Below are 72089 nucleotides of genomic sequence, written 5' to 3' on the forward strand. Positions count from 1 at the left end.
GAAAGAAGGAGGACAGGGGGAAGGGGGAGTGATGGAGGACAGGGTGTACTGTGGAGGAGAGTGGTCAGGTATAATGTATTTTCTTTTTTACTTCTTGCAAGGGGATGGAATTGGATGGCATGTCCAGGACCACAGGGCCAGGTGGTCGCTGGGCCTTAGAGGTGGTATGTAGGCTCTGGGTCTCTTGGCCCCAGGGTCGGTGATCAGTTTGCTGTGCCAATCAGCTACCATACAGCATATTTAAGAAGAGAGACAGAGTGGAAAAAAGAGAGAGAAAATATAGTGTATGGTAGTGGGGAAGTATGAATGGAGGGAGTTGCAATCAGCAATCACAACAGTGGAAAAATATGGAAGTAGTTTTTGTGATGGATTTTCCTAAAGAATGTGATCCACCTGTGACAGAGTTTTTCGTATTGGAACACAGACTCCAGCACATTTTATTATTATTATTATTATCATCATCATCATCATCATCATCATCATCGTTGTTGTTGTTTGGGGGGAATTAGGGTGGTAGATGGGGTTGGGTGGCTTTGTCAGGGCCACAAAGCTATGTGATTGTTGGGTGTCTGAGGCTGGATTTGAACCCAGGTACCCCTGACTCCAGGACTGGTGCTCTGTCCACTGTGCCACCTGGCCACCCCCATTATTATTATCATTATTGTTATTTTATTTCACTTTGTTTTGTTTTTCAGTTTTTGAAGGGCAATTGCGTTGGGGTGACTTGTCCAGGATTGCACAGCTGGATGATTGTTGGGTGTCTTGTACCGGATTTGGGCTCAGATGCTCCTGACTCCAGGGCTGGTGCTCTGTCCACTTTGCCCCCTAACTGCCCCATTATCATTTTTTTTATTTTAATTTAATTTTTTCCTCTTTCCTTTACTTTATTGTTCATGAGGGTGTATATTTTGGGGGGCAAGGAGTATTATGTTTACTCTTAAACAAGAATATTTTAGTAATGTATAAAAAAATCATTTGTACCAAAATAAAATAAATATAATTAAAAAATGCAATACTCAAAAAAAAGATTTTAATGCAAAAAACCCAAACACTTCTGATTTTCACTCTGACCTTGTCCATGCATTCATTGGTTGGCCGAGCTAAGGCATGGCAAGCTCTAAAGCCACCTTCTATGAAGACCAGGATCACCCTGACCAGAAACATACTCTCCATTATAATGCCCCTGACCACTTCCAAGAGACAAGCTCTTCAACACAGGAATTGGTCAACTACCCAAACATGGCCTTCTCTCATAGACCCTGAGGGGACATTTAAGGAAACTCTGGTGGGTGCTAAGGCCCCTTCTTTCCTTCAAATCTCCTACCTGCAACTTAATCTGGCAGATGGTTAATCTGCTTTACAGCAACAAGGAAAAAATGTGGCCTTCTAGCATTTCAACTTTCTCATCTCTTTTCTTGTGTTGTAACTTCTTAAGAAATTTCCTTTCCCCTTTTTACACCTGCATTCTTGTGTTGATTCCTGATTCATCATAGTAAAAAAAACAAAACAAAAAAACAAAAAAAATCTGAACTCTTCCACAAGTAGAAAAGAGTTCCGACTCAGCAGATTTTTGCCTAAATGCATTTCTTTGGTGTTTGGGAGAAGGGTGGTATGTGAGGACTGTTTTAGCAACTGGCTTCATGTACTCTCCAGGACATATGCCACAGAGGTGATTCCCCTAATTTGTGACTAAGAAAGTACCTACTGAGCATAAGTGGTGTGGACAAACTATGGATCTTCTTTTCCCAAAGGGTATGGGCAAAAAAAAGTCTAATGTGTCTTAAATACCATGAAGAGTCAACTCAGAACAGAGAATGCTGTCCTTAACACAGAAGTCTTTCAGAAAGATTATGTTTTCTCTGTCCCCAGAGTTCCCCTGTTTCAGTAGTTTCCTTGTTTATTTCTTTTAGGTTGTGAATTTTTATTTTTACTTTACCTAATAATATTAATTCTATACCTGATTTTTGAGTTTATGTAATATATAGTGAATTGTGTTATAGTCACTCATTTTTATTATTTATGTCTTTGTTATTGTATTTTCTTCTAAGCAATAGAACGTGTGGGGTATTGTTTTCTTATCTAGTGGTTGACTTCTTTGTTTTATTGATATAGTTAAGCATTTACATTAGAAGTTATGCTAGTTTGATATATTTTATTCCATATATCCTTAATATTTTAATTATGATTTCTTCATTCTGTTGCCACTGGGATTTGGGGGTCACCAACTAAAGACACAATTTTGGGATAAGCAAGAAATGAGGGTCACTGAAAGATGCATGAAGTGGCATGCTCATTGGGAATATAAAACTGTTCTGGATTTTATTATGAAATTGAAAGCAAAGTTCCTCCCAAAGGGTCAGTAAGAACTTTTGGACAGGATGAAAAACAAAAAGCTAGCTACCATTGCTTGGTAGACAGAAACTGAGACAGAGAGAGGGAGATAAAGAGATGCAGGGATAGCAGAGTGGGCGAGAGGGAGAGACAGAGAGAGAGAGAGTAAGTGGAGCCTGGACCCGTATCTCGGCACTGAGGACTAATGGGGAAATCCTTCCCTCCATATGTGACCAAAATCAGGTAAAGGGTTGAAGATTGGAGGTTGGAAATGAGGAGACAGGATATAAATTTTACATTAAACAATGAAACAATAGGAGTCAATTTACATCTCTAGAGCAAAGATCTTTCCACACCTTTAACAAGATTCCCAGATTTAACAGTATTAAAAATTACAGAATTTGTTTCTGATTATAAATTTTCTGTATTCATCATTCTCTAATAATTCTCTACAACAATTCTTCTTTTTCTTCTTCTTCTTCTTCTTCTTCTTCTTCTTCTTCTTCTTCTATAAACTAGAGCTTTTTCTATTTATTTATTTTTGCTATGTTCATTTTGAGCCAACTATCCCCCCACAGGAACTCTTCTCCTCACCCTTTAGCCTCTTTGCCCTGTTAGTCTCTCATTTCTCTACTTTTGGAGATTTACTTCTAATTTTAATTCATTTTTAATGCTTGCAATTATCTAGTTATATAACTTCATTTTATGTCACATAATTAAGTAGTTAAGGAAAATCATTCTCTCCCTTTATAATTTTATTTTTTTAATTTCAGCACCTTTTTCTGAAAATGATTCCTTTCTCTTGTTCTCTTCACAAATTTTCTTTTCCTTTCTAGCTATATAGACTTTTATTATTTGATTCATACTTGTTTATCCCTTTGTGAGATTTCACTTGTGAAATAGGACATTTTCCATTTTACTCACTGAGATATTTTCATCTTTTCATAAATTGATAGTTACATGGAATTATAGAATCACAGAACAAAATCTTCAGGTTCACAAAGGACAATGGAAAGCATTGTATGAATAAGTGAATTATAGCATGTTACAAAAAGCATAAAAGATATCACCACGGCTATTAATATAGTGAGCTGGTTGGGGGTGGTTCTAGATAGGCAATCATGGTTTCTCTCTCTATTTTTTTTCTTTTTAGACTAGACATAATTTAATTTTTCTTGGGAACTCTCAAAAAAGAAACTTTTTCAGTCAGTGCAGCAAACCCCTACTTTGCAACCTATTGTAGGGGTATCCAAACTTTTAGCCCTTCTGAATCCCCAAGTCCTAACAAAAAATACCTCAAGTCCCATTCATGTATACATTGCAATCCCCACCACCAAGAGCACAAAAACTAATGCCATGCCAAATTGATCACCCTTGAATGGACACCCAGGGCTGCTGCTTCCTGGAGGCCATGGGTTGGTCACACACATTTAGAGGTTTCCCTTTGGAGTAGTTATAAAAAGTCATTGAAAAGCATGATACCTTATAAGAAATCAAAGTCATATTTTGAACAAAAAAAGATCATATAAGGGGCAGGTAGATGGTAGAGTGTTTCAGACTTGCAGTCTGGAGTACCTCAGTTCAAATTCAACCTCAGACACTTAAGATTTACTTAGCTATGTGACCTTGGGCAATTCCCTCTACAAAATGGGGTTGCAAGAAGAAATGTCATAGAATTAAAAAAATTAAAAGGTTTTAAATGTCATGAATAGTCACTTAATGCATTATTGTAGCAAAACTGATTGGTTTGCACATTTAAGAAAGGGTTAAAGGAGGAGAGACTAAAGTCTTAAAAGTCACTTTAGAGGAGCATATATGACAGATGAAACCAGTTATCAAAAGACAGAGGTGAGGACAGAGAGAGAGAGAGAGAGTCAGAGTGAGAAACAAAAAGAGAATGAATGGTGATTGATAGCATATTGATGACAAGGAAATACTAAGGGGAATATCTTTACACACCTGGCATATCCTGTGTGGATTTGATTTTTTTTTTCCCATTTTTATCTAACTACTCAGTCCCTTCTAAGATGTAAATACACAGAGATAATATCAGCTCCTTCTGTCAACATCTCCCTTACTCTTCAAAGAAAACTAGGTGGCACAGTGAATAGAGGTCATGAAGTCAGGAAGACCCAAGTTCAAGTATGAACTCAGGCACCTGACTCTTACTAGATGTGTGACACTGGGGAAGTCACTTAACTCTGATTGCTCTCCCCTGTTCCGCCCAATCCTGGGCCATCGACTGTTGCCCTGATCCATATCTTACCACTGGATTTAGATGATTCTGGAGGAACAAATGAGGCTGGTGATTTTTGCATAGCACCCTCTCACTCAAATCCAATTCATGAGCATATCATGACATCACCTCCCTGATCTGATGGTATTCACTGAAAATGAAGGATAAGTTGGAATTCCAGCCAAGATAGCAGAGAGAAGACAGGCACTGTGTTAAGTGCTCCTGGTGTCTTCTCAAAAATAACATGAATGAAACCTCAACAGAAATTCTATTGACAAAACCCAGAAAAAGAAGCTAGGAGAACATCTACCAACAAAGTCTTTCTCAGGGGACCCTGGGTGAACCAGGAGCAGAGACTAGAGGGAAGGCACAGGGGCACAGGTGAGGGAAGCCAGAGGACTAGCCTCAGCTGCAGAAGCTTAACCAACTTTAGTTGGGGTGTCTTGGGTCTGGAGGAGGGGAGGTCTGCAGGCCTTGGAATCTTTCAGATGGATGTTGGACCTGACTCCATAATTTTAGTAGAGTATTCTTCCAGGAACAAATGGTAGCTACCCCTCCCACACTCTCAGGCTCAGGTGTGAACTACAGAAACTGGCTTCCTCCACCAGGGCCCAGTCCATTGTTCAAGTTCAACTCAAACCCTTCTGCACCTCCTCACTCCCTCCTCCCCTCCCCCCATTCCCTCCAGGATTGGGAGAGGGCTTCAATCACTCCAGAGAAAGCAACCAGCACTCACTTGAGGCTGGCCTTTGGTATTACTAAGTCAAATGAACAAAACCTCTAGGATTTTCAAAAGCAAACCTCTGAGAGCCAGCTCCACCCCAACACAAGGTCCTAGAAAAATGAAGAAAAGTCACCAAAAAGGGGGACCCATGGAGAAATACTTAGAAGGACCAGATTCTAACCAAGAGAAATCTAACCTTTCTGAGGAGAATATGAATTGGTCTCCAGCCCAGAAAGACTTCCTTGAAGAAATAAGGAAGGAGTTAAAAATCAATTGGAAAAATTGGGAAAAGAAATATGAATTGATCCGCAGTCCAGAAAGGACCAAGGCAGTGTGTAGAACAACATTCAAAACAAACTAGATGATTTTAATTACATGAAATTAAAAAACTTTTGAACAGACAAAAGTACTGTAACCAAGATCAAAAGAAATGTAAATTGAGAAACAATTTTTACAACTGGTTTTTCTCACAAGGACTCATTTCTAAAATATACAGAGAACTGAATCAAATTAAAAAAAATCCCCAGTTGATAAATGGTCAAAGCATAGACAAAGGCAATTTACTGATGAGGAAAGTAAAGTGACCCATAGTCATGTGAAAAATTGCTCTAAATCATTAGTTATTAAGGAAATGCAAATTAAAGCATCTCTGAGGTACCACCTCATACCTCTAAGACTGCCAATATGACCAGAAAGGACAATGCTCAATGTTGGAAGGGATGTGGGAAATCTGGGACACTAATGCATTGTTGGTGAAGCTGTGAACTCATCCAACTTTTCTGGAAAGATATCTGGAATTATGACCAAAGGGTAACAAAAATGTGCATGCCCTTTTGTTCCAGAAATACCACTACTGGGTCCATACCCTGAAGAGATTATGAAAAAGGGTAAAATCATCACTTGCACAAAATATTCATAGCAGCCTTGTCTGTAGTGACAAAGAATTGGAAATTAAGTAAATGTCATTCAACTGGGGAATGACTGAACAAATTGTGGTATATGGATATCATGGTACATTATTGCTTTCTCAGAAACCAAAAGAAATGGGAATTCAGGGAAACCTGAAGGGATTAGCATCAATTGATGCTGAGCAAGATGAACAGAACCAGAAAATCATTGTACACCATAACAACAACATGGGGGTTATGATCAAACTTGATGGACGTGTTCATTCCATAAGTGTCACAATCAGGGACAATTTGGGGCTATCTGCAATGGAAAATACCATCTATATCTAGAGAAAGAATTGTGGAGTTTGAACAATGACCAAAGACTATTACTTTTAATTTAAAGCAAAACAACCAAATATCTTATTATGTAATTTTGCTATCTCTTATACTTCATTTTTTTCCCCTTAAGAATATAGTTTCTCTCTCATCACATTCAACTTAGATCAATGTATACCTTGGAAACAATATAAAGACTATTAGACTGTCTTTTGTGGGGGATGGGAGAGGGAAGCAAGATTAGGGGAAAAATTGTAAAGCTCAAAATAAATAAAATCTAAGAAAAAAAGAAAATGAAGGATAAACAACAGCAGTCCTATCCCATGCCTTGCTACCCTTATCTGAGGACATAGCCTAGGAGCACCCTTACTTCTTCTCCCAAGTCTTCCCAACAAAGACAGCATACTAGTCTCCCTTTAAATCTCTGCCCTTCTTCTTTGTCATACTGCTATTTTTTCCAACTCAGCTGCAAGCATTACCTGAAACAGCTAAGATGTGGTTAAATGACAGCTGCGTTTTGTTTCCTGGGTTCTTTTTCTGCAAGATCAATGATCTATAATATGGATTCCCATAAATAATATGTCTATTAATTGCAAGTAAGTGAGAAAGCTCACAGGAATTTTGTTGTTGAAAGAGGGGGAGGAATTTCAATCCTTGAAAAGGTTTCAAGGGGCCACTAGGCTATAGATAGAGCACTGGCTTTGGATTCAGGAGGAATTGAGTTCAAATTCAGCTTCATACATTTAATAATTATCTAGCTCTGTGACCTTGGGCAAATCACTTTACCCTATTGGCTTGGAAGAAAGAAAGAAAGAAAAGGTTTCAGTTTTCACTTTCAAGCATAGCTGAGATTTTTTTGGGCAGCCAAATGTGTAAATTATTAAAATGTTATATAATAATGCATCTCATAAGGAATGGAACATATTTACTCAGCAATAAGTCAGTGCTTGGCTCCAAATCTGTGTGGTGGGGTAGAACCCAGAAGCAATAAGTTTTTTCAATCAGAGTGAAAATAGCTGAAGACATGATCACTACACAGAATGTATCTCAATGTCAGCTCAAGCAACATTAAAGGGATAGGATCACTCATGTTTCCCCACACTCTACTGAGGAGAGTGAAATGATGGAATATAAAAATAGTTTTGGAATCAGGATTTAAAATCAAACCTTAGTTCCACTATTTAATGTTGTGTGATCTTATACAGCTCACCACTTCTCTGGCACTCACTCTATTTTCTCACCTTTATTTGTTCCTGCTCATCTCCAAAAATGATTCCATTATAAAATTAAGACATGCAAAGGAATGGTTACTAAGCTACCATTTTGACATTCTGTTGTTCTCCACATTCTGTCCCTATGCCTTTATATTAGCTGGTTGTCCCCCTTGCCCATTTCTCTTTACCTGCTCTACTTAAAAATTATTTTTTGCTTTAAAGATAGAGATAATGCATTACCTTCAACAAGAGAATCTTCCTGATCCCTACACTTCTCTCATCAAATTTATATATATACTTATATTGACAAACACACATTTACTTATATGCACATATTGCTTATGCCACATGACAGTATTCTAATAAGAATTATTATATTATTATGCAGTATGTGTGCTATACTTATTTTTGCAATATATGTCCCCAGATAGAATATAAGCTCGTTTAAGTAAAGGAATATTTCATTTTCATATTCACTTACTCATTACCAACACAGTGCCTGACACATTGTAGGCACTTATTAAATATTGATTGATAATTTTACCTTCTAAATATGCTTTTCAACTTCTTCATATTAACAAAAAAACAACTATTGAATCATATTCACTTGAATGCTTTTGCCATTTTTCATCTCTGTTTTCTTACTCAGCAGACATTTATAAAAATTTATTGAATGAATTAATGAATGAAGTTTCATTTCAGAACTACCCTTATTAACCAACTTATGAACTTAGGGAAATCATTTATAGTACAAATCTAATATCTGAAGAAAGTTCTATGTAATATTTTATTATAATTTGTTTTAACTGAGGAAAGGTCACATTGCAGTTAATAGTATTTCAGCATGGAACGATGTAAAGTTTAATGAAATAAGTACTAAATTTAGACTCAAGAGACATGTGTTGTCAAAATTCCAGTTTTGACATTAGCTATCTGTATGTCCATGGCTCTTTCAACTTCAGTTTCCTAAATGTAAAATCAGAATGATATTAATGATACATTTTTATTTTATCTATATATTTACTTTTTTATGGAATAAAGCAAGAATTCTCTAATATAGTATAATAAAATGATGATTATATAAGAAACTGAAAATGTATTATGTAAAATTTGCTATTCTTTTTTAAGTATATATTAAATTAACCTGTAATTTTTCCCCTTTTTTCCTATTTCTTCCCATCCTAGAGAAGCCTACAATTAAACACAAATGCATATGTGTATGTATATGCAAATGTATGCATATATGTCTTTGAATGTATGCAAAATTATTCTCTACATACTTCTATTTAAGATTCAGACATCATCTTTCTTCATATGTCATTTATAGTTAATTTGGGTATTGATAGTAACCAAAAATACTTATTTATTTAAAGTAATTGTTGAAACAATATTACTGTTACTGTATACAATGTTATCCTGGTTCTGTCTTTTTTACTTTTTATTATTTCATGTATTTCTAAGATCATTTCATTTATCATTCTTTATGTCACAGTAATATTTTATCAAAATCATAGAGTATAATTTGTTCAGTCATTCCCCAATACTTCATTCTTTACCACAACAAAGAAAACTGATATAAACATTTTAAAATTACCTATGTCACAGAAGATTTTAGGTGTAAATTATTTTCAGAGAGGATGCTGTCTCATGTTATGAATCCACCCTTATGGAGCCTATCAAGGATCTATACTCTCCTATTTTATCTTTTTTTTATCTTAAGCTTCAAAAATCTCCTCCCCAAAACCATACTCAGCCACTCCCTTAGGAATATCTACTGTACCCTACACACCTTCTCCATCAAGCAAGTAGAATTTGCAAGCACCAGATCCCTCAGATCCCTTTGTAAGTCGCCATCTCCCTTCTTAAACTATCTCTCTTTCTTCCATACTAACTTCCAATTTTCCAAGAAATTTTTATCAAAGGGGGAGTTTTTATCCTGGTAGCTGGACTCTTTGGGCTTATCAAATAGTAGATTACTATAATCGTTTCCTGCTATTACACCTAGTCTATTGCATTGGTCCAGCACTCTATTTCTTAGCCAATACCAGACAGTTTTGATTGTTAATGCTTTATACTATAATTTTAGATCTGGTAGGGCTGAGCCAACCTATTTTTGTCCTTTTTTGCAACTGAATGCCTGGCAATTCTTGACTTTTTATTTCTCCATATGAATTTACTTGCAACATTTTCTTACTCATTAAAGTAATTTTTTTGGAATTTTGATACATAGAGCACCAAACATACACATTAGGTATGCTATAATTATCATTTTTATTCTATTAGTTCAACTTATTCATGAGCAGTTGATGTTTGCCCAATTATTTAAATCAGAGTTGGTTTGTGTGAGAAGTGTTTTCAAAAAGTTTCTGCGTCTGCTTCGTCAAATAAATTCCCAGGTATTTTATATTGTTTTAGGCTACTTTGAATGGGACTTCTCTTTCTAGCTCTTCCTGCTGTATCTTCTAGTAATATATAGAAAAGTTGAGGATTTATAAGGGTTTATTTTATATCCATCAACTTTGATAAAGTTGTGAATTGTTTTCATTACTTTTTTGAATGATTTATTGGCATTCTCTAGGTATACACCATGTTATCTGCAAAGAGTGAGTGTTTTGTCTTTTCTTTCCCAATTCTAAGTCCTTCAATTTCTTTACACATATTCAGTATTGAAATCACTTTTTTGTCTATGGAACATTTTAGAAGGATAGTTTCATTCCTTATCTCTTCTAACATTATCTATTTTTGCAACTGCTTTGTCTGAGATAAGGGTTGCTACACCTGCTTTTTTCACTTCAGCTGAAGCAAAATATATTTTGCTCCAACATTTTACATTTACTCAATATGCATCTCTCTGCTTCAAATGAGTTACTTGTAAGCTGCATATTGCATGATTCTTTTACTTCTCTTATTGCTGAAGCTAATATTTCTAATATGATATTGAATAGTAGTGATGATGATGGGCAGCCTTGTTTCACCCCTGATATTATTGGGAATGCCTCTAGCCTCTACCCATTGAATATTATGCTTGTTGATGGTTTCAAGTAGATAATGCTAATTATTCTATGAAACAGTCCATTTTTTCCTACATCCTCTAGTGCTTTTAGTAGGAATGGATGCTGTATTTTGTCAAAAGATTTTTCAGTGTCTATTGATATGATCATATAATTTCTGATAGATTTGTTGTTGATATAATTAATTACACTAACAATTTTCCTTATATTGAACCAATGATGCATTCCTGGGATAAATCCTTCTTGCTCATAATATATTATCCTAGTGATAACTTGTTGTAGTTATTCTGCTAAAATTTTATTTAAGATTTTTGTATCTATATTCATCAGGGAGATAGGTGTATCATTTCTTTCTCTGTTTTACCTCTTCTGGTTTAGGTATCAGCACCATATTGGTGACATAAAAAGTGTTAGGGAGAGTTCCATCTTTCCATATTTTTCTCAATGATTTTATATAGACCTGGAAGCAATTTTTCCTTAAACATTTGATAGAATGTACTTCTGAATTCATAATGACATGGATATTTATTCTTGGGGAATTCAATGATGGCCTGTTGAATTTATTTTCTGAGAAAGGTTGTTTAGGTATTTAATCTCCTCTTCATTTATCCTATGCAACTTCTTTTTGTAAACATTCATCCATTTCAGTTAGATTCTCAAATTTATTAACATAGAGTTGGGCAAAATAATTCCAAAATTTACTTTAATTTCCTCGTCATTGGTGGTGAGTTCACCTTTTTCATTTATTATAATAGCAACTTGGTTTTTTCTTTCCTTTTTTTTATCAAATTAACTAGAGGTTTATCAATTTTATTGGGGTTTTTCCATAAAACCAACTTTTGATTTTAATTATTAATTCAATAGTTTTCTTGCTTTTTATTTTATTAATTCTCCTTTAATATTTAGAATTTCTCTTATGGTATTTAATTGTGTTTTTTTAAATCTGTTCTTTATCTAATTTTTTGTCTGCATAATAAGTTCTTTGATTTACTCTTTCTCTAATTTATTCATGTAAGTATTTAAAGATATAATGTTTCCCTTGACAGCTGCTTTGAGTGAATCCCCTGAAGTATTGGTATGTTGCTTAATTATTGTCATTATCTAGGATAAAATAATTAATTCTTCCTATAATTTGTTGTTTGATCCACTCTTTCTTTAAAATGAGGTTATTAAATTTCCAATTAGTTCTGGGTCTGTATTTCCTTGGCCCATTATTGCATATGGTTTTTACTGCATTATGATCTGAGAAAGATATATTCACTATTTCTGCCTTCCTAGAAAGGTTTTTATGCCCTAGTACTTGGTCAATTTTTGTGTAAGTGCCATGTACTGCAGAAAAGAAAGTATATTCCTTTCTATCCCCATTCAGTTTCCTCCATAAGTCTATCAAATCTAGTTTTTCTAAGGCTATCATATCTATTTTCCTCCTTATCTTCTTTATTTTTTATTTTATGATTTGATTATATAGATTGATTATATAGATCTAAGAGTTGGAGGTTGAGGTTTCCCACTAGTAGAGGTTTTCTGTCTGTGTCTTCTTCTAGTTCTTTCATCCTCTCATCTAAGAATTTGGATGCTATCCCATTTGGTGCACACATATTCAGTATTGAAATCACTTTTTTGTCTATGGAACATTTTAGAAGGATAGTTTCATTCCTTATCTCTTCTAACATTATCTATTTTTGCAACTGCTTTGTCTGAGATAAGGGTTGCTACACCTGCCTTTTTTCACTTCAGCTGAAGCAAAATATATTTTGCTCCAACATTTACCTTTACTCAATATGCATCTCTCTGCTTCAAATGAGTTACTTGTAAGCTGCATATTGCATGATTCTAGTTTTTAATCCCCTCTTCTGTTTGCTTATGTTTTAAGGAAGAGTTCATCCCATTCACATTCAAAGTTATAATTACTTTTTATTGTCTTCCATGCTATCTTCCTTTTACTTGTATTTTTTCTATTTCCCCCCTTTTATCTGTATTCACTAGTATTTACTTTCTGAATAATACCACCTTTAGTGTGTTTTCCCTCTTATATCCAACTTCCCCCCCTTTCTTTCCCCTTTTGTTTTTTCCTTTTTTCTGCCCTTCCTTGTGTCCACCCCCCTCCCCTTTTCCCCTTTTAATACTTGAAAAGTAAGATTTTTTTAATTTAACTGAGTTTTTGTGTAAGCTTACTTTAAGTTAATTGTGATGAGAGGAAGATTCAGGTTTTTCTCATCACCTCCCTTTCCTGCTCTATTATAATAGATCTTCTGTACCTCTTAATGTAATGAGATATACCCCATTCAGTTTCCTCCATCCTCCTTTCTCCTTCCTATCCCCCTTTTAAGGAGGAAGTGTTTTTAAATAATTCTATCTGAGTCATAGAAAATCCTGAATGTCCATCACTTCTGTCTAAGTATATTATCTCTAATAGAGTTATAATTCTTGAGATTTATTAGAGTCTTTCTCCCAAGTAGGGATATAGTCAGATTAATCCTATAGGGTATCAGTAAGTCATGAGTGTCCTTCACTTCTGGCTTAGTATATTTTCTCTGATAGAGTTCCAATTCTTAAGAGTTGTGAGAACCTTTTTCCCATGCTGGGATATAGTTAGTTCCATCTTACTGGATAGAAGTTTTGTTTTTTTCTTTATCCCCTTCTTTTTTTTTTACCTTTTTATGTGTCTCTTGAACCTCCTGTTTGATGTCCAAATTTTCTATTTAGCTCTGCTTTTTGTTAATCAGGAATTGTTGGAAGTCTTACATTTCATTAAATGTCCATCTTTCCCCCTGAAAAAGAAGGCTCAGATTTACCAGATAGTGGATTCTTGGTTGCATTCCAAGCTCCCTTGCTCTTCAGATTATCTTGTTCCAGGCCCTTCAATACCTTAATCTTGATGCAGCCAGGTTCTGCATAATCCTTATTTTGGTTCCTTGGTATTTAAATTATTTCATTCCAGCTGCTTGCAGGACTTTCTCTTTTATTTGATAGTTGTGGAATTTGGCCACAACATTCCTTGGTGTTTTCATTTTATGTTCTCTTTCCCAGAGGGGATCTATGTATTCTTTCAATAACTATTTTGACTTCTGGTTTCATGATAACAGGGCAATTTTCAATCACTAAATCCTGTAATATTAAGCCTAGGCTTTTTTCTCTTCAATGTTTTCAGGATGACCTATAATTCTCAGGTTTTCCCTTCTTGAGGTAAGTGTTTTTGCTGATGATTTATTTTACATTTTCTTCTATTTTTTCTATTTTTTGCTTTTCTTTAACAGACTCTTGCTGTCTCATGAAGTCATGAGTTTCCACAGACTCCATTCTTTTTTATAGAGAAGAATTTTCTTCATTTATCTTTAGCAAATCCTTTTCCAATTCATCAATTCTATTTTTAAAAGAGTTTTCCATTTGATCAATTGATGTTTTGAGAGAATTATTTTCTTTTTGCATTTGTCCAATTATATTTTGCAATGATTAGTTTTCTTGTTGCAAGTTGTTAATTTTCTCTCCCAAATTTTCAAATTGATTTTTAAACTCCTTCCTTCTTTCTCCAAGGAAGTTTTTCTGTGCTGGAGAGCAGGTCATATTCTCTTCTCAGTTTCTGAGTTAGTATTTTTTCCTTCTAAGAATTTTTTATGGACCCTCCAAATGGCCTTTCTTCATTATCCTAAGACCTTGTTTTGGTGAGGGACTGGTTCACAGAGTTTTGGTGTTGGAATCTCTAGGGGCTTTACTCACTGAGTGTAATATCTTCAGGTGGTCAGTAGGGGGTGCTGGTTGCTTTCTCTGGAGTGTCTGTGACCTTGATTGAGGCCCTTTGCCTTAGCCTGGAGGGAGTTGTTGAAGCTGTTAAATACTTTTGTGTTTGATCAATGTTGGGCTGTACCCTAGGGTGAGGTACTCTCTCTCTCTCTTTTGTCAGCTGAGGTGGTTCTGCAGCTCACACACCTACACCTGGGGCAGAAGTATTAAGTAATTGTGTTTGTTCTGGGAAGAGGCTTCAGCTGAAATGGAGGTGTGGGCTTTGAGTTCATCCAGATCAGAGGAGCCCAGGGATAGATCTCTACAGCTCTCCTACAGTGGAACTCTCCCTCTAGCCCTGCCAGCGAGCTCCAGATCAGCACCACCACCAATGCCTCTGCTCCCCAGTTGACCAGCACCCAGTGATTGACCGGCTCTACCCCTTCCACTGATCAAGCTGGTCTGTTTCTCAGGCTCTCAGGCTCCTAGACTCCTGCCCTGTTGTAATCAGGCCAGTTCACAGTTGAGCCATCCTCCCAGCCTCTCACTGGTTCATGCTGTCAGCAGAGTCTACCCTCTGCATCCAGACTCACCCATGATCTCAGGAGAGAGATCCTGAGGTAGGTTTTCTTCTCCTGGGTATTCTTTCTGGGTTTTGTCAGTAGGATTTCTGTTAAGAGGTTTATTCATTTTATTTATAAGGAAAGATCAAGAGTTTAGCCCTCTGCCTGTCTTCTATCCACCATCTTGGCCAGAAGTCTCATTTTCTTTTTTAACAATTCAGAAAGAGAATTTTGTGGTTCCACATTCTCACATTCCACAAAATCTCAACAAGTGCTGGATCACGTTACTTTGTTTTGCAATATTTAGTCATAGATATCTAAATATATTTGCTAGACTTGAAGGCCATATTATCATCTATTGTTGATTATTTCCCTATTTTATTTATTTATTTATTTATTTATTTATTTATCTGCATATGTTCTAAGTCTTTGAGTTTGTTTTCTGAGATCTTCCATTTAAACCTGTTCCTCCAAAGTTTTCCCATATTGTTTACTTTGATTTCCTTAGAGTCTAGATCTGAAAGCATCTCTGATTCTTCTCATACTAGTTACTCCATGGTTCACAAACCTAAATCTCTGTCCCAAGTGACTTTTGGGGAGAGAGAGTTGGTCCTAGTTGCTTTCTACTCTCTCTCTCCCAACTTGTCCTGTTTTACTCCTGGTCCAGAATCCAAAACACACAGTTTTTCAATGATAGGAGTGGGAGGTGTTCACACATGGCACTAGCAAACTTTTTTGGCATAAGCAAAATTCTGTAGCCTGGGGTAGGGGTCAAGACACTGGAAAGGAATGGGGACTGGGGTGTGGAGTTTCAATGCAAACTTCTGTGTTGGTTCCTTGCTACACTAGCCTTGCCTTTAGTGGTGTAAAATGTGGAGAAGGGCACATGAGTGAGCTCAGGATCATGATTTTTTTAACCTTATCTGTGATCCTAGATGCCCTAGACATTGAAGTTGTTTTAATTTTGATGATTAAGTTCTGTTTTAGAGAAATTTGAGAATTGTGAAAATCTGAGAATTTATTCTACTATCTTGTATATACATTCTAGACGTCCTCAGGGCAATAGCTGACACTGTTTAGTTACAACTGATCTCTTACTATTAGATTCTCTAAAAGTCAAATATAAAGATATTTGAGTTTCTGGGAAATCAATCAATCAAAAAATATTTATTGAGTATTTATTCTAGGTAAGGAACTGCCCAGAGCATATTGAGATATGCACCACCTTCCTTCATTCCAGAATCTTGATATCCAGAGGGTGAGTTAAGGGCTAATTGAATAAAAAGATACTTCACAAAACCAGACTGTAAGCCCATAAAGGAAGGTGGGAATATTGACTGTGGCATGTCTTTCAGGGAAGAAGTACTAACTGAACTGATCCATGAAATTAATTGAGAGGTATTCTTCAAATGGAAAATGGCACAAGCAGCACTATGAATATAGGAGTATTATATAAAATTAGTAAGGATATAGCCTACTAGTTAGACAAGAATCCTGGCAGTTCTTTCAAAATACTTTATTTGTTTATTTGTTAAAAGGATGATAATTATAGTGTCACTGCTTGATGATAACTGTCTGATACAGTTACCCCTTCCCTGCCCCAGGAAATAAAAAAAAAAACAATAGAATGGTCCAGCCTCTTGCATGACAACCCTATTTGTGAGGTTTTTATGAATAGAAGTATCAGGTACACTATAATGCAGAATCCTCAAATGGTGAATGTTTTCACAGATTAAGAATTTAAGCAGAATAAATAAACACTGAGTTCTGATCACATAGTAATCTTTATAACCTTAACTTTTCCCTGTGGAAGCTATTTATTCAGTGACAGATAAGTCTCAGTGTTTGCAGATTATCTTAGTATATTATCTAAGTCAGTATGAGGGTGAGTAATATGTCCAGAAAAATACAGTGAATTTTGGATATAAAAATTTTGAATCAAAATCTTTCTAATTTCAAATTATCAAAAAAAATTTTCCATCATGTCAAGCAACTACCTCATTTAAGATCCTACAGCCTCTTCAGATGAATGAGATTGGACCATATGACCTTATATCCTATCTATGTCAATATCTATTTGTATAGATGGGAAAAATTCAAAGAAAATGTAAATGGAAAACACAATGGCAAATAGATAGTTTTAAGATAGGATTTAAATCCCTTGGTCTTCTGTCTCTAAATCTAGTACCTGCCTTCTTTCCAAAGCCTAGAATACCACAGAACAAATAATCCCAGGTTTTTGGACATTTCATAAGGTACTCAAATAAAGAATTTGAAAGTTGCAGGAACATATCAAAAACTATTGAGCTATATAATAGTAGAGGCAGGAAGTGGGATCCAGGTCTTTGTAATTGGAATTTAGCTGTTCTCTATTGGACAGACTTTGTAATGTTTTGGAAATATATTGCAGCTGGCAGAAGACTAGAGTTAAAATCTTGATCATAGGATTTATTGACTGCATGAAAGAAAATATATGTCTATGGTTAATTGTGTGTTTATATATACATTTATAATATACATACAGATCCACATATTTGTATAAATGTATATGACTATTTTACCTCTATATGCAGATTTATACAAATTTATATGCTTAACAAGGATATACACAAGTGTGTGCATATTCATTGTTTTAGAAAAAAAATGCTGAAGTCATAATAATAGAAACATTAAAAATCCACTTTCTTTAATGATTAGTAGTCAATTGGGACTAGATGAAAAATGTGTTTTTCATCACTTTAATCCAAAGTCAAAGAATTTAAAAGTCACAAGCTTGAGATAAACATGAATATCAGAAGTTAGATGAGGGTTCCAGTTCTGTCCCTGGGTATGTGTAACAACATGCTCCAAAATCACTAAAGAAGACATAATTGAAGTCATGAGTCAGTAACATATTTCACATGGCAAAAAAAAAAAACACCAAGTAGTTTTGCTCCCATATATTTCCAACCTATCCTTTTTACCAAAATCCATCTTCTTATGCTGTAGAAGTTCTTGGACAGCAGGATTAAAACTCATTGCTAAAGTCTTCCCAGGTAGGGATCCCACAGAATTTATACTATCTCTTTCAAAATCATGTTTTTGTCACAGTCTCACTATAAGTCTTCCCTCAACACCTAGAATATCCTCTCCCAGAAGATTGCAGGCACATTGTCAAGGCATCTCCATTTTTGAGAATGCCATTTTGTTTTATCAATGATATCCAAAGACAACTTTCACTCTTTACCTTTCTGTAAGTTTTTTGAGTTCCATGTTTTTCTACCTCACTTAATTCCCTCCCCTTACCCTTTGATATAGGCTATACATGTAATCATTTTAATCTATTTCCATATTAGTCATGTTGTGGAAAAAAAGAATCAGAACTAAAGAGAAATTAAAAATATGAAAAAGTAATAAAAATATAAAATGTTTTAAAAAATGAAAATAGTCTGCATTCAGATTCCATAGTTGTTTTATTTCTCTGGATGTGCAAAATATTTTCCATCACAAGTCTTTTAGAATTGTCATTAACCATGAATTACTAAGAAGAGCTAAGCATATCATATTTGATCATCATGCAATGTTGCCATTAACCTGTACAATGTTTTTCTGGTTCTGATCATTTTATTCAGCATCAATTCATACAAATCTTTCAGGCATTTTCAAAGTCTGACAACTCATGATTTCTTTTAGAAAATTAGTCCTACATGACATTTACCATAGCTTGTTTAACCATTCCCCCATTGATGGACAGCTCGTCAAATTCAAATTTTTTGCCACCACAAAAAGAGTTGCTATGAATATTTTGGAACATGTGGGACTTTTCCAATGTTTTATGATTTCTTCTGGATATAGGCCTAGAATTTGAATTTCTGGCTCAAAGGGGATGCATAGTTTTATTGTTCTTTGGGCATAGTTCCATATTGCTCTCCAGAATGACTGGATCAGTTCAGAACTCCAACAGTGCCTTAGTTTCCCAGTTTTCCTACATCTCCTCCAACACTGATTATATTCCTTTTTTTGGCATTTTACTCAGTCTGATAGATGTGAAATGATACATCAGTATTGTTTTAATTTGCAATTTTCTAATCAATAATTATTTAGAGTATTTTTCATATAACTATAGAAAACTATAATTTCTTCATCTGAAAACTGCTTATTCATATTCTTTGACCATACATTAATTGGGAAATGAATTGTATTCTTAGACATTTGAATTAGCTCTCTATTTGTTTTAGAGATGAATCCTTTGTCAGAAATAGTCATAAAAATTATATCTCAACTTACTACCTTCCTTTTCATCTTAGTTACGTTTGGGGTGGCTAGGTGGCAGAATGGATAGCGTACTGGTCTTGGAGTCAGGAGTACCTGAGTTAAAATCCGGCCTCATATACTTAATAATTACCTTGCTGTGTGGCCTTGGGCAAGTCACTTAACCCCATTGCCTTGCCAAAAAAAAGCTAAAGAAAATTTTAGTTTCTTTATCCTTTACTGTGCAAAAACATTTGAATATTTAATATAATAAAAAGTATACATTTGCATGTTTTAATGTTCTTTCTCTCTTATTTGGTCATAAACACTTAGCCTCTCCATAGATCTGACAGATAAACTATTCTTTATTGTCCTGATTGGATTATAACATAACTGTTTATGCCTAAATTCTGTACTTATTTTGAATTTATCTTGGTATAGGGTATTACATATTATTCTATGCCTCATTTCTGCCATTTTATTTTCTAGCTTTCACAGCAATTTTTGTCAAATAGTGATCTCTTATCCCAAAAGGTGCATTCTTTGAAATTATCAAGAAGAAATCTTTTTGAATCTAATCTGTTCCTGTTCCATTGATCCAACAATCTGGTAGCTAGTAACAGGAAGTGATGATGACTGCCAGTTTTTTTAGGTTTTTGCAATGCAAATGGGGTTAAGTGGCTTGCCCTAGGCCACACAGCTTGGTAATTATTAAGTGTCTGAAACCAGATTTGACTCCAAGGCCGGTGCTTTTATCCACTGTACCACCTAGCTGCCCCTATGACTGCCATTTTATAATATACTTTTAGAACTGGTTTAGGTGCCTCACAATTTTGAGAAGGGTCTAGGTCAACTAACATTAATTTCTGGCTGTATATATTTTTTTTAATTTTGGGGGGAAGATTGTACTTTAATAAATTCTCAGAATTCAGTTCCCTCTCTGGATCATTGCATTGATCAGAGTAGCTAAAATATTTACCTTTGATGTCCCTCTCAATATTCTGATCTCTTAGTTCTACTCAATTTACTTTTCTTCAGTTCAGATTGGTTTCCTCATTTTTTTCTGTAAAAAGCACCCTTATAATTTTTTATAACATAATAATAATCCATCAAAATAATATACTAACCTAGAGAATGCCCCCAAATCATCTAAAAACTACTAGAAACAATTAGCAATTTTAGCAAAGTTTCAGGATATAAAATAAATCCTCATAAATCCCCAACTTTTCTATATATAACTAGCAAAATACAGCAGGAAGAGCTAGAAAGAGAAGTCCAATTCAAAGTAACTGCAGAAAATATGAAATACCTGGGAGTCAATTTGCCAAATCAGATTCAGAAATTTTTTTAAAACAATTAAAAACACTTCTCACACAAACAAAATCAGATTTAAATAACTGGGCAAACATCAACTACTCATGTACTCATGATAGGTAGAGCTAATATAATAAAACTGATAATTCTACCAAAACTAAACTCCTGCTTAATGCCCCACCAATCAAAATTACAAAAAATTTCTTTAGTGAGTTAGAAAAGTTGTAAGTAAATTCATATGGAGAAATAAAAAGCCAAGAATTTACAGGTATTCAAAGATCTAAAATTATGTTATAAAGCAGCTGTCATCAGAATTGTCTCATATTGGCTAAGAAATAGAATGGTGGACCAGTGGAATAGACTAGATGCAATACAGGAAATGATTATAGTAAACTGCTGTTTGATAAACCCAAAGAGTCCAGCTATTGGGATAAAACATTCTCTCTTTGATAAAAAACTGCTGGGAAAATTGGAAGTTAGTATTGAAGAAACTTAGATTACACCAAAACCTTACACCCTATACCAAGATAAGATCCAAATGGATAGAGGATTCAGATATAAAAAAACATATTATAAGCAAACAAGAAGATCAAGGAGTAGTTTACTTGTCAGATTGGTGGAAAGGTAAGCAGTTTATGACCAAGGAAGAGATGGAGAAAATCAATAAAAACAAACTAGATAATTTTGATTGCATTTAATTAAAAATCTTTTGCACAGACCAAACCATTGTAACAAAGATCAAAAGAAATGTAGTAAACTGGTAAACAATCTTTACAACTAGTATTTCTGACAAAGGATTCATTTCTATAATATACAGAGAACTGAGTCAAATTGTTTTAAAAAAGCAAACCAGTCCCCAATTGATAAATGACCAAAGGATATGCAAAGGCAATTTGCAGTTTAGGAAATCAAAGTGATCCATAGTCATGAAAAACTGCTCTAAATCATTACTTATTAGAGAAATGGAAATTAAAGGTACCACCTCACACCTCTCAGACTGGCCAACATGATCAGAAAGGACAATAATCAATGTTGGAAGGGATGTGGGAAATCTGGGACACTAATACATTGTTGATGGAGCTGTGAACTCATCCAACCTTTCTGGAGAGCAGTCAGGAACTACACCCAAAGGGCAACAAATATATGCATACACTTTGATCCAGCAATACTACTACTGGGTCTATACCCTGAAGAGATGATGAAAAAGACTCAAAAGATTACTTGTACAAAATTATTCATAGCAGCCCTGTTTGTGGTGGCAAAGAATTGCAAATCAAGTAAATGTCTATCAATTGTGGAATGACTTAACAAACTATGGTATATGTATGACATGGAACATTATTTTTCTATTAGAAACCAGGAGGGATGGGAATTCAGGGAAGTTTGGAGCGATTTCCATGAATTGATGCAGAGCGAGATGAACCGAACCAGAAAAACACTGTACACCCTAACAGAAACATGGGGGTGATGATCAACCTTGATGGACTTGGTCATTCCATCAGTGCAACCATCAGGGAGAATTTTGGACTATCTGTGATGGATAATAGCATCTGTGTCCAGAGAAAGAATTGTGGAGTTTGAACAAAGACCAAAGATTATTACCTTCAATTAGGGAAAAAAAACCCCTTATTTTATCATGTAATTTTGCTATTTCTTATACTTTATGTTTCTCCCTTAAGGATGTGATTTCTCTCTCATCACAGTCAATTTGGATCAATGTATACACCATGGAAACAATGTATAGACTGGCAAATTGCCTTATGTGGGGGGGTGGGAAGAAGGAAGCAAGATTAGGGAAAAAATTGTAAATCTCAAATAAAATCTTTGAAAAAATAAATCATATGCCACTTGTTCAGCTATTCCTCATTTTTTGTTTATTCTCTTTGAAACCATTTAATGAAAATAAGATTTAAACTTTTTCTGCCCCAGCCCTCAAATCCCCCTATACTATAAAATTTTTTTCTGACCCAATCTTTTCTATTTATCCCCTTCTCCTTTTTCAGTGCCTCACTTTCTCTCATGCCTTCATTTTTATCATTCCAAAATAATTGATTAACACTCATTTCTTCTGTCTATGCATACTCCTTTTAACTGCCCAAAAAAATGACAAAGTTCTTAGGCAGCTATCATCTTCCTATAGAGGATTGTAAACAATTCAATTAAATTGAGTCTCATATAATTATTCTTTAATGTTTACCTTTTTATGCTACTCGAATTTTTTGTTTAAATGTCAATTTTTCTATTCAGTTGTAGTTTATTACCAAGCATGTTTAATGTGTTCTTTTTCTCAAATACTATTTTTCTCTAAGTTTATACTAATTTTTGCTTGCTATCCTCACCTTTTTTTGATTTCTGCAATAACCTATTTCAAGTCCAGTGATACTTTAATGCAGATGCTACTAAATCTTTTGTGAGAGTAATTGTGATTCCATGATATTTGAATTTTTTCTTTTAATCCCTTGCAATCTTTTCTATTTGACTGTGAAGCTCTGGATTTTGACTATAATATTCCTGGGGTATTTCCTGGAATCTTTTTGAGGAAGTCACTGAATTCTTTTAATCTCTATTTTTCCCTTTGTGTATTATATATTGGGACAATTTTCCTTTATAATTTTTTTTTTAGTTTTTTTCAAGGCAAATGGGGTTAAGTGGTTTGCCCAAGGCCACACACCTAGTTCATTATTAAGTATCTGATGGTCAGATTTGAACTCAGGTACTCCTGACTCCAGGGCCGGTGCTCTATCCACTGTGCCACCTAGCTGTCCCTCCTTCATAATTTCTGGAAAAAATTTTCCTAGGTTTTTATTTTGAACATATTTTTCAGGTAGTTTAGTGTTTCTCAAATTATCTTTCCTCAATCTATTTTCCAAAACACTTGTATTTTTTTAAATAAAATATTTCACACTTTTCTTTTATTTTTCATTCTTTTGATTTTGTTTTATTGTTTTTTAATGTCTCGTGAAGTGCTAGCTTTTAGGAAGTTATTATTTTCTTGATTGATATTTATTTTATTTTTCCAATTACATTACATGTTATAAGATTTTCGAAATTCATTTAGTTGCATTTTTATGTTATGCAATTTTCTTCCACCTTCCCTTCACAGCACCCTCATCAGTGAACAGTCTAGTGAATGTTGCATATGAACATTTGTGTTTGACATATTTTCATATTAGTCATTTTTGTGCATGAGGATTTAGGACAAAAGGGAAAGAAAGAAAATCATAGGATAGGAAGGAAAATCATAAGAGAAATAAAAAAGTAAACAGTGTTCATTCAGGTTCTGTGAATTTCCTTCTTTGCTTTTTTTATTGTCTGAATGTGGATGGTATTGTCTATAAAAGGACTCCCATGGTTGTCCTAGCTCTCTGGACTCCTGAGAGGAGATGTATCCATCCCAGTTGATCAACTTACAATTTATTGTTAATATGCACAGTATTCTCTAGATTCTGCTCCCTTCACTTAGCACCTGTTTCTGTAATTCTTTCCATGCTTTTCTAGAGTATGAACAATCATAGTTTCTTACAGAACAATACTTTTCCATAAAATTCATGCACCATAATTTGTTCAGTCAGTCCTCAATTGATGGGCATTTGTTCAATTTCAAATTCTTTTTCACTAAAACAAGAGCTGCTACAAATATTTTGGTACATGTGTTACTTTATTCCATTTTTATGATTTCTTCTGGATATACTATGGGTATTCCTCTGTCAAAGGGTATGAACAGTTTTGATATTCTTTGCTCTCCAGAATGGTTGAAATAATTGACAACTTCACCAACAGTGCATTAATGTATGATCGTTCCACAACGTCTCCAACATTGATTGCTTTCCCTTTTTGTCATCTTAGCCAATCTGATAGGTGTTAGGTAAAAGGTCATAGGTATTTTAATTTTCATTTCTCTAATAAATTATTATTTGATTCATTTTATATTAATATATATGTATATATATACATATATATGTATATAAAACACTTTGATTTCTTCATTTGAAAACTGCCTGCTCATATATTTTGATCATTTATGAATTAGGGAATGATTAATTATCTTATACGTTCTCAGTATATTTTAAGAATGAGACATTTATCAGGACCACATCTGTGAAAATATTTCCCAGCTTTCTGTTTCCCTTCTAATCTTGGCAGCATTGGTTTTAAGAGAAAAATCTTATTAATTTAATATAGTTAAATCATCCATTTTTATAATACAATATTTTATTTACTTTCCAATTATATACAATTATTTAGTAGTTTCTTTCAATAATTTTTGTAGTTTTGAATTTTTCAGTTGTTCCCTCTCCTTCTTTCCCCCAACAGAAGGCAATCTGATAATCTTTACATTATTTCCATGCTAAATATTGATCAAAATTGAACGTGTTGTGAGAAAAATATCCTTGAGGAAGAAATAAAATATTAGAAATAGCAAAAATATGTAGTAAATAAGACAACTTTTTTAAAAACTGAAGATAATAGTCTTTGGTTTTTGTTTAAACACCACAGCTCTTTCTCTGGATACAGACGGTATTCTTCAGTGCAGATACTTTAAAATTGCCCCTGCCTATCGCACTGATGGAGTGAGCAGATCCATTACAGTTTGTCATCACTCCCATGTTGCTCTTAGGAAGTAAAATGTTCCTCTGGTTCTCAATCAGAATCAATTCATGCAAGTCTTTCCAAGTTTCTCTGAAATTTCATCACTCCTGGTTTTCTAATAGAACAATTAGTGTTACATAATACATACATACATATATATATATATATATATATATATATATATATATATATGTATATATGTATATATGGATGTATGTATCAATTTGTTTGGCCATTCCACAATTGATGGACATCCCCTTGATTTCCAATTATTTGCCACCACAAACAGAACTGCTATGAATATTTTTGTACAAGTGGTGTTTATATACTTTTTCATGATATAGACCTAGTAGGACATTGTTGTATCCAAGGGTATGCCCATTTTTATTGCCCTTTGGGCATAATTTCAAATTGCTCTCCAGAAAGGTTGGTTCAGGGCACAGTTGCAAGAACACATTAGTGTCCCAGATTTCCCACATCCTTTCCAATATTGATCATTGTCCTTTCTGGACATATTGACCAATCTGAGAGGAGTGAGGCGGTACCTCACAGATGCCTTAATTTACATTTTTCTAATCTATAAAGATTAAGAGCAATGTTTCATATGACTATAAATAGCTTTGATTTCCTCATCTTCAAATGGCATTTGCATATCCTTTGATCATTTGTCAACTGGGGAATGGCTTGTTATTTTTATGAATTTGATTCAGTTCTGCATATATTTTATTTTTTATTTTATTTTAGGTTTTGCTAGGTAATCATTGAGTGTCTGATGCCAGATTTGAACTCAGGTATTCCTGACTCCAGGGCTGATACTCTATCCACTGTGCCACCTAGCTGTACCCCCCATATATTTTAGAAACGTGTCCTTTGTCAGACACACTAGTTGCAAAAGCTTTTTTTCCTAATTTACTACATTTTTAAAATCTTGCTTAGATTGGATTTTTTGTGCAAAAACTTTTTAAATTTAATTTAATCAAAATTATCCAGTCTGTTTTTTATGATGCTCTCTATCTCTTCCTTAGTCATAGATGCCTCCGGCTTCCATAGATCTCATGGGTAAACTACTCCTTGTTCTCTAGTTGCCTTATAATATTTTCTTCAGTCTAAATCTTGCACTACTTTGATCTTATCTTTTCCCCCATGGAAGGATTTTTAAAAATTTTTTTATCCATATGCAAATGAATATTTTTAAGTTACAAAATTTCCTTCCACCTTCCCTTCCCTGCCCCCAATCTTCAGCTGCAAACAGTCAGGTTAGCATTCTACATACATATTTTTGATAAATATATTTATTATTGATTTTCAGTATGAGGAATTAGTACTGAGGGAAAGAGGAACATAAGAGATAATTTTCATAAAGTGTTCAGCAGATTCTGTTGGGTTTTTAATTTTGTTTTATTTTGTTTTCTTCCTTGAGATTTGGATAAAATTGTCCATAGCTTCTCTAAATGGTTGTCCTAGCTCTCTGAAATGCTGAGAGGAGCTGCTTCCAACAAGGTCAACAATCTCACGATGTTGTTATTAATATGTACATGTTTCTCTTGGTTCTGCTCCCTTCACTCAGCATCAGATCCTGTAAGTCATTCCATGTTTCTCTAGAGTCCAAGCATTTATGATCTCTTATAAAAAATAATATTCCCTAGTATTCATGTACCATAACTTGTTTAACTATTCCTCAATTGATGTGGATCCCATCAATTTCCAATTCTTTGCCACTACAATAAGAGCTGCCAATGAATATTTTGGTACATGTGGGACTCTTCCCTTTTTAATGATTTCTTCTTGATATAGGCCTACAATTGAATTGCTGGGGTCAAAGAGAATGAACAGTTTTATTTCTCTTTGGGCACATTTCCATAATGCTCTCCAGAATAGTTGGATGATTTCACAACTCCACCAACAATGTACCAATGCCCCAGTCCTCCCACAACCTCTACATCATTGATAATTTTCCCTTTTGCTCATCTTGGCCAATCTGATAGGTGTGATATGATATCTCAATGTGATTTTAAGTTGCATTTCTTTAATATATAATGATTTGTAACATTATCTTATCTTGGTATATCATGTAGTTTTTTTATCAAAGAGTGAGTTCTCATCCCATACACTGGACCCTTTGGGTTTATTAAACAATAATATAATCATTTCCTACTATCTCTTTTGCACCTATTCCACTGATCTTCCACTATTTCTTAGCTAGTACCAGTTTTGATGCCTGATACTTTATAATATAATTTTAGATCAAGTAAGGCTAAGATACCTTCTTTTGCATAGCTTTTCTTCATTTTATTATTAACTTCTTGTTTTATCATATGAATTTAGCTACAATTTTATCTAGCTCAATAAAGTTACTTTTTGGAATTGTGGTATGGCACTAAATAAGTAGTTTAATTTATGTAGAATTGCCATTTTTATTATATTAACTTGGCCTGTCATGAGCAGTTGATAAATTTCCAGTTATTTTGATCTGATTTTATTTGTGTGAAAAGTGCTTTATAGTTGTTTTCATAGAGTTTCTGAGTCTGCTTTCACAGGTAGATGCCCAAGTATTCAATGGTGTCCGAAGTTATTTTAAATGTGATTTCTCTTTCTAACTCTTGTTGCTGTATCTTCCTAGTAATACATAGAATTTCTAAGGATTTATGCAGGTTTATTTTAAATCGTGCAAATTTGATAAAGTTACTATTTCTTTCCAGTAGGTTTTTAGATGACTTTTTAGGGTTTTCTAGCTTTACCATAATATCATATGCAAAGAGTTAGAATTTTGTTTCTTCCTTTCCAATTCTCATTGCTTCAATTTATTTTTCTTCTCTTATTGCTGAAGCTAACATTTCTAAAACAATATTGTATAGTAGTGGTGATAACAGGCAAACTTGTTTCACCCCTGATGTTATGGGGAATGCTTCTAGCTTATCATCATTGCATGTTGGTGGTTTCAGATAGATACTACTTATTTTAAGGAACTATCCATTTATTTCTATGCTTTCTCATGCTTTTAGTAGGAATGGGTGCTGTATTTTGTCAGAGGCTTTTTCAGGATCTATTGAAATAATCAGATGATTTCTGTTAGATTTGTCATTGTTATAGCAAATTATGCCGACAATTTTCCTAATATTGAATGAAGCTTGCTTTCCTGAAATAAAACTTTCTTATTCACAGTGCATTATCCTAGAGATAGCTTACTGTAAACACTTTGTTAAGATTTTATTTAAGATTTTCGCATCCATATTCATTAGGGAGACAGGTCTATAATTTTCTTTCTGTTTTGACTCTTTCTGGTTTAGGTACTGTGCCGTAGTAGCGTCATTAAAGTAATTAGGCAGAATTCCATCTTCTCCTATTTTTCCAAATAGTTTATATAGAATTGGAATCAATTTTTCCCTGAATGTTTAATAAAATTCACATGATCACATCTAGCTCTGGCCATTTTTTTCTTAGGGAGTTCACTGAAAGCTCATTAAATTTATTTTTCTGATATAAGGTTATTTAGTTACTTAATTTCTTCTTCATTTAGCCTGGGCAACTTATATTTTTGTAAATATTGATCCATCTCACTTAGATTATCAAATTTATTGGCAAACAGTTGGGCAAAACGGTTCTGAATTATTAACTTAATTTCCTCCTCATTGGTGTCAGTTCAACTTTTTTCAGTTTTAATAATAGTAATTTATTTTTTCTTATTTATAAATCAGATTAAGCTAAGGTTTATGAATTTTTTTGAGTTTTTTCATGAAATCAACACTTGGTTTTATTTATTAGTTCAATGATTTTCTTGCTTTTTATTTTATTAATTTCTCTCTTAATTTTTAGAATTTCTGATTTGGTATTCAATTGGAGGTTTTCAATTTTTTCTTTCACTAATTATTTTAATTGCATGCTTGGATCACTGATTTCCTCTTTCTCTGTTTTTTCCCACATAACTATGCAGAGATATACTATATCCCGTATTAATTGCTTTGGCTCTATCCCATAAGTTTTGGTATGTTATCTCATTACTGTCATTGTTTGGATGAAATTTTTTTTCTATATGTAATTTGTGTTTGATATGCTCATTTTTAAAATGAGGTTATTTACTTTCAAATTTTTTTTAGGTCTATCTTTCCATGGCCAATTATTGCTTGTGAGTTTTATTGCATTATGTTTTGAACAGAAACTGTTCACTATTTCTGACTTTCTGCATTGGATTGTGAGGATTTGATGCCCTAGCTCATGGTCAAGTTTTGTATAGTGCCATGTATGTCCAAAAAAGGTATATTCCTTTCTTTACCAATTCAATTTTCTCCAAAAGTCTATCATGTCTAGATTTTCTAAAATTCTAGTTAACTCCTTAACTTCCTTCCTGTTTATTTTATATTTAGATTTCTCTAATTCTGAAGGAGAGGGAAATTAATTCTCCTACCAGAAGAATTTTGCTATCTGTTTCTTCCTCTAACATGCTATGTTTAGCATTGAAATTACTTCGTGGTCTATGGTACCTTTTGGGAGGCTATAGTTTCCTTTCTTATCTCTTTTAATGAGCTAAATTTTTGAAGCTGCTTTGTCTAAATTATTAATGGTAATTGCTACCATTGCCTTTTTCACTTCAGTTAAAGCATAATACATTTTGCTCCAAACTTTTACCTTTACTTTATATGTATCTCTTTGCTTCAAATGAGTTTCTCTTTTTTTTTTGTTTTAGTTTATTTTTTTTTGCAAGGCAAATGGAGCTAAGTGATTTGCCCAAGGCCACACAGCTAGCTAATTATTAAGTGCCTGAGGCCATATTTGAACTCAGGAACTCCTGACTCCAAGACCAGTACTTTTTACACTGTGTCACCTAGCCACTGGCAAGTGAGTTTCCTGTAAGCAACATATTTTAGGATTCTGGGTTTTAATCCTTTCTGCTATCTGATTTTGTTTTATAGGGGTGTTCATCCCATTCACATTCCAAGTTGAAATTACTAACTCTGGGCCAAGCTCTGTCCTCTATCCATGGAACAGGACTCTGGGGTTCTGACCACATTCCGTTCCTGATCACAGTCTAGGCCCCCCATAGAACAGCAGGGGCCCCTACCTCAGCCCCATGACAGAGGGGTGCACTTGTAGTCATTCACAGACCAGGAGGGAATAGAGAGCCTCACACATGGAAATCCTTGTGGGGGTGTCCCAATAATACTCAAAAGTTCAGGAAATACCCCAAAACCAAGATCAGGCTGGAGAAATGAGTAAGCAGAGAAAAAAGAAAAACGCCATTGATAAATACTTTGCCTGTGATCCCAAGAAGGATCAAAACACTCAACCTGAAGATGAGGAAATACAAGCTCCTGCATCTAAAGACTCAAAGAAGATCAGAAATTAGGCTCAGGCTATGACAGAGCTCAAAAAAGACTTTGAAAATCAAGTGAGGGAAATAGAAGAAAAATTGGGAAAAGAAACAGGAGAGATGAAGGAAAAACATGAAAAAGAAGTCAGCAGCTTAGTCAAGGAAATCCGAAAAAATGCTAAAGAAAATAACATGTTAAAAACCAGCATAGGTCAAATGGATAAACCAGTTTAAAAAAGCAGAATTGGCCAGATGGAAAAAGAGATAAGAAAGCTCTCTGAGGAAAACAAATCCTTCAGACAAAGAATGGAACTGAGTGAGGTTGCTGATTTTACAAGAAATCAAGACACAATACTTCAAAACCAAAAGGATAAAAAATTACAAGAAAATGTGAAACATCTCATTGAAAAAACAACTGATATGGAAAACAGATTTAGGAAAGATAATTCAAAAATTATTGGAATACCTGAAAGTCATGAAAAGGAAAAGAGCCTTGACATCATTTTCAAAGAATTTCTACAGGAAAATTGCCCTGATATCCTAGAAACAGAGGGCAAAATAGAAATTGAGAGAAACTACCTATCTCCCTGAGAGAGATCCTAAAAGAACAGCCCCCAGGAATATTATAGCCAAGTTCCAGAGCTCCCACATCAAAGAGAAAATATTACAAGTATCCAGGACACAATTCATATATCATGGAGCTGCAGTCAGGATCACACAGGACTTAGCAGCAACTACATTAAAAACTCATAGGGCTTGGAATATAATATTCCAGGAGGCAAAAGAGCACAGAATGCAACTGAGAATCAACTATGCAAAACTGAACATCCTCTTCCAGGGAAAAGATGGACTTTCAATGAACCAGGGGAATTTCAAATGTTTTTTTTTTGAATGGCTGGAGCTGAACAGAAGGTTTGATCTTCAAATACAGGACTCAGCATAGAGAGTGGAGGAGAAGGGGAAATATGAGGGACTTGATGATGAACTACATGTATTCCTATATAGAAAAATGATACTGAGAATACTCAAATGGACCTTCTCATTTAACAGAGCAGGTAGTAGGAGCTTTTACAGTTAAAGAATAGGAGAAAACTGAATTTGAAGATATATTGTGGTATAAAAATGGAGTCAATAGATAAAATGGAAATGTAATGGGAGAAAGAAAAAAGAGAAGAGAAATGGTCTAAGATATTCCATATAATAAAATTTTTCTTGATTACAATGAGCTATTGCAATGATATGGAAGGGGGGAAGGCAAGGGGGAATGAGGGAATCTCTGCTCCCATCAGAGGTGGCTAGTTGAGGAAACAGCATATATACTCAATGGGGTATAGACATCTGGAGTAAGAAGGTGAGAAGGAGGACAGAGGGAAGGGGGATATGTGAGTGATGGAGGAGAGGATGGACCATGGGGGGAGAGTGGTCAGATATAACACATGTTCTTTTTTACTTCTTGCAAGGGGCTAGGATTGTATGATCTGTCCAGGATCATAGGGCCAGGTGGATGCTGGGGCTAAGGGGTGGTAGGGTGGCTTGGCTCCGCTTGACCCCAGGGCCAGGGATCTGTTTTCTGTGTCACTCCAGCTCCCCTACAGCAGAGATGGAGTGAAAAGAGGGAGAAAATATTGTACATGGTAGTAGAGATCTTCGAATGGAGGGAGTTGCAATCAGCAATCACAACAGTGGAAAAATATGGAAGTAGCTTTTGTGATGGACTTATCATAAGTATATGATCCACCTGTGACAGAGCTGGTGGTGTTGGAACACAGACTGAAACACATTTATTATTATTATTATTATTTTTATTATTTTTATTTGGTGGGTTGCGGTGAAAATAGGTCTGGGTGGCCTGCCTGGGGCCTCACAGCTGGGTGATTTTTTGGTTGTCTCAGGCTGGATTTGGACCTGGGTGCTCTTGGATCAAGGGCCAGTGCTCTGTCTACCACCCAGCCACCACCACTACTATTATTATTATTACTATTTTATTTTATTTTGGGCCATTTTTTTTTTGTTTCTTGAAAGGCAATAGGGTTGGAGTGGCTTGCATGGGGTGACACAGCTGGGTGATTGTTGGGTGTCTGGAGCCAGATCTGTGCTTGGGTGCTCCTGGCTACAAAGCCGAGCCACTACTCTGTCCACTGCACCACCTGGCCATACCTACAGTTATTATTATTATTTTTAATTTTAATTTTAATTTTTTCTCTCCTTTACTTTATCGCTCATGTGGATCTATATTTTTTGGGGGAGGTGCTATTATGTTTACTCTTAAACAAGAATATTTTAGTAATGTATAAAAAACACTATTTGTACAAAATAAGAATAAATAAATAAATGAAAATGAAAAAAAATTACTAACTCTCTATTTCCCTCCATGCAAACTTCCTGTCATTTTTATTTTCCCCCCCTTTTTACCTTATGCCTATGTCCCAGTATTTTGATTCTGAATACCACCTTCTTCAGTGTATTTGCCTCCTTATATCCAACCCCTTCCCCCTTTCTTTCCCTTTTCCTTTGTCCCTTCTTCCATCCCTTCCTTATGTCAGTTCCTTTTCCTCCCCACTTCCCTTTTCCTCTCTTTGTACTTGAAAGGTAAGATAAGTTTCTAATCTCAACTGATTGTGTGTGTGTGTGTGTATGTGTGTGTGTGTGTGTGTGTGTGTGTGTGTGGCTGTATGTTAATTGCTCTTTGAGACAAATCTGATTAGTGTAAGATTCAGGCAGTTCTCACCTCCTCCCTTCTTTCCCTCTAATGTAATAGGTCCTTTGTACTTCTTTATATAATTTGATTTACCCCATTCAGTCTCCTTCACCCTCCCATCTCTTTACTGTACCCCTTTGTAAGGAGATATTTTTACATCTTATCACAATCACAGACAAGTCATGAATGTCCTTTATTTCTGGCTAAGTACATTCCCTCTAATACAGTTACAGTTCTCAAGATCTATGAGAGTCTTTCTTCCAGGTGGGGGAATATCCAGTTTCATCATATTGGATAGCAGATTTTTTCTTTTTCCCTTTTCCCCTTGTCATGTATCTCTTGAGTCTCCTGTTTGAAATCCAAATTTTCATGAGGAAATGTCTAATTTCCTATTTTGTTAAATGTCCATCTTTTCCCCTGGAAGAGAAGGCTCAGTTTTGCTGATTAGTGAATTCTTGGCTGCATTCCAAACTCCCTTGAGCTTCTGAGTCCTTTGACACCTTAATGTTGATGCAACCAAGTTCTGTGAAAACCTTATTGTGACTCCTTGGTATTTGAATTATTTCTTTCTGGCTGCTTGCAGAATTTTTGTATTTATCTGATAGTTCTGGAGTGTGACCTCAATATTCCTTGGTATTTTCATTTTAGGATCCATTTTAGGAGGGGTTAGATGTGCTCTTTCAATAACTATTTGCCTTCTGGTTCTATAATATCAGGACAATTCTCGTTTTTTATATCCTCAAGTATGTAGTCCAGGATTTTTTTCACCTTAAAGTTTTCAGGAAGACTTATGATTCTTAAATTTTCTCTCTGGATCTATTCTCCAAGTCAGTTGCTTTGCCAATGCGTTATTTTACCTTTTTTTTCTGTTTTGTCATCTTGTTTTGGTTTTCTTTAACAGATTTTGGTGTCTCACAAAGTCATTAGTTTCCACAGATACCAATTTCTTTTTATGGAAGAGTTCTCTTCATTTACCTTTTGCATAGATCAATTGATCCATCCTATTTTTGAAGGAATTTTCCACTTGCCAATTATGTTATTGAAAGAATTATATTCATTTTTGAACTTGTCCAATTGTATTTTAGAAGGATTTGTTTTCATGTTTTAAGATGTTAATTTTCTCTTGCATAGTGTTAATTTGTTCTGGCATTTTTTTTTTCAATTTTTCCTTTTGATTTTTAAACTCCTTCCTGATTCTTCTGAGGAATCTTTCTGGGATGGAAACCAATGCATATTCTCCTTCTGAGTTAGGATCCTTATCTTCAAGGAAACATTCAATGGACCCCCACTTTCCACTGGCTTTTCATCATTTTTCTCCCTTTTCCTAGGAACTTGTTTTGGGGGAGGTCCTGGTTTAAAGAAATTTGGTCTTGAAATCCCTAGGGGCTTTGCTCATTGGGCTTAGCTACTCTAAATTTACTGGCCAGAAGGGATTCCAGATGCTTTTTCTGGAGTGTCTGTGACTTTGATTAGTGGCCCACTTCATATGCCTGGAGGGTTGGGGGCAGCAGCAGGATTTGGATTATCCTTGAACAATGTGGACTGTTTCCCCTGGCAATATAGATATTCTACTTCTTCATCAATCAGCTATGGGGGAGATCTTTGACCCACACCTGAACCTAGGAGGGTGGTATCACTGTTACTGTTTTTGTTCAGAGGAGAGTCACTTTCTCCCTCTGGAATAGGAGAGAGGGGACTATACTGAAAACAGGGCAACATCATTTGAAACATGGCAGGGGACTAGGATGGGGCAAGACAAGCAATGGTGTCCAGTTAGATGCCTAGTTGCTGTGCTGGAGTTCTCCCAAACAAAGAACACACAGCCAAAGCTTCTGCTGCTATTCTCAAATTAGTCTCCAGGATTCACCCCACTGTCCCTACCTGGATCTATGCTCTTTGGCTCCCACTTTCCCAAGCTCACCCGTGACAGATCTTGCTGGGCATATATTCCTGGGTTCTTCTTTGGGATCTGTGGATCTGAATTCTGTTAAGAGGTTTGGTTCATGTTAGTTCTGATGTAGAGACAGGAGAGCTTAAGGCAGTGACTGGCTTCTCTCCACCATCTTGGCCAGAAGTCAAAATCATCCATTTTGCAATTTATAATGTACTCTATTTCTTGTTAGATGATAAAATTCTCCCCTTTCCATAGATATGACAGATAGAATAATTCATGATCTGTTAATTGGTCTATGGTATTATTTTTATGACTAATTCCTGTACTCCTTTTGACCTTATTTCAGTATATGCTGTGAGTTGTGGGTCTATGCTGAGGTTTATTTCATATTATTTCCAGTTCGCCCAGCAGTTTTTGTCTAATAGTTAGACTCTGAATTATGTCTTTAATTTCCTCCGCATTGGTGATGAGTTGACCCTTTTCATTTTTGCTACTGGTAATTAGAATTCTTTAGTTTTTCAAAATAAGATTAAAGGTTTATCTATTTTATTATTTTTTTCATAAAATCAAATCAGTTTTATTTATTAGATCAATAGTGTACTTGCTTTAAGTTTTATTAATTACTCCTTTGATTTTCAGAATTTCTAATTTGGTATTTAATTGGGGTTCTTTAATTTGTTTTTTTCCAGTTTTTAGTTGCATGCCCATTTCAATGACCTCTTTACCACTTTATTCATATATGCATTTAGAGAAATAAAATTTCCCCTGCATTCCAAAAATTTTGGTATGATGTCCCATTTCTGTGATTTGTTTAGTTTTTTTTTAGTTACTTGGCTTTCAATTAATTTTTGATTAATATTTTCATAACCTGTTATTTCATGCAATTTTTATTGCCTCATAATATTAAAAGTATACATTCATTACTTCTGACTTTCTACATTTGATTATTTGGGTTTTATGTCCTAGTACATAGTGAATTTTGGTATAGGTGCCATGTACTACAGAGAATAAGGTATATTCTTTTCTATCCCCATTCAGTTTTCTCCAGAGGTCGATCAAATCTAAGCTTTCTAAGAATTTATTCACCATCTTAACTGCCTTCTTATTTATCCATTTATCTACTTCTGAGAAAGGAAGTAGAATTTGCTCAATTATTAAAGTTTTGCTGTCTATATTTCCTAATTCATTCAGGTTTTACTGTAATAACTTGGATGCTATGCCACTTGGTGCATATATTTTAAAAAATATAATTTTATTGGCTATGGTGCCTTTTAAGAAAACATACTCTCCCTTCTATATCCTTTTCAATGAGATCTATTTTTCTGCTTTCTCTTTGTCTGACACCAGTATTGCTACCACTGTATTTTTTTCCTTTGGCTGAAGCATATTATATTTTGTTTTAGCCTTTTCCTTTTCCCTCTACACACACACACACACACACACACACACACACACACATATGTTCACACACATATATATGAATGTACACAGACATATATGCATGTACACACATACACACTACACACACATATTACATATATATATATATATATATATATATATATATATATACATATATATGATATATGCTTCAAGAGTGTTTTTGGTAAACAACATATTGTAGAATTCTTGTTTTTAATCCATTCTGCTATCCACTTCCATTTTATGGAAGTGTTCATTCCACTCACATTTACAGATAAGATTGCTAATTCTGAATTTACCTCCAGTGTGGGGTTCAAATAAATTATCTTTCTCAATTTTATTAAACAAATACATTTTATTAAATAAATAAATTAGTTCTCTGCCCTAATGACTATTTTAATTATAAAAAGTATATACTGAAATGTAATTTAATATTTCATGCATTTAATGCTCAAATAAGAATAACAAAAGAGGTACACAATAGTAGATTATTTTATAATTCTTATGGAAAGCAATACATCCTTATGGAGTGAAAGCAGCCATGTGAACACAGCAGCCAATATTGGAACATATACACAACCAAAACTTATTCTATCTGTTCTAACTCTTTTTTTCTACTTCTAAGTTTTCCAAAATGAATGATAAGATAATTGTGAAATCGATATTTCTATTGGTTCATTATGTTCCAGCTTACTTTTGCTTTTATCATTCAGAGAAATCAAGTGCACTCATAATATCTCAAGGAAAACAAATTGACAGCTTGAAACACCCTGTAACAAAAACATAACAATACACCCTAAAACAAAAAAGAAAAACACCCTGTAACAAAACATTCTTTTAAAAAAAGGGAAAACAAATGACAATTTGAAAGACCCTGTAACAAAAAAGTAACAAGAACTTGAATTAAAATGTCATATTTCATGAAGGATATAATGATTTTTAAGATATGAATAAATAATTATTACCAGAATAATTCTATCAATTTTTTCACATATGGATGCAGATGAATATTAAAAAAGAGTAAGAATGTAAATTTGTGATTTCCACAATGAGCAGCTGCCAAGGCATCCACCTTAAAGAAAACCCTGATTATGATATGGCTTTGGAGGATACTTTGGCTCATGAGGATTGTGTGTACTTGAAAGATACTTTAAAAATGGTAAGGTAAAATGATTATAATTATAATTTGATGGAATTTGAGTCATTGCTGCTTATCAAGCAAACAATCTATGATGTTATCTTGATAAAAATATGAACTTATCCAGCAATCAAATAATCAATCTGTGATTGGTGATACCTTATTAATAGTATTAGAGTAGTGAATTACACTAGAAGAAGAGGCACAAAGACTTATAGTTTTAGAGGAAAAGATGGGAGAATGTGAATACTGAACAAATTCTATTTAATAGATTTAACCCAGAGAGGGAATGAGATACATTTCGCATTTGGGTTTAAAAATCCAACTTAATCTACAGGGAACAGGGGAACTTGGAAAGGATAAGATAAGGGAAGAAGGGACTGATAAAAGGGAAAGGAAGGTATAAGTGAAAATAAGGTAAAAGTTTATTTTTAAAAGAAAAGTCAAAGCGGAAAGGTAGTAAAATTTTAGTGAGGAGGAATAAGAGAAAAGGAAAGAGAAAATACAAATGGAGAAAGATAACATTGAGGTAAATACAGAATTAGTAATCTTAACTGTAAAAGTGAATAGTATGAACAGTGCTATAAAGTGGAAGTGGATAGCAGAATGGATTGAAAACCAGAATCCTACAATATGTTATTTACAGGAAATATATTTGAAGCAGTGAGTTACACACAGGGTAAAGGTGAAAGGTTGGAGCAAAATATATTATGCCTCAACTGAAATAAAAATATTTGGGGTAGTGATCCTAATCTCAGATAATATGAAAACAAAAATCAATCTCATTAAAAGGAATGAGGAAGGAAACTACATCTTCCCAAAATGCACCACTGGTAATGAAGCTATAACATCACTAAAGTTACTCTAAGTGATATAGTATACAATGTCCTAGAGGAAAAACTGAGTGAATTACAAAGAGATATTGACAACAGAAATTTAAAAATGGGAGATCTACATCTCCCTCCTTCAGAACTAAATAAATCTAACAACAAAGTAAACAGAAAGGAAGTTAAAAAGGTGAATGAAATCCTAGAAAAGTTAGATGTGATGGACCTATTGAGAAAATTCAATGGGGATAGAAAAGAATATACTTTTTTCTTGGCAGTACATGGCATGGTCACCAAAATTAGCCATGTACTAGGGCACACAAGCCTTATAATCAAATGCAGAAAGGCTGAAATAATAAATTCATACTTCTCAGACATGCATGAAGTAATACATTATTTATAAAAACAAGAAAGGAAAGAGTTCTGTGAAACTACTTTTATGATACCAACATGGGGCTGATGTCTAAACTGGGAAGAACCAGAACAGAAAAAGAAAATTATAGACCAATCTCCCTAATCAATATGATGCAAAAATCTTAAATAAAATTTTAGCAATTAGAATACAGCAAGTTAATATTAGGATAATGCACCATGATAAAGTTGGGTTTATAGCAGGTAGATAAGGATAGTTCAACATTAGGAAAACACTCAAAATAATTGAACATAGCAAAACCAACAGAAATCATATGATTATCTAAGTAGATGCTGGATAAGTATTTGATAAAATGCAACATCCATCCCCATTGAAAACACTAGAAAGTTTAGGAATAGATCCACATCTCACATTCTATACAAAATAATGTCAAAATGGGTACAAGAAATAGACATAAAGAGTGACAAAATAGATAAATTAATAGACCCTGAAATATTCTCTCAATCAGATCTATGTAAAGGGGATTTATTTATGACCAAACAAGAATATAGCACATTAGTACATTAAAAACTACAAAATGATTTTGACTATATTAAATTTAAAAGTTTTTGTACTAATAAAATCAGTGCTGTCAAAATTAGAAGGAAAGTGGAAAACTGGGAAACAATCTTCACAACTAGGAGTTCAGATAGCATTCTCATTTCTAATATTATATAAAGAATTACACCAAATTTATAAGATTATAAGTCATTCCCCAATTGATAGATGCTCAAAGTATATGAACAGACAGTTTACAAATAATGAAATTAAAGTTATATAAAACATATGAAAAAACACTCCAAATCATTATTGATTAGAAAAATACAAATTAAGAAAACAATGAGGTTTCATCTCACACATATCAGATTGGCCAAGATGAAAGAAAAAAGGGAAATGATCAATATTGGAGAGGTTGTAGGAAGACTGGGACATTGATGCATTGCTGGTGGAATTGGGAATGGATTCAACCTTTCTGGAGATCAATATGAAACTATTTCCAAAGAGCAATGGAAATGTTCATTCCATTTGTTCCAGCAATTCCAAATCTAGATCTATTTCCAGAAGAAATTATAAAAAATAAAAGTAGTACATATTCCAATATATTCATAGTAGCCCTTTTTTAGTGGCATATAATTGTAAATTGAGAGGACCATCAATTGGGGTATGGCTAAACAAGTTATGGTACATGAATACTAAGGAATGGTATTGTTCTATATGAAACCGTAAATTTTCATATATAACTTATGAGAATTGATGCTGAGCAAAGGGAGTAGAGCCAAAAGAGCTAGGACAACTGTATTAGACCAGCTATGGAATATGTTATCCCCATCCAGAGGATGAAAAACAAAACAAAACAAAACACACACACACACACACACACACACACACACACACACACACACACACACAAAACAAAAAGAAAAAAATCAACCCTCGAGAATTTGATGAACATTTTATAAAAATTATCTCTTATGGATCTCTTTCCCTTAATCCTAATTCCTTATATCAAAAATGACTAATACTAATCTGTTAACATGTTTATCAAACTATGAATGTACAGTGTTAACCTGACTGTTTGATGTTGAAGTGGGGGGACTGCTAAGAGAGTGTGGAAGGTAATTTTGTAATCTGTAAATCTGCATATGCAAAGGGCTCAAAATAAATAAATAAGAATAGATAAATAAATAAATAAATAAATAAATAAAATGGATAAATAAACAAATAGATGGTAAATAAATAATTTAATTTTTTTTGGAAAAGAGATGACATGATTATAAGTTCTATTTTAACAACTGGTTCACTGAACTCAATGCAAAAATTTGGTATCAGTTCTGCAATTCTGCTGATCCAAAGGGAATGAACATTTTTATTATTCATTGGACATAGTTCCAAATTGCTCTCCAGAATGATTGGATCAGTTTAAACTCCATCAGCAATGCATTAATGTCCCAATCTTCCCACAACCTCTCCAAAATTGATCATTTTACCTCAGAGTTGTTTAAATTTACATTTCTCTAAACAATAGTGATTTGGAGTATTTTTTCATACACTTATTCATAGTTTTAATTTCTTCATTTGAAAATTGTTCATACCTTTGACCATTTATCAATCAGGGAATGACTTGTGATCTTATAAATTCGTTGCAATTTTCTATATATTTTAGAAATGAGACCTTTATCAGAATTCCTGCTTGTGAAGATTGTATCCCAGATTTCTGCTTTCCTTCTGATTTTTGCAGCACTGATTATATTCATGCAAAAACTTTTTAAAAAATGTAATATAGTCAAACTCATTAATATTACAGTTTATAAAGTACTATAATTCTTGTTTGGTTATAAATTTATCCCCTTTCCATAGATCTGATAATTAGAATATTTCTTGATTGATTAATTCATCTATGTGTCATCCTTTTTGTCTCAATCCTGTACCCATTTTCACCTCATTTTGGTACAGGCTGTGACATGTGGATCTTTGCTTATTTTTGCCATTATATTTTCCACTTTTCCCAATGATTATTTTTAGGTTTTTGCAAGGCAATTGGGGTTAAGTGGCTTGCCGAAGACCACACAGCTAGGTAATTATTAAGTGTCTGAGGCCGGATATAACCTCAGGTACTCCTGACCCCTGGGCCAGTACTCTATGCACTGTGCCACCTAGCCTCCCCTTATCCCAACAAGTTTTGTCAAATAGTGAGTTCTTAACTCAGAAGCTCATGTCTTTGGATTGCCAAATAGTAGATAAATTAGTCATTTATTATGGGTTCTTTTGAACCTATCCTAATCCATTGATCCACTCTATTTCTTTTTTTTTGAAAGATATTATTTATTTTGAATTTTATAAATTTTTCCCCATTTTGCTCCTGTCCCCCCACTCCACACAGAAGGCATTCTATTAGTTTTTTACATTGGTTCCATGTTATACATTGATTTCAGTTGATTGTGATGACAGAGAAATCATATCCTTAAGGAAGAAAAATAAAGTATGAGACAGTAAAATTACATAATAATATAACTTTTTTTCCTAACTTGACAGTAAGAGTGTTTGGTCTTTGTTGAAAGTCCATAATTCTTTCTCTGGATAAAACAGTATTCTCCAATGCAGATAGCCCAAAATTGTTCGTGGTTGTTGAACTGAAGGGATGAGCAAGTCCATCAAGGTTGACCATCATCCCCCATGTTGCTACTAGGGTGTATAAAGTTTTTCTAGTTCTGTTCATCTCACTCAGCAACAGTTCATGAACATACTTCCAAGCTTTCCTGAATTCCCATCCCTCCTGCTTTCTAATAGAATAATAGTGTTCCATGACATACATATACCACAGTTTATTAAGCCATTCACCAGCTGAAGAACAAACACTTAATTTACAATTTTTTGTCACCACATAAAGGGCTGCTATGAATATTTTTGTACAAGCAATGTTTTTACCCTTTTCCATAATCTCTTCACTCAGTAGTGGTATTGCTGGGTAAAGGGTATGCACATTTTTGTTGGCCTTTGGGCATAATCCCAAATTGCTCTCCAGAAAGGTTGGATATGTTCACAGCTCTACCAGCAATGTATTAGTGTTCCAGATTTCCCACATCCCTTCCAGCATTGATCATTGTCCTTTCTGGTCACATTGGCCAGTCTGAGAGGTGTGAGTTGGTATCTCAGAGATGCTGTAATTTGCATTTCTCTAATAAGCAATGATTTTAAGCAATTTTCCATATGACTATGGATTGCTTTGATTTCCTCAGCTGTAAATTGCCTTTATATATCTTTGATCATTTGTTAATTGGGAAATGGCTTGGTTTTTTTTTTTTAAATTTGACTCAATTCTCTGCATATTTTAGAAATGAATCCTTTTTCAGAATAACTAGTAGCAAAAATTGTTTGACAATTTGCTATATTTCTTTTGATCTTGGTTACAGTGTTTTTGTCTGTGCAAAAGATTTTCAATTTAATGTAATCAAAATTATCTACTTTGTTTTCAATGATCTTCTCTATCACTTCATTGGTCTTAAACTGTTTTCCTTTCCATAGATCTTACAGGTAAAGTAAACTTTGATCTTCTAGTTTGCTTATAACATTTTTTTAATGTCTAAATCCTGTATCCATTTGGATCTTATTTTGGTAAAGGGTATGAGATGTTGGTCTAATCTAAGTTTCTTCCATACAAACTTCCAATTTTCCCAGCAGTTTTTATTAATGAGAGAATGTTTATCGAAATAGCTGGACTTTTTGGGTTTATGAAACATCAGATTACTATTATCATTTCCTGCATTTACACTTAGTCTATTGCACTGATCCACAACTCTGTTTCTTAGCCAATAACAGACAGTTTTGAGAACTGATGCTTTATAATATAATTTTAGATCTGGTAAGGCTAAACCACCTTCATTTTCACTTTATTCATTGAGTCCCTGGAAATTATTGACTTTTTATTTCTCCATATAAATTTACTTACACCTTCTTCTAACTCATTGAAGTTATTCTTTGGAGTTTGTGATTGGTAGGGAGCTAAACATGTAGTTTAGTTTTGGTAGAATTGTCATTTTTATTATATTAGGTCAACGTATCCTTGAAGAGGTGATGTTTTCCCAGCTATTTAAATCTGATTTTATTTGTGTGAGAAGTGTTTTAAAATTGTTTTCAAAAAGTTTTTGAGTCTGCCTTGGCAGGTTGGACTCCCATGTATTTTATTTTGTCTGGGACTACTTTGAATGGGATTTCTCTTTCTAGCTCTTCTGTATCTTGCTAGTAATATGTATATATATATATGTATATATATATATATATATATATATATATATATGGTGAGGATTTACGAGGGTTTATTTTATATCCTGTGACTTTACTAAAGTTACTAATTATTTCGAGCAGTTTTTTAGATGAATTTTTGGGATTCTCTAGGTATTCCATCATGTCATCTGAAAAGAGTGAGAGTTTTGTCTCCTCCTTCCCTATTCTAATTCCTTCAACTTCTTTTTTTCTCTTATTGCTGAGGCTAACATTTCTAATATAATATTGAATAGTAGTGGTGATAATGGACATCCTTGTTTCACCCTTGATGATATTGGGAATGCTTGAAGCCTATCCCCATTGCATATAATGCTTTTTGATGGTTTCAGATTGATACTGTTTATTATTCTAAGGAAAAAACAATTCATTTCTACACTCTCTAGTGTTTTTATTAGGAATGGGTGCTGTATTTTGTCAAAAGCTTTTTAAGCATCTTTTGATATGACCATATGGCTTCTGATAGGTATGATATAATCTATAATTATACTAACTATTTTCCTAATATTGAACCAACCCTGCATTCCTGGGATGAATCCTGTTTGATCATAGTGGATTTTCCTAGTGATAACTTATTATAATTGTTTTGAAAAGATTTTATTTAAGATTTTTGCATCTATATTCATCAGGGATATAGGTCTATAAATTTATTTCTCTGTTTTAACTCTTCCTGGTTTAAGTATCAGCACCATATTGGTGGCATAGAAAGAGTTAGGTAGAGTTCCATCTTCACCTGTTTTTCCAAAGACTTTATATAGAATTGAAACCAATTGTTCCTTAAATGTTTGATAAAATTCATTTATGTATCCAACTGGCCCTGGAGATTTTTTCTTGGGGAGTTCAATAATGGCTTGTTGAATTTCTTTTTCTGAAATCAGGTTATGTAGGTTTTTAATTGCCTCTTCATTTAATCTGTGCAATTTATATTTTTGTAGAGGTTTGTCCATTTAACTTAAATTGTCAAATTTATTGGCATAGAGTAGGGGAAAATAATTCCAGATTATTACTTTAATTTCTTCCTCCTTGATGGTGAATTCACCTCTTTCATTTATCATACGAGCATTCCTATTTCTTTTTTTTAATCAAATTGACCAGAGGTTTATCAATGTTGTTGAATTTTTCTTAAAACTAATTCTTGGTTTTGTTTATTAGTTTAATAATTTTCTTGATTTCAATTTTATTAATTTCTCCTTTAATATTTAGAATTTCTAATTTGGTATTTAATTGGAAATTTTGAATTTGTTCTTTCTCTAATTGTTTTAGTTTCATATTTAGTTCATTGATTTATTCTTTCTCTAATTTATTCATGTAAGTATTTAAAGATATAATATAACCCCTGACAGCCACCTTGAGTGTATCTCATAGGTTTTGGTATGTTGTATCATTATTATCATTATCTAGGATGAAAAAAATTAATTCCTTCTATAGTTTGTTGCTTGATCCTCTCATTCTTTAAAATGAGGTTATTTTGTTTCCAATTACTTCTGGATCTATATCTCCCTGACCCAGTATTGCATATGATTTTTATTGCATTTTGATCTGAGTAAGATGTTTTCACTATTTCTGCCTTTCTGCAATTGATCAATAGGTTTTTATGTTCTAGTACATGGTCAATTTTTGTGTAAGTGCCATGTCCTACAGAAAAAAATAATCCTTTTTATCCCCATTCAGTTTCCTACATAGATCTATTATATCTAGTTTTTCTAACAATCTATTGACTTCCTTAACTTCCTTCTTGTTTATTTTATGATTCTATTTCTCTAAATCTGAGAGTGGGATGTTGCAGTGTTCTGCTAGTAAACTTGCTGTTTATGTCTTTCTGTAGCTCTGTCTACTTCTCTAAGAATTTGGATGCACACATTGGGTGCATACATATTTAGTATTGAAATTATTTTATTGTCTATGGTTCCACTCTATTTTGTAACTAGTACCAGGCAGTTTTGATCACTGCTCTTTTATAGTATAGTTTCAGATCTGGGTGAGCTAGGTCACCTTACTTTTTTTTTTCATTAGTTCCCTTTCTATTTTTAATCTTTTTTTTTGCTCTAGATGAATCTTTATTTTTTATATTTTTTCTAGCTTTGTAAAATAGTTATTTAGTAGTTTTATTGGTAGGACTGATTTTTAAAACCCAATTGGTAATGTGTGGGTTCTCTGGACCAAACCTATTGAGTAGATTTCCTCAGAGTTCATACCCTCTCTTCTTTCCCTCTCCTATAATAGGACTTTGTGCCTCTTCACCTGGTATTATTTATCTACTAAAACATACCCTTCTCCTAGGATAGTGCTTTTTATATGTTAACCTTGTTTTGTACTTACAACTCTGGCAAAATATCTATCTATCTATTTATCTATCCTGATAGAAGAACTATTCTCAAACTTTAATTGATTGATTACTTGATAAAGAGCATTATCTCATTTTTATTAATTCCCCTCCCCTCTTCTGTCTCAGAAATAAAGTTTAGATGTCTCATAAATCACATCAATTAATAATCCCTTTCTACCTTATCCCCTTTTCAAGTACACTTCATGGACAAACAATTCTCATGAGTCAAAGCATCATGCAAAATCAAATAATTTCCAGAACCATTTGTGTACCCCCCCTCCCAAATCCATTGCTACCAATTTTAGCCACAGTGTCAAGCAAAGTAAAATGTCTTTATGATGTTTTCATATACAGTCCCTTTAAGTCTACACTCTCCCTCCTTCTCTGTAGTACTTCAATCATAGACCTACAACCATCTCCAACCAAAATATCAGGTACACTCTGTCCCTCAGTCCCTTTAGCACCCCAATCTTGGTACAAAAAACCCTCCTTAACTAAAGTATGTCTTATTACTTCCTAATCTCTTTAATGTCTCATGCTTCTAAGTATGCTTTCACTCTCTGCAGCTATTATACTACAAATATCTTTAACTAGGATATCTAGTAAATTAAAGTCACTACTGGCTTAATTATGTATTGAGCCTCAAGTACTAGATCTAAGTACTGGGACACACTGAAAGTCTCTCTTAAGGACTTTAGAGTTGATTGTAAGGTAAAAGTTCTGAGCTCTTTACTGAAGACAGATTAAAAGTAATTAAAGGAAATCTATGATACATAAGTTTAGAGAAAACACTCAACATTTTCACCTGAAATATATGTGCCTGATCTGTGGTAGAGCATGCTGAGCTCATATTGATCTGATAAGCCATAGTTGGACACACTCTAATTTGTCTTAGACATGATGGTTGTCATTTTGAATGAAGGATAAGGACCAACCCATACCCATATCTTCAAAAAAACCCCAAAAACCTTCAATTATATTCTATACGATAACCGATCTAAAAGAAATAAATTCTCAGGATTTCTCTTCTCTTGCAGGGATGTATAGAATCTAATGATCTTGGCTAGCATTTCTTTGTTCTCCCCCTTTCCATTTACCTTTTCATGTATCTCTTCAGTCTTGTCTTTGAAGATTGCATTTTCTGTTAGGTTCTGTTATTTTCATCAGTAAATTTTGGAAGTCTTATATTTTCTTGAAAATCTATCCTTTCCTTGACGGAATATGCTGAATTTTCTTTCTTACTTCTTTTTTTTTTTTTTTGGAAAGCAATGGGATTAAGTGGTTTGCCTAAGTCCACAGAGCTAGGTAATTATTAAGTGCCTGAGGCTGGATTTGAACTCAGGTACTCCTGACTTCAGGGCCAGTGCTCTATTCACTGTGCCCTATTTACTGTGGCACCTAGCCTCCCAGTATGCTGAATTTTCTGAGCAATAAATTCTTCGTTGTAATTCAAGGTCCTTTTCCCTGCAAAATAACATATTTCAGGCACTTTGATCCTTTAATGTTGAAGTTGATAAGTCCTATGTAATTCTGATTGTGTTTTCTTTCTATTTAAATTGATTCTTTTTTACTGCTTGCATTATTTTTCACTTTATCTGACAATTCTGGAATTTGGTTATGATAGTCCTTGAAATTTTTATTCTAGAATCACTTTCAGGAGATTTTCTATCTATTCTTCCAGGGATTATTTTGTCTTCCTGATTCTAGTATATCCACAGTTTTCCATGAAAATTTACTGGAAGTATATTCCAGGCTATTTTTTTATTTAGTCATTCTGGGAGTCCAATAATTCATAAATTATTTCCCAAAAGGTATTTTATGTTATCTTCAGTTTTTTTCCAGCCATTTGTTGATTTTGATGAAATCTTGGTATCTTGTAAATTAATTACTTTCTACTTATCCAATTCTACTTTTTAAGGTTTTTATTTTCTTCAAATAGCTTTTGGGTTTCCTTTTCCAGTTGGGTTAATTTTACTTTTCAATGAGCTGTTCTCCTTTTCCATTTGGTTATTTTATTTCTTGGTGAGTTGTATTCCATTTCCTATTGGCTGATTTGCTTTTTAGATGAGCTGCATTCCTTTTACAGTGGGTTGATTTTGTTTCTTTGTTGGTTTGTTTGTTTATTTATTTATTTGATAAGTTGTATTTTTTCAAGTTGATTATTTTTACTTTTTAAAGGAATTTATTTCTTTAGTCTGTTTTGTATAATTTTCTTCAATACTCTCATTTCTTTTTTTCCCCATTTTTCTTCTTTTGTTTTTAAAATTTTTTAAATACTATGAAGTTTGGGGTTTCAGTCCAATTCATTAAGTCCTTTGAGATATCCCATGTAGGAAACTTGTCACTGATTTCTTCTTCTGAGGTGGCATTTTTTATTATCTTTATGGTGCAGTGGATAGAGCCCTGGCCTTGGAGTCAGAAGGATGAAAGTTCTAATCCAATCTCAGACATCTGTATCACCTTGGGAAAGTCACTTACCCCTGATTGCCTTTCATGATTCCTTTCTGGCCACAGTACCTAGATGATTATGGAGGAGAAAACACTCTTTAAGTTTTGGTGGGGTTTTTTTGCTTATTTTGACTATTTGGCCTCTGTTCCTGGGGTATAGGGGCTATAGTCCAGAACTTTTTGTAATGGGACTGGGGTCTGGTCCCTAGCTTAACACTTTCACAAGATGCTGTCTATGCAGTCTCGAAAATGCCTTTGCAGAAGCTTATTATTTTTCTTTATGTCCACTCTCTGTCTATGCAAAGTGTTCTCCACCCCTCCAAACAATCCTCCAATCTGTTACCTCAGTTTTCCCAGGGTTCAGACTTTGTAAGGGGATGCTACAACCCTGCTGGCCTGCTTTCTAGCTGCTGTGACCTGAGCTGCATTGTGGATGGAAAACTCCCTCTAACTTTCCCATTGTCCCTAGCTGATTTAAATTCCCTTTATTTCCAGAAGAGATGGAACTTCACTGAAGATGCTCCATGATAACTACTGTTGAATTTTTTTTTTACATTTTCTTTTTTCCCCATGTGATCTGTAACTTTAATATCTGTGTGGTGGTTTCTTTTAATATTGAGTAGGAAAATGCTACTGGAGCATGTTAGCTCCATTAACACAAACTCCTTATTTTAGAGCTGCGTTTTTAATTCTTTATCATGATCCAGGTAGGTAAAGGATCATTATGAATCCACTAAAAGCACTAAATTGTCCATATAACTTTATTCTCTAGACTAAACAAATCCAGCATTGTTTTCCATTTTAAGCAACTGGATGAAAAGATAGCAAGAGAAAAAAAAGAATGTAGTTTTATTCCTAGAACTGTTGTTAGATCAACCTGAAGATTTTAAAATTTTTATGTTATTTGTTATTTAAATTATATGTTTTAAATCACATTTTATATGTTGTAGCTTTAAAAAACAAATCTTCAAGAAATCAGAAGCCTTAAGTAATACATCCTCCCTCCTACCACACTCCACAATCTTGGCATTATATATATATATATATATATATATATATATATATATATATATATATATATATATATATATATATATGTATATATAATTTGAACATAATTTAAACCAACCATTTTGTATGTGGAAACTGAGATCTGAGGCAGTGAAATGATTATCTATAGATTCACAGGGAATTAAATGTCAGAGTTAGTAAGTAATGACATGTGACCTGATTCCAAATCTAGTGTTAATATTTTTAACTATATCACATAAATGCCATCAAAATCATAGAATGTTAATGGATTTACCATGTTCACACAGTTGGTTGAATAGCTAAAATTTGGTTCTTCATCTTCTAATTCTAAATCAATTTAAAAACACGTATTCTGTGCCCACTATATGCAATATACTATGCTAATTGCTAGATACACTTAACACTCAAAATGATGTGGTTTTTTTTTGCAAGGCAATGGAGTTAAGTGACTTGCCCAAGTTCACACAGTTAGGTAATTATTATGTCTTTGAGGTTGGATTTGAACTCAGGTCCTCCTGACTCCAGGACTGATACTCCATTCATTGTGACACCTTGCTGACCCCCTCCCAAAGGGCTTATGATTTCATTTACTTGGAAAATTTCTCCAGTGATGAAGATTATAATCCATTCATGCTTTCTCATACTATACAAGTCTTGTTCATTGCATTTTATAAGTTCACCAGAAAGGGTTTAGGCAACATTCTGGAAGCCTTCTTTCATCTCTCCTGATTGCTTTGAAAGTACCAAATGAGCACTCTTATTTCCTGTTAACACTTAATATATAATCATCATTTTTTTTCTTGCACGTTCTTCCATTTTATGTTCTCTTCTTTGGAATTCTTCATTGTTTTTTTATAGCAGGCTACTTGCACCTTTCCATTGACCTCTGTGACATATATTTGCTAATTATTTGAAGACATAGTCTAAGTAAACTCTTTTGAGATTGATGACTAATTCATTTATGTTTGAGTATACTAAACACAAGTTGTAAATAGAATATAATTTGTGTTGGGTTACTTTTCCAGTGTTTTAACTTAAACATTCCCTTTCTACAAGGGGTTTGTTTGCATTTTGAGAGGAATGTAGTATGTACAATGGTAACCAAATGTGAAATAAATTCAGTTTAATACAAAGTTATATTTCTCTTATGGAACTCCTCATATTCTTATAGAGATCTCAGGATATTAGAACTGAAAAGAACTTTAAACATTAGTAAGTCAAAACTCCTCATGTGAAAATGAGTAAATTTAATTATGATTAAAAATATCTGCTTTCTCCAGCCAGGTCTGGTGCACTTAATAACTATACACACTTGAGCAATTCATTTAACTTCAATGTAAAATGGGGATAATGACATATATACAACTTAACCTCACTGGGCTCCTCTGATAATTCAGTAAGATAAAGTGGATAATGCACTTTGTCAGCCTTATAATAACTATCAATTGTAATTATTATTCTCCATGTAGTTATTCCAGTTGTGCCGTATCTCTTATGAATTACAACTTATTAACAATAAAGAATTTGTCTTGCTTTTCATATTCTTACAGGCTTACTACATAACCTTTCATAACATTTGTACCATTGTTTACAAAATGCTGGTCTAGACTTTATTCTGTTTAGTTCAATAGTGAGAAAAAGGTACACATATTTTCTAGTCTAATGAATCCTTTTTGACCAACTCCCTAAATTCTAGTATTGGACAATTCACCTCTCTTGAATTCTTCAGCCCTCTGCCTATCCTTTGTCTACAACATGGGAAATTTCATATTTTGATATCCTGTTCTGTCCTACCCCACCATCCACTACCACTGACCTCATCCATCTGTCTTTTATGATCTGAAAGTATAATTTGTTTAATTTTTAGATGGAAGAATTAATTCTCTGATTCATTGTAACTGAGAATGTTCCAATTCCTTGACCTTCAGGGCAGAGCGCCCTGTTTAATGTTGCTTTCCCTTGCTTATGATTTAGTTTTACTGCTTGGTTTATTCTTAGTTATTGTATATTTAATGCTGTATATGCACCCAGAGACTTTGGCAATGGGTAAGTTTTTATAAGCCTAAAAATTAAATGAATAAATTATAAATGAATGTAACATTTCCTGTATATGTGCCCAGACAGTTGGGAGAATGACTACATTTTCTAAACTAGACTATAAAATAAATAAGCATTTTAAAATTTGGGTGTAGAATACCATTATGCAAACTACTTCCTTTACCCAATTTTATAATTTAAAACTGTCACTTTCAGCTTCCAACAAAGACAATGGGAGGAGTTTCTAAGGACTGAGATGAAAATGGCCAGAGTGTTTCCATTTGCCCCCCCAACAGTTTTTTTTCTGGGAAATAGATTTTTGATGCCATTTTCACTAGTTGCTACCACTGACAAATAAAGAGGCCTTCAGAATGTCAATACCACATACATAATATGGGAATTACTGAATAGACATTTGTAAGTGAATATTGGACCCTTCAGGGCAATCTTTAATGACAGTAGACAGAAGGGCCCTTTATCCTTGCACAGGCTCTTAAGGAAGAGAAAAAGGTGAGAACCAGGGATATTGACAAACCAGGTCACTCCTTGGGTCAAAGCTAGATTGTTGCTTGGGCATATTGAGAATTAATATCATCCAGATTCCATTGTTACAACAAATATGGTAGTAAGAAGAATTATGGCATAAATGGGTCTTTATAAGAATAACAAACCAGAATGGGAAGTAGTGGAGATATATCTTCTTGCTACCATCTAGGCACCCATCAGACATTTCTCTATTTCTGAGACATAATCTTACATTTCTTTTCATTCCTTTAACCATTTTATGTTTATGTTAAAACAAGTTTGGGTAAGTTTCAGATTGCTCAGTCTACACATTTTTTTTAGGAACCTGCATTTCTAGCTGGCCTCTTTCTGATCTAATTGATAGTTCTGATGTGATCTCTTCCTCATGTGTTGAAGAGTAATAGTAAAAGAAAAAGGTAAATATGTTACTGTAAACTTAACAAAAAAATCATGGAGTCATGAAAGAGTTTTTTTAAATATGAAAATCTGATCCACACCCCCCCCCCATTTTGCACATGATCCTGCTGCTTAAAAAAATCTTTCACAAAACTCTCTAAGTTTTCTGCAGCATATCTCATAAATGATTCCCTTTGATGGAAACCAAACACAACTTCCCTGACTTATAGAGGTAATGATTCCATAGCACAGTGTTGAAACTCTTGACAGCTCAGTGGGTGAAGAAAAGGAGATAGGGGATTATCCAAAAGAGGAGGGGAATGGGAAAGACATTCAAAGTCAGGCCCAAGATGACAGGAGAAATAGGGTAGCAGCTGTACAAAATATTACTTGATCTCTGCCAGAGCTGTGGTATGTAGGGGTGAATGACAACTTCTAATTAAAAATGGTGACTGATTATCATGTAAGAAGTGACACAATTTGTCTAAGACCTGGAGTGGGAAATGATTCACTTTTATTTGTAGAAAATGCTAATTTGAAGTTATGCATTTTTAGAAGAACATCTGTGGTAATTTTTTGATTGGATCCATGTAGTAATTAAATTCCTTTTTTATTTTGTGACTGAAACTTTTAAATTGTCTCTTTGCCTGGTGCTGACTCTGTTTCCATAAACAAAACTGAAGAAAAAAAATATGCATTTACTGGCAAAATGTGAAGTATATGTAATACTTTCCAATGCTGGTGAAAATTGGATATGTAAACCATTGCCATGAGTTCACAGTTCTCCATCAAACCAGTTTGGATATTATTTTTCAAAGTCCTATAACCTCTTTAGTAGTGAAACATGAATGTAAAACTGATTCATAGTTCCCTATCTGTGTCAAATACACAAAACTGTTATCAAAACATGTTTCCAGATGTTTTTACCTTTTTATGAGATTGAAATTAATAGCATTGAATATTTTTCCTCCCCTTTATACATCTCATTCACACTTAAGAGAATTATTTCCTGATTTAGATCCATAAAGCAAAAACAAAGTGCTACAGATAGTTTTACTGATCTCATGAGGCTGATAAAAGTTATAGGGCTACTTTTGCTATCCAATGCTCCATAGCTAATATTTTCATTAAGTGATAAAGAAAAAAAGAAAAACAGTAATATAAGCAATAATATTGAATATGAAAGCATTGATATAGCACATAAAGTGTATACCATATATTTTATACATTACAAAATCAGATGGGAAAAGAAGAAGAACAACAACAACCAAGAAAGTTTACTTCACCTCTTTTCTCATTGTTCATCTCCAAGACTCCAAGGCTCCAAGACGGACTTTCAATAAGATTTTGACTCGGCTAAATGAGATCCATATTGGTCTCTTGGCTTAGACCTAAAAAAAATTATTGGATAAGAAGTGTGAGAGAAGATACTTATGGATTTTTCTTCTTATAGATTAGGAAAGTGTGGCATGATATAAAGTGAACAAATTTTATTACTAACATTGTTATTGTGATGTCATGATTCATTCAACTTTGGTGCCTTATGTTCAGTGTTTTGTTTTTTTTTTTTTTTTTGGAATAATCAAGTAGGCCCTTAGACCTAGTAAAGTAAACTCAGGGTCCTTACACACTCACAAAAAAAAAGAATCATGCTAATGACCATGACAGGCTAAACTTTTGACTTGCTAGTCTTGGAGCAAATGTTTCATTGAGATTAGAGGACAGTAATTCATGTAATTTAGAAAATACATGAATTTTCTAAATCTCTTTTTAGGAAATTCCATATTTTTTATCTTTTTTAAATGTTTTAACTTCTCTTATTAACAGCTCAACATGCATGTGAGTCAAATCAAAGAGAAGACAGGGGATTTAATTATTTTTTTTAGGTTTTTGCAAGGCAAATGGGGTTAACTGGCTTGCCCAAGGCCACACAGCTAGGTAATTATTAAGTGTCTGAGGCCAGATTTGAACTCAGGTACTCCTGACTCCAGGGTTGGTACTTTATCCACTGAGCCACCTAGCTGCCCCAAGGGATTTAGTTCTGTAGCAGGGTAGGAATGATTCTGATAGTTTCCTTTCTGTATGACCTGTGTACTAAAAATTCCTGGAGCCTCACAGACTAATAGAGGAAAATGGAAAATTAATGGAATTAAAATACAGAACTACTTCAATTTAATTCCCTTTAAAACAAGTAAGCATGGTGATACATCTGAATATTAAGACACAAGAAATTTCTCATTTAATGGAATTTGTTAAACCTTATTTTTTAGAGATTTAATATATAAAGATCCTTTCAGATTTGCCATTGCCTTTGAGTTCAAGATGTGTCTGTAACCTGCTACATTGTATCATACCTCTATAGTCAAGGAGAACTTTTCCTATTTCCACTGTAGTGCTGTGATAAAAGTAAGGTTAGAAAATTTGAGGAGAATGGCTGAACAAATTTTGGTATGTGTCATGATGATATACTATTTTTCTATAAGAAATAATAAACAGATTGCTCTAAGAAAAGCCTGGAAAGACTTATTCGAACTGATGCAAAGTGAAATGTGCCATGTAAAGAGTAAAAGCAATATTGTTTAAATCAGTTGTAAATGATTTGGCTCTTCTCAACAATAAATGAACCAATCTGAACCAGATCTGAAGGATGAAAAATGCTATCCATCACCAGAGAAAGAACTGATCATGTATGAATATACATTGAAGTATACTATTTTACTTTACTTATATTAAGGACTTTTTGGTTTTGTTGGGTTTATGGTTCTTTTACAACATATCTAATATTGAAATGTTTTGCTTCACTACATAGGTAGAACCTTTGGCAAATTGCTTGCTTTCACAATGATGGAGTTTTTCAGGAGATAGATAGGGAGAGAATTTGGAACTCAAATATTTAAAAATACAAGTTTCATTTGTTCTTATATGTAACTGGGAAAAATAAAATACAAAAGGCTAGGAAAGTAGAAACTAAAGCTAATTTCCCCCTTTCTCTCTTGACTGATGTCAGTTCATTTTCCAATGTCTGCCAATTCCTATCTCCATATCTATCATATCTAAGTCTTTCTCTGTACTAATAATAATCATTGGCTTAATTTAGGCCCTCATTATCTCTATCCTATACTATGTTATTAGCTTTATAAATCAGATTCCTACCTCCAATCTTTGTTTTCTCCATCCCCTCTTAATTCCAGTATTTGGATGGTTCTTTGAGTTTAATGATGTGAATATTGCTTCCAATATTACTCCCTGAAATCTGTTCACACTTTCTCATAATAAGTGACTTTGGTTTAAATCTTCCAGCAAGTTCACCAGAGTATATAGAATGCTAGTTCTGAACACTCCTTTCCCTGTACAACACTCTATTGGTATATTATAAATCTATTTATTTCCATCATGAACTCTGAATTTGTTCATTGAATATTGGAATTTTTTAATTGAGGAAACTCAGGGCCACTGAGCATAAATAACTGATGAATGCTAGACAGTAAGAGAACCAAGACCAGAATCCAATTGTTCTGACTCTAAGTCAGATATTCTTTCCTTATTACACTATACTTAGACAACAGAGTCCACACAGTTACACATTAATCATCTTGAGTTTAAGAATAAAATGCATTGAACCTTATATTAATGTCACATATTTTCTTGAGTATTATATGAAAGGATGTTGTAACCTGAGAATCTTGCTCTAAAAACCTTCTGCAATATTTTTTCTTTAACACATAAAATTCATCTTTAGTATAAATTTACTTATGGTCAGTTATATTAAGGAATGCACTAGATAATAGTGCACTAAATAACACTAATGCTAAATGACACTAAATAACACCAGAATAACACTGAAGTAATAAATATGATGACTACTTAAGCAACAAATGAAGTAACAGTAGTGTAAGAAACAAGGAAGAGAACTGTGCTAAAATAGAAACTATTCAGAGTCATCATATTTTACCTTATTTTTATAGTAGATCATAAAACCAAGAGACAAAAAAGAAAGTATAACTTCATTAGGTCATCAGAACAAATAGTCATATTCCAGTAATTTTCTTATTATTGATTATTTAGAAATGGATTAAATAATCATTTTTCAGGGTTCTATAAATAAAATTTTTACTTTAGGCAGAGTGGGATAAGATAGGGGTTCTTAACTTCAGAGTTTTTGAAATACATTCTTTGGTATTTTTTGATAAATTTCAATATAGTTTTTATTTTTGGAAAATTTTATGAATTTTTTGAAATATATTTTAATAGATTGTGTTGAGTGAGGACTACATGTATCTGAATTTTTTAAAAAGGCACATTAAACAAAAATGTTAACTCTTGCTCTAAATAATCTATGATTTAGGGAGCTTTTGAGATCCATTTAATCTTAGCTTATATTAATAATTAAAATTATTCTTTTATCAAATAACTATTTAACATTTGCAAGACAGTGTTAGATGCTAAATATAAAAAGGAAAAGGAAAATTAAATTATGCCCTCAGTGAACTTATATTCTACCTGCTTAATGAGAAACAACTTTTATTGCTAATATTTATATCCTTTGAAGAGAACAATCACAATGAGAGTGAAGCAAATTTTTTCTTCCTCTCCTCAGAATGTGAGAAAATATGCTGAATGGGAAAGAACATGGAAAGAAATCTCAATATCACTTCCTTCCAAGATGGCAGAGAGAAGTCAGGCACTGTGCTAAGGTCTTCTGTCTTTCCATCAGAACTAATATGAGTCAAGTCACTTAATAGAATTCAAATCCACAAAATCCAGAGAAGAACAAAGAAAATAACATGCAGGGTGAGACCTGGGACTAATCTCAGAATAGCCAAAGTAGTGTTGACTGTGTTAGTAGCAGGCAGGAGAGTGCTAACCCAGCAGCTAGACATCAATCTGGTCAGCTGTGCTGGCCTAGAAGACCAGGGACATGAGACCTGTATTTTCAGTGGAGTCCCCATGTGTCCAATTGAGTCACCTCCTCCCCATTCCAGTGGGAGAAAGTGACTGTTCCTAGAACAAGCACAGTAATAGCCTCCCCCCCCCCCAACCACAAGCCAGTCTAAGGTGTGGGCAGCAGATCCAATCAGTAGAATAATGAGATTAACTATATGGGCCAAGGGCTCAGCCCCCATTTTTCTTGGATAGTCCAAATTCTGCTGATTCCCCCCCCCCCCTCAAGGACTAGGGAGTGGGCTACAAATCAAAGTCACAGACACTCCAGATAAAGCATCTAGCAGTCCCTACTCGCCTTCCCATATAGAGTTACTAAACCCAGGGAGCAAAGCCCCTAGCTTTCAAAATCAAAGATCTGTGAACCAGCCTCACCCCCCAACACAGCATACAAGGAAAATGAAGAAATGCCAGTGGAAAGCTACCATTAATACAAATACCATAACTCAGAGAGAGGGGAAAATTCTAAGGAGAATAGCCCAAAATGTCCTTAGAAGAGATGAGGATGTTTAAAAATCAATTGGGAAAATTGGGAAAAGAAACCCAAGAGAAAATTAACACCTTGCAACAAGAAAACAAATCCCTAGAAAATACAAGTAGACAAATGCAAAAAGACAATAATGCTCTAAAAAGAAAATAATTGTCTAAAAAGGAATGGAATCAGCAGAAATTAATGGCTTCATAAGAAAACAAGATTGTGTTAACAAAAACAAAAGATCGAAAAAATAGACGAAAGTATAAAATACCTTATCAGCAAAACCACTGACCTACAGAGCAGATCAAGATGGAAGAAGCTGATAATCATAGATCTTTCTGAAATCATTGAAGAGAACAAACCTTGAATTTGATATTACAGGATTTAGTGATGGAAAATTGTTCTGATATCATGGAACCAGAGGGCAAAATAATTATTGAAAGAATACATCAATCCACCTTTGGAAAGAGATACTAAAATGAAAACACCAAGGAATGTTGTGGCCAAATTCCAGAACTATCAGATAAAAGAAAAAAATCCTTCAAGCAGCCAGAAAGAAAAAAAAAATTAAATACCAAGGAGCCACAGTAAGGATTATGCAGGACCTGGCTGCAGCAACATTAAGTGACTGAAGGGCCTAGAATCAGATATTCTGAAGAGGAAAGGATCTTGGAATTCAGCCAAGACTCCACTACCCCAAACTAAGCCTTCTCTTCCAGTGGAAAAGATGGACATTTAATGAAATTGGAGAGTTACAATATTTCATGATGAAAGGACGAGAGCTAAATAGAAAATTTGGGCATCAAATAGGAGGCTCAAGAGACATGAAAAAGTAAAAAAGGGAAAAGAAAAAAAAAACTTCTATCCAATAAGATGAAACTGGTTAAATACCCACTTGGGAGAAAGAGTCACATAACTCTTGAGAATTGTAACTCTATTAGAGAGAATGTACATAGAGAGGAGAGATGGACATTCATAACTTTTTATGTGACTTAGATATAAACAAAACCTCCTTAAAGGGGGGTACAGTAGGGAGATGGGAGGATAGAGGAGACTGAATGGGGTAAATCTCTTTACATTAAGAGCTACAAAACACCTATTGTAATTGAGGAGAAGAAGGGACAAGATGAGAAACACCAAAATCTTCATCTCATCAGACCTGACTTAAAGTTAATTTAGACACAATCAGTTAAATTAAGAAACTTATCTTACCTTTCAAGCATTGAAAGGGGAAAAGGCAAGAGGGGATGGGGAGGGGAAGAAAAGGGGGGATTAAGATAAGGAAGGTGAATTGTGATTTTAATGAGGTTTGGATTCCCTCCTGTAAATGACACTCTCATGCAGGTGAACATGAAAGTATTTTAATAATGCAAGGAATAGATTACTTACAATAATATTCAATACAGCAAATAATATATATATATATACATATATATATTTGAGAAAGGATTATTAATACTATAACAAAAAGTAGAAGAGAAATATAAAGAAAACATCACCAATTTGGGGAGCACCAACTCTTAATCACCTTTGGCTGGAAAATTCTGGTTCAATAGCCATGAGTCCCGAATGGGAGAGCCATAAGCAGAACGTCTTCTCCATGGGTGGGATTCCCTTTCTTCTGCTTCTTCTCCTTTTCATAATGAATGATTGGAATTTGTTGCCAAATTCAATTGGAAAGGATCCCAGAGTTCTTATCATGAATGTAGGAAGTCAGTAAGTGTTATAACATTAGGAAAATGTCATATGGGGCTGCAAGACACAACATAACTAAGGTCAGCACTGTAAGAATAGCCAGTTCTTTTCAGTACTGTTTATGTTCCAAGGAATGGCTAGTTCCTAGGACTCTAAAAATGCAGTCACATCACATAGGTCATGTTCCAGGGGGGGCAGGGGGACACATTCTCATACAGGCTCTAGAGAACTTACTCATATAAAATTTCATTTTCTTATACAGAAGGGAAGAAGGGGAAAAAAGGTGAGGGGGGGTTTATATAAGAGGGCAAAAACACAGAAGGTGGCATGATTCAGAAAGAAAACACTGGGGGAATATGAATAAAGGGGAAAATACAAACAGAAGAAAGACAGCTTGGAGAGCAATAAAGAGATAGTAATTATAATTTTGAATGTGAATGGATGAACTCTCCCTTAAAATGTAAATGGATAGCAGAGTGGATTAAAAACCAGAATCATACAATATGCTGCTTACAAGAAACTCATTTGAAGAAGAGAGATGCATAAGGAGTAAAGGTAAAAGGTTGGAGCAAAATATAATTTGTTCCAAGAGAAGTGAAAAAAGCAGGGTTAGCAAAACTTATCTCAAACAAAGGAGCTAAAAAAATAGATAGCATTAAAAGAGATAAGGGAGGAAACTAAATCCTCCTAAAAGGTACCATAGAAAATAAATTAATTTCAATAATAAATATGTATGCACCCAATGGGACAGCATCAAATTCTCAGAGTATAAGTTGAAAGAGTTACAGGAAGACATACACCAAAAAACTCTACTAGTGGGAGAATTCAACCTCGACTCCCAGAATTAGATAAATCTAATCATAAAATAAAAAGAAGGAAGGTAAGGAGGTAAATAGAGTGCTAGAAAATCTAGATATGATAGATCTATGGAGGAAACTGAATGGGGATAGAAAGGAATATATTTGTTTTTCTGCAGGACATGCCACTTACACAAAAATTGACCATGTACTAGGACATAAAAATCTAATGATCACTTGCAGAAAGACAGAAATAGTGAATAGATTTTTCTCAGATCATTATGCAAGTAAAATCATATGTCATACTGGGCCACAGAGATATAGACCCAGAACTAACTGGAAATGAAATAATCTCAGTTTAATGATTGAGTGAATCAAGCAACAAATTACAGAAAGAATTATTTATTTCTTCCTAGATAATGAAAATAATGAAACACCATACCAAAACCTATGGGATATACTCAAGGTGATTGTCAGGGGATATATTATATATTTAAACAATTACATGAATAAATTAGAGAAAAACAAATCAATGAGCTAAATATGTAATTAAAACAATTAGAGAGAATAAATTAAAAACCACCAATTAAATACCAAATTAGAAATTCTAAAGATTAAAAGAGAAATTAATAAAATTGGAAGCAAGAAAACTATTGAACTAATAGATAAAACAAGAGCTGGTTTTATGAAAAAAACACCAAAATTGATAAACATATGGTCAATTTTATTAAAAAAGAAAGAAGAAAAACAAATTGCTACTATCATAAATGTAAAATGTGAACTTACAATCAATAAGGATGAAATCAAAATGGTAATTCAGAATTGTTTTGCCCAAATCTATGTCAATAAATTTGACAATCTAAGTGAAGTACATAAATATTTACAAAAATATAATTTGCCAAGTTTAAATGAAGAGGAAATTAAAAACATAAATAACCCTAACTCAGAAAAAAAAATTCAATAAGCCATTATTGAAGTCCATAAAAACAAATCTCCAGGGTCAAATAGATTCACAAATGAATTCTCTCAAATATTTAAGGAATGATTGTTTCCAATTCTACATAAACTCTGTGGAAAAATAAATGAAGATGTAACTCTGCCTAACTCTTTCTATGATACCAATATGCTGTTGATACCTAAACCAGGAAGAGTTAAAACAGAAAAAGAAAATTATAGACCTATTTCCCTGATGAATATAGATGCAAAAATCTTATATAAAATCTTAGCAAAACGATTACAACAAGTCATCACTAGGATAATACATTATGATCAAGTAGGATTTATATCAGGAATGCAGGATTGGTTCAATGTCAGGAAAATTGTTTGTATAACTTATTATATCAATAACATGCCTATCAGAATTCATATGATCATATCATAAGATGCTGGAAATTTTTTTTACAAAATACAGCATCCATTCCTACTAAAAACACTAGAGAATGTAGGATTAAATGGTTTGTTCATTAAAATAATAAGCAGTCTCTATCTGAAACCATCAGCAAGCATTATATACAATGAATATAGACATGATGCATTCCTATTAAGATCTGCAGTGAAACAAGGATGCCCAATAATCACCACTACTATTCAATATCATATTTGAAATGTTACCCTCAGCATTTAAAGAAGAAAAAGTAATTGTAGGAATTATCATTGGGAAGGAAGAGACAAAACTCTTCAGATGACATGATGACATACTCAGAGAATAGCAAAAAGTCATCTAAAAACTACTAGAAATAATTAGCAACTTTAGCAAGGTAGCAGGATATAAAATAAATACTCATAAATACTCAACATTTCTATATATGACTAGCAAGATACAGTAGAATGAGTGCAAAAGAGAAATCCCCCTACAAAATAACCTCAGACAATATAAAATACCAGGGAGTCTACTTGCCAAGGCAGACTCAAAATCTTTTGGAAAACAACTACAAAACACTTCTCTCACACACACAAAAATCAGATTCAAATACCTGGGCAATCATTACCTGTTCATAGATAGGTTAGCTAATATAATAAAAATGATAATTAAACCACAACTAAAGTACTTGTTTAGTGCCCTACCAATCAAAATTCCAAAAAATTACTTTAATGAGTTAGAAAAAGTTGAAAATGGGGTGGCTAGGTGGCGTAGTGGATAAAGCACTGGCCTTGGAGTCAGGAGTACCTGGGTTCAAATCTGGTCTCATACATTTAATAATTACCTAGCTGTGTGGCCTTGGGCAAGCCACTTAACCCCGTTTGCCTTGCAAAAACCTAAAAAAAACAAAACAAAACAAAAAATAACAACAAAAAAAAGAAAAAGTTGAAAGTAAATTTCTGTGGAGAAATAAAAAGCCAAGAATTTCCAGGGACTCAATGAAAAAATGTGCAAAAGAAGGTAGATTAACCTCACCAGATCTAAAATTACATTATAATCATCAGTCATCAAAACTGCCTGGTATTGGCAAAGATATAGCATTGTGTATCAGTGGAATAGACTAGGTGCAATAGCAGAAATATTTGTAGTAATCTGCTGTCTGATAAACCCAAAGAGTCCAGCTATTGTGATAAAATCTCTCTCTTCGACTCAGAGAAGGAAAATGACAGAAAGATTTTCATTACAAAATTTTCTTTATTTCATTTATATCATATATTGTTGGGGGAGGGACTAAGGGATGTGGCTAGCTTGGCTGTATGAAGTACCTTATAAGGAGATTTTCAGAAGACTTATGTATTATTGGGTTAGAGGGTGGGAGTAGGTGTGGCCTAAGACATATAGGTGGCTACACATCCGGGTGGAGGGAGAGAGATCAGCAGCAGGGAAATGTGATCACGCGTCAATAAAACACCACCTCACTTCCTCGGGTGCTCTGTCTGGTTATTCCTCTTCGGAGGCCGGTGACGACCGAAGACTTACCATGGGTAAAGGTAAGTGAGAGGGCAGGGGATTTACCCAACCAACCTTGGTCGGCAGCCCCCAACAATATATCTCCCCTAAGAAGTCTAGCTATTAATCTAATAGGCTTATTTATGCATTCTATAATTATTCTGGAGAGTAAAGAAGTACAAATTCTTTTGGTTATACTGTTTAATATAACAACAAATAAGTAACAAATGATATTACCCATCCCCGAAATTATAATGAAAGTTAAGGAGAGGAAATTTAATTCACAAAAATTTTAATTTTCAGACTACCTCTTAAGAACACCTCTAAGATATAAGGTTGGTTTGTCCTTGGGTCACCTGGCATGAGAAAATAATAGGAAACTCTCTCTTTTGTTTTTTTTTAGATTTTTCAAGGCAGTGGGGTTAAGTGGCTTGCCCAAGGACACACAGCTAGGTAATTATTAAGTGTCTGAGGTCGGATTTGAACCTAGGTACTCCTGACTCCAAGGCCGGTGCTCTATTCACTGTGCCACCTAGCTGCCTGTGGAAACTCTCTTTATGCTCACCCAGGATATTCTGAGGAAGAATGATTACTTTCATATAGTTCTGTCAGATAATAATGAGCTGACTAGAAGTCTTGATACTAGGCAGATGAGAAAAATATAAATTCTGAGCTAAGAAAACACATAACACTCTATTTGGATCATCTTTTTTTTTCAATACTCATGGCATGATCCTTTCAAAATGATAAAACCTGAATAATTTAAGGAAAAGACAGCCAACTTTTCTCAGTTTCACAACATCAAAATGTAAAGGAAAAAGGCAAATGCGGTAAGTGATTAAAGATTCCCTGATACTTGTATCAAAATAGAACCTCCCTGTATGGAGTGTGTTCAGTGAAAGAGTTGAGTTTTTGTAGAGGGTATATAGACATTTCAGGGAGTCAAAACTAAAACATCCAATTGGCAGGTAGATTTTGGATTAGAGTCAATCAGTCAACAAGCATTTTTTAAGCATTTATTATGTGCTATGCTATAATAAGGGGTGGGGAACCCTTAAAAAGGCTAAAAACATAGATCTTGTCGTCCATGAGCTCATACTCTAATGGAAGAGCCAACAAATAAATTGTTATATTTGTACATGATATAAACAGTAATAGTGGACGTGGATTTGAATACTGGTTCTGCCATTTACTAGCTCATTTTACTATAGTAAAATAAATTGCTTCATGTCTCTGGATAAAAAAGGAAAAATTGAAGAATATGTAAAATACCTCATTGAAAATGCTACTGACCTAGAAAAGAGATCCAGAAGGGACAACCTAAGATTCATTGGAATTCCTGAACACATTGAGGATAAAAAAAACCTTATTGATATTTCAGGACATATTAAAGGAAAACTGCTCTGATATCACAGAACCAGAGGGCAAAAATAATTATTAAAAGAATGCACCAATCCCCTCCTGAAAGGGATCCCAAAATGAAAACAGCAAGCAATATTGTGACCAAATTCCAGAACTATCAGATAAAATAGAAAATCCTGCAACCAACCAGAAAGAAATAATTTAGATACCAAGGATCCAGCCTGAGGATTCCACAGGACCTCATTGCATCAGAATAAAGGGATCAAAGAGCCTGGTATATGATATTCTGAAGAGCAAGGGAGATTGGAAGGCAGCCAAGAATTCACTATCCTGCAAATATGAACCTTCTCTTCTGGGAAGAGATGGACATATACTGAAACAGGAGACTTCTAATTTTTTTCTGATGAAACCACCCTAGTTTAATAGAAAATTTGGACTTCAAACAGGAGACATGAAAAGTGGAAAAAGGAAAAAAAAACTACTATCCAATAAGATGAAACTAGCTATACTCCCACTTAGGAGAAAGGTGCTGATAAATCTTGAGAATTGTAACTCTATTAGAGAGGATAAAGTTAGCCAGAAGTAATGTGATTATGATAGAATAATTTAAAAAACAATATCTCCTTAAAAATGTGTGGAGAGTAAAGAGACAGTAGCATGGAAGAGACTGAATGAGGTAATTCATATCACATGAAGATATACAAAAGACCTGTTGCAGTTGAGGGGAAGAAGGGAGGAGGTGAGACCCACCTGAATCTTACTCAGATTTGGCTCAAAGAAAGATTAACTTACACACATTCAGTTAAAAAATTTATCTCATCTTTCAAATATTAGAAGGGGAAAGGGAGGAGGAGGAAGAAAAGAGGGACTGGCAAAACGATGGGAAGGTAAAAAGGGGGCAAAGGGAAAGGGGAAAGATATATATATATATATATATATATATATATATATATATATATATATATATAGAGAGAGAGAGAGAGAGAGAGAGAGAGAGAGAGAGAGAGAGAGGTTTGGAGCAGAATATATTTTGCTTCAGCCAAAGTGAAAAAGGTTGGGGTTGCAATCCGTATTTCATACAAAGCAGCTGCAAAAATAAATCTCATTAAGAGTAACACGGGGGGGGGAAGGGGAAAAGGGGGAAAATACAAACAGAGGGAAGATAGCACAGAGGGCAATAAAGAATTAGTAATCATACCCTTGAACGTGAATGGGATGAACTCTCACTTAAAAAGTAAGCAAATAGCAGAGTGGATTAAAAACCAGAATCCTACAATATGCTACTTACAAGAAACGCATTTGAAGTAGAGAGATATATGTAGAGTAAGGTAAAAGGTTGGAGCAAAATATATTTTGCTTCAGCTGAAGTAAAAAAAAACAGGGGTAGTAAACCTTATCTCAGACAAAGCAGCAGCAAAAATAGATAGTGTTAAAAGAGATAAGGAAGGAAAATTTATCCTCCTAAAAGGTACCATAGATAATAAAGTCATTTCAATATTGAATATATATGCACCCAGTGGTACAGCACCCAAATTCTTAGAGGAGAAGCTGAAAGAATTACAGGAAGACAAAGACAGCAAACCTCTACTAGTGGGAGACCTCAAACTCCCACTATCAGATCTAGATTAATCAAATAACAAAATAAACAAGAAAGAAATTAGGGAGGTAAATAGATTGTTAGAAAAATTAGATATGGTAGGCTTATGGAGGAAACTGAATGGGGATAGGAAGGAATATACCTTTTTCTCTGCAGTACATGGTATCTATAAAAAATTGACCATGTACTAGGACATAAAAACCTAATGATCAACTGAAGAAAGGCAGAAATAGTGAATACATCTTTCTTAGATCACAATGCAATAAAAGTTATATGCAATACTGGGCCAAGGAGATATAGACCCAGAACAAATTGGAAACTGAATAACTTCATTTTAAAAAATGAGTGGACCAAAAAACAAATTATAGAAAGAATTAACCATTTTATCCTAGATAATGATAATAAAGAAACTACATGCGAAAACCTATGGGATTCATTCAAAGCAACTCTCAGGGGATATATTATAGCTCTAAATGCTTATATGTATAAATTGGAGAAAGAGGAAATCAATGAACTAAACATACAACTAAAAAAATTAGAGAAAGAACAAATCAAAAATCCCCAATTAAGTACCAAATTAGAAATTCTAAAAATTACAGGAGAAATTAATAAAATTGAAAGCAAAAAAACTATTGAATTAATAAATAAAACCAAGGTTGGTATTATGAAAAAAACTAATAAAATTTATAAACCTCTGGTCAATTTGATTAAAAAAAAGAAAGAAGAAAACCAAATTGCTAGTATCATAAATGAAAAAGGTGAACTCACCACCAATGAGGAGGAAATTAAAATAATAATTCGAAATTATTTTGCCCAAATCTATGCCAATAAATTTGATAATCTAAGTGAAATGTATGAATATTTACAAAAATATAAGTTGCCCAGGTTAAATGAAAAACAGGTTAAATACCTAAACAACCCTATCTCAGAAAAAGAAATTCAACAAACCATTACTGAATTCCCTAAAAAAAATCTCCAGGGCCTGATGGATTCACAAGTGAATTCTACCAAACATTTAAGGAACAATTGGTTCCAATCCTATATAAACTCTTTGGAAAAATAGGGTAAGATGGAACTCTGCCTAACTGTTTCTATGAAACCAATATGGTACTGTTACTTAAACCAGGAAGAATTAAAACAGAGAAAGAAAATTACAGACCTATCTCCCTGATGAATATAGATGCAAAAATCCTAAATAAAATCTTAGCAAAATGATTACAAGTCATCACTAGGATAATACATTATGATCAAGTAGGATTTATTCCAGGAATGCAGGGTTGGTTCAATATTAGGAAAACTGTTAGGATACTCAATTATATCAACAATGAACCTATCACAAATAATATGATCATATCAATAGATGCTGAAAAAGCTTTTGAAAAAATACAGCATCCATTCCTATTAAAAACACTAGAGAGTGTAGGAATAAATGGACTGTTCCTTAAAATAATTAGCAATATTTATCTGAAAATATCAACAAGCATTATATTCAATGGGAAGAGGCTACAGGCATTCCCAATAAGATCAGGGGTGAAACAAGGATGCCTATTATCACCACTACTATTTAATATTTTATTAGAAATGTTAGCAGCAGCAATTAGAGAAGAAAAAGAAATTAAAGGAATTAGAATTGGGAAGGAAGAGAGAAAACTCTCACTCTTTGCAGATGACATGATGGTCTACCTAGAGAATCCCAAGAAGTCATCTAAAAAACTACTGGAAATAATTAGCAATTTTTGCAAAGTTGCAGGTTATAAAATAAACCCCCATAAATCCTCAAATTTCTATATATGTCTAGCAAGAAACAGCAGGAAGTGCTAGAAAGAGAAATCCCATTCAAAGTAACCTCAGACAATATAAAATAATTGGGAGTCTATTTGCCAAGACAGACTCAGAATCTTTTTGAAAACAATTATAAAACACTTCTCCCACAAATTAAATCAGATTGAAATAACTGGGCAAATATCAACTGCTCATGGATAGGTAGAGCTAATATAATAAAAATGACAATTCTACCAAAACTAAACTTTCTGTTTAGTGCCCTACCAATCAAAATTCCAAAAAATTACTTTAATTAGTTAGAAAAAATTGTAAGTAAATTCATATGGAGAAATAAAAAGTCAAGATTTGCCAGGAGCTTTATGAAAAAAAAGTACAAAAGGAGGTGGCTTAGCCCTACCCATTCTAAAATTATATTATAAAGCATCAGTCATCAAAACTGTTTGGTATTGGCTAAGAAATAGAGTGGTGGACCAGTTGAATAGACAAGGTGTAAAAGCAGGAGATGATTATAGTAATCTGCTGTTTGATAAACCCAAAGAGTCTGGCCATTGGGATAAAAACTCGCTCTTTGATAAAAATTGCTGGGTAAATTGGAAGTTAATATGGAAGAAACTTTGATTAGACCAACACCTCACACCCTTTACCAAGATAAGATCCAAATGGTTACAGGACATATCCATAAAAAAACAATATTATAAGCAAATTAGAAGATCAAGGACTAGTCTACCCATCAGATCTATGGAAAGGGGAACAGTTGATGACTAAGGAAGAGTTGGAAAACATCACCTAAATCCAATTAGATGATTTTAATTACATTAAATTATAAAGTTCGCACAGATAATACCAATGTAACCAAGACCAAAAGAAATGTAGTAAATTGGGAAACAATATTTACAACTAATGATTCTGACAAAGGACTCATTTCTAAAATATACAGAGAATTGAGTCATATTTTTAAGACAAAAAGCCATTCCCCAAATTGTCAAAGGATATGCAAAGGCAATTTACAGATGAGGAGATCAAAGTAATCTATAGCCATATGAATAAATTGCTCTAAATCATTAATTATTAGAGAAATGCAAATTAAAGCTTCTCTGAGGTACCACCTCACACCTCTCAGATTGGCCAGTATGACCAGGAAGGATAATGACCATTGTTGGAAGGGATGTGGGAAATCAGGAACACTATTGCACTGTTGTTGGAGCTGTGAACTCATCCAACCCTTCTGGGGAGCTATTTGGAACTATGCCCAAAGGGCAACAAAAATGTGCATACCCTTTGCCCCAGCAATACCACTACTGGGTCTATACCCTGAAGAGATGAGGAAAAAAGGTAAAAACATTACTTGTACAAACATATGTTTGTTTTGGCAAATAATTGGAAATCCAGTAAATGTCCTTCAGTTGGGGAATGGCTTAGCAAACTATGGTATATGTATCTCATGGAACACTATTGTTCTATTAGAAACCAGGAGGGAGTGGATTTCAGCGAAAGCTGGAGGGATTTGCATGAACTGATGCTGAGTGAGATGAACAGAACCAGAAAAACACCATACACTCTAACAGCAAGATGGGAGTGATGTTCAACCTTGAAGGACTTGTTTATTTCATCAGGGCAACAATGGGGAACAATTTTGGGCTGTCTGCAAAGGAGAGTGCCATCTATATCCAGATAAGGAGCTGTGGAATTTGAACAAAGTGCAAGGACTATTCCCTTTAATTTAGAAAAAAAAAAACAGATAACTTATTGTCTGATCTTGTTACTTCTTAGACTTCTCTTCTCTTTAAGGATATGATTTCTCTCTCATCACACCCAATTTGGATCAAGGTACAACATGGAAACAAAGTAAAGAGTGACAGAGTGCTCTCTGTGAGGGGGGAGGGGGGAGGGAAGCAATATTGGGGGAAAATGTAAAACTCAAATAATGTCTTTAATAAAAATAAATTTAAATTAAGAAAAAAACTAACAAGGAAAGAAACTGGGAAACTGTATCCTCCTAAAAGGTGCCATAGACGATGAAGCAATCCCAATACTAAATATGTATGCACCAAGTGGTATAGCATCGAAATTCTTAGAGGAGAAATTGTATGAGTTACAGGAATACACAGATGACAATACTCCGCAGGTGGAAGATATCAAATTTCCTCTTTCAGATTTAGATAAATCTAATTTTTAAAATAAACAAAAAGGAATTTAAAGAGGTAGAGTATTAGAAAACCTAGATATGATAGACCTTTGGAGAAAATTGAATGGGAATAGAAAGAAATATACTCTTTTTTTTCTGCAGTACATGTCACTTACACAAAAATTGACCACATACTGGGACATATCAACCTTATAATCAAATGCAGGAAGGCAGAAATTGTTAATACTTGCTTCTCAGATCAAATTCAATAAAAATCACATGCAATAATCGACAATGGAGAGACATTGAAAGTAATTGGAAACTAAAACACCCTTTTATAGAGTGAGTGGCTTAAACAACAAATTATAGATAGAATTAATGATTTTTATCCTAGATAATGACAATAATGAGACATTATACCAAAACTTGTGGGATACAGCCAATGCTGTTATTAGGGAATAAATTATATGTTTAACTGCTTACATGAATAAAATAGAGTAAGAGGAAATCAATGAACTAAGCATGAAACTAAAAAAATTATGGAAATAACAAATGAAAAGACCCAATTAAATACCAAATTATAACTTCTAAAAATTAAAAAAATTAAATCAATAGCAAGAAACTATTGAATTAATAAATAAAAACATGAGTTGCTTTTATGAAAACAATAAAATTCATGAACCTTTAGTTAATTTGTTTCAAAAAAAGAAAGAAAACCAAATTGCTAGTATCCTCACCACTAATGAGGAGGAAATTAAAGTAATAATTTAGAATTATTTTGCCCAACTGTATGCCAATAAATTTGATAATCTAACAGAAAAGGATGAATATTTAGAAAAATATAAGTTGCCCAGGTTAAATGAAGAAGAATTACATACTTAAATAACCCTGTCTAAGGAAAAGAAATTCAACAAATTATCACTTCACTCTCTAAGAAAGAATCTCCAATGCCAGATACATTCTCACATGAATTCTATCCAGCATTTAAGGAACAATTGGCTCTAATTCTATATAAACTCTTTGGAAAAATAGGTGAAGATGGAACTATTCCTAACTCCTTCTAAGACATCTATATGTTGCTGATACCTAAACCAGGAATGGTCAAAACAGAGAAAGAAAATTATAGAACCATTTCCTTAATAAATATGGATAGAAAAATCTTAAATAAAAGCTTAGCAAAACAATTACAGTAAATTATCATGACCAAACAGGATTTATTTTAGGAATACAGGGTTGGTTCAATATTAGGAAAGCTGTTAGTATAATTGACTATATCAATAACAAACCTAAAAAAAATCATCTGATGATCTGAATAGATACTGAAAAAAGCCTTTGACAAAATATAGCACCCATTCCTAATTAAAAAAAAAACACTAGAGAGCATGGGAATAAATGTCTTTTTGCTTAGAATAATTAGCAGTATCTATCTGATATTTCCATTCCATATGGAAATAAGTTAGAGGTATTCCCTAAGCTCAGGGCTGAAACATGGATGCCCATTATCACCACTATTATTCAATTTTGTAGTAGAAATGTTAGCTTCAGCAATAAGAAAAAAAGAAATTGAAGCTTTTAGAAATGGGAGGAAACTCTTACTCTTTGATGATGACATGATGGTAAACCTGGAGAATACAAAAAAAATCTAAAAATCTACTTAGAAAAAATTAGCAACTTTAGAAAAGTTGCAGGATATAAAATAAACCTACATCAATCCTCAGCATTTCTACATATTACTAGCAAGACACTGCAGCAAGAGCTAGAAAGAGAAATTCCATTTAAAGTAACTTCAGACAATATAAAATTGGAAGTCTACCTGCCAAGGCAGACACAGAAACTCTATGAAAACAACTATAAAACACTTTTCATGCAAATAATATAGACTTAAATAACTGGGCAAATATCAACTGTTCATAGATAAGCCAAGCTCATATAATACAAAAGACAATTATACCTAAATTAAACTATTTATTTAGTGCATTCCCAATCAAACTTCCAAAAAATTACTTTAATGAGAAAAAATGTAAATAAATTCATATGGAAAAACAAAA

Source organism: Macrotis lagotis, chromosome 1, assembly GCF_037893015.1.
Source record: "Macrotis lagotis isolate mMagLag1 chromosome 1, bilby.v1.9.chrom.fasta, whole genome shotgun sequence".
NCBI lineage: Eukaryota > Metazoa > Chordata > Mammalia > Peramelemorphia > Peramelidae > Macrotis > Macrotis lagotis.